This window comes from Mytilus edulis, chromosome 6 (assembly GCF_963676685.1).
Source record: "Mytilus edulis chromosome 6, xbMytEdul2.2, whole genome shotgun sequence".
Lineage (NCBI taxonomy): Eukaryota > Metazoa > Mollusca > Bivalvia > Mytilida > Mytilidae > Mytilus > Mytilus edulis.
This window is the reverse complement of record NC_092349.1, coordinates 81,207,355-81,277,079: the sequence shown is the minus strand read 5'-3', so window position 1 is coordinate 81,277,079 and position 69,725 is coordinate 81,207,355. Positions and strand designations below refer to the sequence as shown.

General features: G+C 32.2%; 2 protein-coding genes and 1 long non-coding RNA gene across 12 annotated transcripts in view; all 3 read left to right on the top strand.

The window, feature by feature from the left end:
* Positions 1-15,274: 15,274 nt before the first annotated feature.
* Positions 15,275-20,004, top strand: LOC139526668 (uncharacterized). The gene is made up of 4 exons (XM_071321830.1): positions 15,275-15,285; positions 15,471-15,634; positions 16,540-16,753; positions 19,323-20,004. The coding sequence occupies exons 1-4, from the start codon at positions 15,275-15,277 to the stop codon at positions 19,822-19,824; spliced, it is 891 nt and encodes a 296-aa protein (XP_071177931.1). The 3' UTR covers positions 19,825-20,004.
* A 6,395-nt stretch (positions 20,005-26,399) lies between these two features.
* On the top strand, positions 26,400-44,230 carry LOC139526838 (uncharacterized). Of its 2 annotated transcripts, XR_011665196.1 has the most exons (6): positions 26,400-29,846; positions 33,410-33,568; positions 37,246-38,256; positions 40,436-40,599; positions 41,933-42,158; positions 43,277-44,230. It is a non-coding gene; the product is annotated as an uncharacterized lncRNA (long non-coding RNA). The 2 variants fall into 2 exon arrangements; XR_011665195.1 differs by lacking the exon at positions 33,410-33,568 and having other exon boundaries at positions 29,194-29,293; positions 38,133-38,256.
* A 9,879-nt stretch (positions 44,231-54,109) lies between these two features.
* LOC139528632 (sex-determining protein fem-1-like) overlaps positions 54,110-69,725 on the top strand; it is a 23,226-nt gene continuing 7,610 nt past the window's right edge. Inside the window, exons 1-5 of one of the 9 annotated variants that reach the window (XM_071324699.1) lie at positions 54,110-54,228; positions 62,045-62,135; positions 64,045-64,150; positions 65,050-65,213; positions 66,316-66,541. In XM_071324699.1, the coding sequence (XP_071180800.1) occupies positions 54,166-54,228; positions 62,045-62,135; positions 64,045-64,150; positions 65,050-65,213; positions 66,316-66,541 (650 nt within the window). In that variant the 5' untranslated portion in view covers positions 54,110-54,165. Of the gene's footprint in view, positions 54,229-54,319; positions 54,719-62,044; positions 62,136-64,044; positions 64,151-65,049; positions 65,214-66,315; positions 66,542-69,725 lie in introns of those variants that run through there. The other 8 variants (XM_071324703.1, XM_071324700.1, XM_071324706.1 and 5 more) reach the window with 8 other exon arrangements.

The window sequence follows — 69,725 nt, the reverse complement described above, 5'->3', positions numbered from 1 at the left end:
AGCTACACGTATTGCCTTTAATGAAAATGCATATCAATTTTAAATACTATTCTAAATAAAATATCTTTGAGAATCGTGTAAAAAGCGTTCGTTGTTCAGTCGTCAATGAATCATTCAACGTGCGTGTATCGTGCGTGCGTGTATCGTGTATTTATCATTCATCGTGCATCGTGCGTGTATCGTGCGTTCATCATTCATCATTCATTTTGCGTTAATCCTCCGTGTAACGCTCATCGCTCATCGTGCGTGTATCGTGTATCGTGCGTGTACCGTGCGTGTATCGTGCATTCACCGTGCGTGTATCGTGCGTGTGGTCAGTTTGAATTTTAGAAGGTCTGTACGTAGGGTTGATGATTTCATTGGTAAAGATGCATGTTTGTACAAACTGTCATGCATATTAATCATCTGACGTTCCTTGTGGCAGCCAGTGTCACACTGGGTAAAAATAGGATTCTTATCGACAATTAATACTAAATTTCGATTGATTAAATGTTCACTTATTCACTTAATTCATCCAATTGTAATAATATTAACTTGTAAAAGTCAATAAAAGATTTGTTCGCCTAAAATTAACCCATACTGATCCAAATACATTTATGCTCCAGCTCCTACTAGACCGTACGAGTCTATACAGTCCGGACCGTACGCGTACGGCCCAAATACTCATATGGTCTGGAACATGTACATTGTATGTGCCTCTTTCAAGTCAGAAGCCTGAAATTCAGTGGTTGTTAAATTTTGTCGTGTTACAATTTTTTTTGTGTACACTAATTAGGCCGTCATCTCGTTTTGAATTGTTTTATATTTGTGTTTTCAGTGCCTTTTGTAGCTGACTTTGCGACATCGGCTTTGCTCATTGTTGAAGGCCGTATGTCTGTTAATTTTTGTGTCATTTGGTCTCTTGTGGAAGGTTGCCCCATTGGCAATCATACCACATCTTCTTTTTTTATATAGGTGTTTGTATAAATTTGATTTGAATGGTTCCTTACGCTCTAACAGAAATTAATTTACTGCATAATCCTATCTAACATAAATATAATAGAAAAAAACCGTTATGACCGTTATGTCAAACATAGGACCGTTTAGAAATTAAAATATAGTAACACAATGTATCTTAATATATGAAGGTACATGTATATATGGAATTTTTTTCTAGATTCAATTGTATAAACATAACAATTGTATAAAAGCAGTATAAATATAATTCAAGTGTTCCCACTGTTCAGCCATACCTGTTCAAACTAAGAATAGCAATGAAATACACATCTTGTGTTTATTATGTAATAATACATGTGTTAAATATTGTTTATAATCATTTTGTTTATCATGTGACGGATAGGTATGTATTTGTACATTTTATATAACACACCCAATTGTTGTTCTACACAATACTTCATCATTATTATTTAGGCAAGCCGGCAGTCGAAAAAATGCAATTACAAAGATACTGTACCGTACAAGGTAAAGTGTCCATACACACTGACAAAACAATATGTTAGACTAAAATGTATATCAACCAATATGAAACTACTATGTTATAGTAGTGTCAGCATCAATTGAACGACCGAAGACTAACTATCGTATTCCTTTATAACTTAATTGGATAAAGGCAGATGTGGTGTGAGTGCCAATGAGACAACTCTCCATCCAAATAACAATTTAAAAAAGTAAACCATTATAGGTTAAAGTACAGCCTTCAACACGGAGCCTTGGCTCACACCGAACAACAAGCTATAAAGGGCCCCAAAATTACTAGTATAAAACCATTCAAACGGGAAAACCAACGGTCTAATTGGTACAGATATTTTCAAAAGACAAATAGTGGGTTTGTCACGAAATAGAAGTTTCTTCATAATATAAATTCTTAATGGAATAACTATTCTGGAATATCATTTTCATTAGAATAAATATAACAGTATATGTTCCTAACGGAATAAATGGTAAAGAATATATATGTTCCAACGACCAACAGGGACAAATAATATGACATTGTTTATAAGAACGTTTTCGGTGGAACTTTTATCACTAGGTGAAACAAATATACGTTGACGGGTTAAATCTTGTTGTATGACAGTTGCATAGAGTTCTGTTATATTGACGAAAATAGTGTACATACATTATCAGACTTAGTTTAAAACTGAGAATGGAAATCGGGAATGTGTCAAAGAGACCAAACCAAAGAGCAGAAAACAACCGAAGGCCACCAATATGTTTTCAACACGGCGAACACATCCTGCATCGGAGTTGTGTCTCAGTTTTCCCCAAACAAAAATGTGTACCAGTTCAGTGACAACAAACGTCATATTCAACTTCGAAATATATAAATGAACTAAAATTAAAAATCATACAAGACTAACAAAGACTAGAGGCTCCTGACTTGTAACAGGCGCAACAATGCGGAGGGGTCAAACATGTTTTATGAGATCTCAACCCTTCAACTATACCTATAGTAAATGTAGTAAAACAAACACATAGCAATACGCACAGTAAAACTCAGCTTAAAGAAAGAACTACATTAAAAAAAGAAAAAACAAGCAAACGAAAACAATCGACAAAAACTACATATAAAAACTAAGACACCAACAAATGTTTTTTTGTAACTGATCGAAAATCCTAACTTGTTTAATATGGTTTAATAAAATATTTTTGACATACACTCACAAACCCGATATAAAGTAACAGTAACCGAATGTTAAAGAAGGTTAAAAAAAAAGCCTGCTTGATACATGTATATTTGTTATTTAAATTTTTGCATAAAACTCCTATCAATCAAAACATATATAATTATAATATACATCAAAGAATGACAACTGGCTCGTGTCCACTATCTGATCATACTTATGTAGAAATATAAACAGCAGTAAAACAAAATTTTTATACTGAAGTATTAGAACAAGAAAAAGGAAATAGTAGCAAATTATGGAAACACTTGCATAATGTAAATGGTAGTGAAAATCATCATAACCATGCAATCTTAAATGACTGTAGTAATAAACCAATTACAGACCCTAAAAGCATTGCTGATACTTTCAATAATTATTTTACAAATATTACTGAAAATGTTAATCTTAATTCAAACTCAAGCACCAGTTGTTCTGGAAAACTTGATAATTATATTTCATGTCGTGTACCAGAAAATGTCTTTTTTACCATACCACAAATAACTAATGAATTTGTTCTCCATCAATTAATCACACTTGATGAGAAAAAAGCAACAGGTCTTGATAATATCAGTGCAAAGTTTTTAAAAATGTCATCACACCTAATTTCAGTTCCATTATGCCACATTTTTAATTTAAGCATAAGAAAATCAGTGTACCCATCGTTATTCAAACTGGCTAAAGTTCTACCAGTTTTTAAAAATAAAGGTTCAAAAAATGATGTTTTTAATTACAGACCTATTGCAATTTTACCATTACTATCTAAGATCCTTGAGCGACACGTAAAAACTCATTTCATGAATTTTCTAAACAAATATAATCTATTGTATGTCATGCAATCAGGCTTTCGTGCAAACCATTCCTGTCAAACTGCTATGACTTCTTTGATAGATAAATGGTTAAAAGCCGTTGATGAAGGAAATTTAGTAGGGGCAGTATTTTTAGATCTATGTAAAGCTTTTGATCTTCTAAATCACAAACTGCTCCTTCAAAAATTACAAAAATATAAATGTTCTTATAATTCAATTCATTGGTTTACTTCGTATTTAGCTGTTAGACATCAAGTCGTATCAATTTCAAATACTTTTTCAGATGTATCTACATTAAAAGCAGGTGTACCTCAAGGGTCCGTTTTAGGTCCTATATTATTCTTAATATTTATTAATGATTTGCCTTTGTGTAATCCTAATCATAATCTTGATCTTTTTGCTGATGATAGCACTATTTCTGTAATTGGAAAAGACAAAAGGTATATAAGTCAGACACTCAATGTTGTATTAGAAAATATTTGTCAATGGGTTGATGAAAACAAAATGTTAGTTAATGTGTCAAAAACTAAGACAATGTGTATAGGTTCAAAACAAAAACTGTCTGTAATGTGTAATGACACATTAAATGTATCCATTAATGGCCAAAAGATTAATGAAAGTCACTGTGAAAAAGTCCTGGGTATTTTTGTTGACAAAACTCTTTCTTGGTATGATCAAATTAATCATATAATCAAAAAAGTTAATTCTTCATTAGCTTTATTAAAAAGAATCAAGAAATACTTGAATCACAATGCACGAATTCTATTTTACAATGCGTATATTCTTCCACATTTGGATTACTGTTGTTCAGTATGGGGAAACTGTAACAAGTTTTTAGTTGACGGTCTACTAAAATTGCAAAAAAGGGCAGCTAGAATTATTTTAAACGAACACGATATTCGAAAACCATCTATTGAACTATTTGAAAAATCTGGAATCATTCCTGTTACTAAGAGAATATTTTACCACAAATCATTATTAATGTATAAATCAAAACACCAACTGGCACCAAAATATTTATCCAATCTTATTGTGCCTACAAGTAGTAAACAATCGTACAATACTCGACTTTCATCATCGGATAATTTTATTGTCCCTAAATCAAATACAGAATTATACAAATCAAGTTTTTCTTTTAGTGGTCCAAAAGTGTGGAATTCACTGTCCAGTGAAATTAAAAAATCAAAAAGTATATCTGCATTCAAAAACTCTTACAAGTCATTTTATTTTTAAAAGTGTTGAATTTATAAGTTAAGCCACAATGTATACCATAGTTGTTTTTGTTGTTGTTGTTATATTACTTTATATACGTCTATTGTTTACATGTGTGTAACAGTAGATTAATTATTTTTTATTCATATTGTTAACATTGTATGCATGTAGAGAGCCTTATTGAAAATTGGTTTAATCCAAATGAGTCACTCTCTTTAAATAAAGATATTATTATTATTATTATTATTATTATTATTCAATATTCATAAATCAATTAAGTGAAAACAAATCTGAGTCACAAATCAAAACCGAGGGAATGCATCTACTGTAAGTGTAAAATAACGGAACAACAGAAATACTGAACTGCTACAAAAACAAACGCCAACATACATTGAAATGAACTATTTGATAACAAATGCTATATTGCTGATTTGGTACAGTTGACTATACAAACCTCCCGCTTATATGGCAATGTTGAAAATTCCGCTAAAATGCAATACTGCTATTAGAAATACATACATATTAAAGTACATAACAACGGACACCTTCCATCCATTTACAGTACACCACAATAGAAGTAAGAACGGTGCGTCACACGAAAGTATTAACGATACGAAAGGTGACATCACATGTACATTTCTAAAAACAGGATATAAAATTGGGATTAACTTTACACTGTTTTTTTTTAACTGTTTCAAGAATAGTAATATAGAAAAAATCTCATATCTAAATAGATTAAAAATTAACAACAGTTATAATATCTTTGACTGGTGTTATGTTAATGATTCTTATATTGATATTGTTTATTGTAGATTAAAATTTTTTTTAATCTATTTAGAATGGTTTATTCAAAGAATCGACAAGATTTAAATGAATCGTAATTGTATAAAATTTAGGTGCTCTATAAACCATATGGATGTGATAACCCATTTGTAGCATTTTCTACAGATGCAGCAAAATTTCCATATCTTTGTATTTATATCTTTGAAAGATTTAAGTAAATGTTTGAAGTTGAAGACGAAACCCCGAAGTTAAATCATTATAATATGAACTTTCTATAATATATTTGCCAATTTGAGGTTTGTTACTTTCTGATTGACCGAACTTAGAAATGTGATAGTTCAAGCGAGGATGTTGAGTTTTAGAGAGAAAAATAATGTACAATAATTTCATCATATATACCAGAATTCAAAATTTTGTATTTGTTCTAGACGCGTGTTCCGTCTATAAAAGACAAGTCAGTGATGCTCGAATAAAAAAAGTTTTAAAGGCAAAAAAAAGTAGAAAAGCAAATCAGAAAAATTAGGGTTCTGAACCAATGTCGTTGCCAGAGGGGATGCAGTGGTCATTTTATTTGAAAGCTTGTTTGATTATAATAATATATCAATAGAGTTATAAAAAATATTGATAAAGGATATGAGTAAACTGTTGCTGTTCATTATTTGCATCTTGTATTTATTTGGTACATACATCAAATTCACCTATTCCGTTTTAGATAAGACAACTGTCTTTTTTCAAAAAATGGTAAAATTTGGTATAAATTGTAACAAGTGAAGGCATATGGTCGTGACTTCTGCACTATTTTTGCGTGAAATTCGGTTATAACCTTCTCGTATGCAAACAATTGTTTTCACAAAGCATTTTGAACAAAGAGGTGTCAAAATGTATCGTCTTTGCTTATACGAGTACAGTTAACATTAATAATTTAATTTTACATCTTAGATTGTGCAACAGTGCCATGCCAGTATTGTATTACCGACTGCCCTTTGATAAAGAAATGAAAATTTATGTTTTCACACTTTACTTCAGCTTTTATTATTAACGTAATGTTATTGTGTTACATTTTCAGGAAGCAATTGCTTCCGGTTAATATGGGACAACGTTGGTCCAGCTTCGAGGGAGTAACGTGTTCTAAAGATACAGCTTTCACTGGGGTAAAGCTGATGACCGTAACTGCATTCACGGTCATCCCAAGATGTCGGACGAAAAATTAGGTCAGTTTCTGTATTGTCTGTTAAAGTGTTTCTATATCATTTTCTTTACAAATCATACACTGAAACGATGTAAATTTATAAAAGAATCACTCGGAAATCACTAATTACTTCCGAGAAATGTGCATGAAACGGGAAATTCGATTTGAAAAAATCGCTCAGATGACCGTAAATCAAAATCGAGATGACCGTAACAGAATTAGTGATTCAAGGGTGACCGTAATTGCTTTTAAGATGACCGTAATTTGTAAATGATGACCGTAACTTTTAAAGGATGACCCTCAATTCTAAGAAATATCCTTGTTTATATAACTACCTTTTTGTATCAAATGATTAATCGTGTTGGTATAGACATATTAATATGAGAGTATGATCCTATAGGTAGAAGAAAATAAGACGTGCTTCAAATGCAAAGATTACCATATGTATCTTTTTACAGTAGAGGGTTTAATTTTTTTTAGATGAATTTGCAAAAAGACATGTAAATGAACAGGTAGGGAAAACATGCTACAAAAGCGCGATAAAATGATACTTTACAAGTATAATGAAAAAATGCGGTTCACAGCCCCCATGCAACTGCTCGACAAAAGATTTTTTTTAATTTCTGGGATTCTTTTTAATGACATATAATAAATACACATTTTTAAAAATGCCAATGCATGTACATCAATTGATATTATATCGTCTTCCATGTTGTCGTGCAAATAAAATAACAGAAATATTTTGAAAATATCATACGACTAAATTAGTGAAGGTGAGCTCCAGAAAAGTAGATCCTTAAAATAGTCTTGTACGAAAAGCGTATCACAAGGGGGAACGTTGTTGGTTATTTGTATATATACAGAAATGTTATTCATATAGTCAGGATTCTTCTTCTTCAAAATTATCTCCCTATTACGCCAGTTCATGCTCACAATCGTAGAAATGGAAGCCACTGTAGGGATGACTCTCTGCCAATTTTGCTCTTGAAAACTGATAAATTTATCCACATAGCACCATTACGATCGATCGTTATATGTCAGTTATATTTTAAAAGACAAATGTATCTACTAGCTAATGAGCATCAGTTAATGATCTTGTCTGCATTGATTAAACTTAAAAAATATTGTCTGTTTGGATGTCAGGTGGAATTTTCGAAAATTCTTAAGCATTTAAAAAAATTCTAATTAAATATTTCGTGGAAGGGCAGACTAAACATTTTCAGTGGTTGAAGATTATAAACCCTAGTTATCACACACAAGAAAATCATATTTTTTCGAAGATATCCATTTTCATCATCCAAATTCAAAGACTGTCGTCAAGTACTTTTAGAAAAAAAAAACCAATTCGAACTACTCTGTTTTTGTGATTCATTAGATAGGTATTTCACTTGACCCATATATTTCATATTTTCGTACTGTCATTCTTTTACGTTATAAAGTCAAACTGTAGCTTTGATATATAAAAGTGATAGAATCTGAAGCCAGATGCTATATCAAATACTCTTGCTTTGTACGTTTTAAAGACAAAATATACACCCCAAACATGCCCTAACATAAAAAGGTGCACTCGATTTTCTCTTTTCGATACAATCGTTACCTATTTCGGGGAATTTTTTCTTGATTCACATAATGGAAGGGCAGACACGAATATTTCTGAACTAAAAGATTGATATGTTGTCCGTCCGTGGTAAAAAATTTTCTACATCCAACTTATAGATACCCATGTCGTCGATACATTAAAAACTTATGCAAATGGTGTTTTTAAAGTAAAACACTTCGTAATTGAGAAGAAAATTGTCGTTTTATTTGTTTCTATTAACTTTTTAAAATTTTGTTACTATATCAAACATTACAGTAAACATTTATCGCTTTCTCGATAAAAGTTATCAAAGGTACCAGGTTTATAATTTAGTACGCCAGACGCGCGTTTCGTCTACATAAGACTCATCAGTGACGCTCATGTCAAAATATTTATAAAGCCGAACTAGTAAAAAGTTGAAGAGCATCTGAGGATCCAAAGCTTCGATTCTTTTGTTTTATTTCAAAAGTGTTTCCGCCTGCATATATCAAGACAAATTAAGATTTTAATCTGCCCTCTGGAACCATACACATACTCGATTACCAAATATTCGTATGTATTATTAATGTTTTTAATGCTCCATTTATTGGCATTATGTTTTTCTGGTCTGTGCGTACGTTCGTCTGTTCGTCTGTTTGTTTGTCCGTTTGTCCAGCTTCAAGTTAAATAAAATTGAAACTTAGTACACATTTTCCCTATGGTATGATCTTTTTAATTCTAATGCCAAATTACAGTTTTATCCCATTTTCACAGTCCAATAAACAGCGAAAATGAAAGTGTAGATAAGGCATCCGTGTACTAGGGACACATTCATGTTTCTTCAAATTTTCGTCGTATCGCTGTCAATTTGTGTTAAAAATTTTAACGTCGTTATCAATAAATATTTCATTATTTACGAGAAATATGCAATTTACTATCATTGTCATAAATCCAAAATACGGCCAATTATATTATAGTGTAAAAAAAATTTATGAAACATATTTTTTATATCCGCTAACCGATCCCCTATTGATATCGACAAACTCAACAAAAAAGTTTTGAATACAATACGGATATTTCTTAGAATTGATGGTCATCCTATAAAAGTTACGGTCGTCCTATATAAATTACAGTCAGTCTTTACAAATTACGGTCATCCTTTACAAGTTACGGTCATCTTTTTACCAATCACGGTCATCCTTGTTTTATGTTACGGTCATCTTGAAAATATTTTGATTATGATTAACGGTCATCTGAACGATTTTTTTTAAATCGAATTTCCCGTTTCATGCACATTTCTCGGAAGTGATTAGTGATTTCAGAGTGATTCTTTTATAAATTTACATCGTTTCAATGTATGATTTGTAAAGAAAATGATATAGAAACACTTTAACAGACAATACAGAAACTGACCTAATTTTTCATCCGACATCTTGGGATGACCGTGAATGCAGTTACGGTCATCAGCTTTACCCCAGTGGCTTTAAAGAAAGCTTGGCAAATTTGTAAGATTCAAATCGAATGTGCTTGATATTCTTCCTAATTGTATATATGTTACATCTACATTATATATAAACATTATAATTTTAACACAAGTATCTCTAGTACATAAAGCAAATTCCAAATGAAATATTTTTTCAACAAACCCCTTTCGAGTTCGTTGCATTTGCGTCCAAAACATTTGTTTTAATGGACATCATGCGTGAGTGTAGGGGCAAAGTCACTTCCCTCTCATGTTGAGCGAGCGGTTGATAGATATGATGCCATATTTGCACGGAACATTGGACAAATTGAATGATTGTAATTGATAATCAGTACCGCTGTCATTAGGGACTTGGGATAAATTACCTATGGGATAGCAATTATTTCTAGTTTATACTGCAAAATCACGACCAAGAAGACGCTTGTAATAGTGCACGTTACAGACAATCATCCTATCTGGTAAACAACTTCATTACGGCGCGAATAAATGACGAAATATCCGGTTGGTGGACAACTCGTAAGTGGTCAATTGTTTTTCTTCAAATCTCACTTGCTAATCCCAGGACGATGTTTGGAATTTACGACACAAGTGGTAATTTCATTGTTTTCATATACTCTCTGTGTCTTTATTTTATTATCGATGCGTCATATACTTGTCCTGAATAATACTTAAATCTGATGCAAGATTTGTCCCTGTATAAGACTTTTGAATCAGTCTCGGATGATTCATGCATTTCAGATGCCCTGTCGGAACAGCTGGTAAAGATAGAATTTGATTTCGTGAAATGTTATATTTTTCACGTGCGCTTTGCTTTTCTGTTAATACGCATCTACATACGATATTTACAATGAATATTGATAGAGTATCTTATATTTCAGACACCAGTTATTTGGCATCACTTAATGTTTAAACTGCTGGCCAGCTTTTGTTTTTGTTATGAAAAACAAAATGATGAAAACTTAGTAATCTTTCTTCTATATTATTCATTTTATCAAAGAAAACATGTCTTCGCTTTGTCAGAGGTTCAACATTAACACGACATGAAGACTGCTATATTTATACATACATGTAGTTTCTACATATTATTGTCTCATTAAATTTAACGTCCGAGCCGTCAATATTCTTGATTAGCCTACCTGTGTGATGTATTCATACTTAATAGGTCATTTAAAAAAGTATTCTGGAACACACGCTAAGTCATCATCACATTATCAATATTCAAAAGGCTATTATTTGAACTTGGAATTATTTTTAATTATGGAATTCGCATAATTTCTTGTGTTTAAATTTTTTTATAAATTCCATGTTTATTTTGTCATGTTTGTATTATGTTCTTTTGAGCGGTTAATAACACTTTCCATACAATGTATTTTGGTTAGGTAGTGTGTGCGCGGCACAGTACATTCTATTGAAAATATGCTATTTTCTTTGTAATAGAAAGTGTTGTGCGCAGCACAGAACATTTCAGTACAGAATAATCGTGGAATTTATTGAAAATTTCAATAACAAGAAATCAAGCAAATTCCATAGTTAAAAATAATTCCAAGTTCAAATAATAGACTGTTATTTGCTTTCTCTGACGTATAAGTTTGGCGGGGGTTATACAAATGTGTGATCCCTTAACATTGTACACTGATTTAAAAAAAGAAGATGTGGTATGATTTCCCATCTTTTTCCAATTTCAAAATAAGAGAGAACTTAACAACTTTAGGTCAATGTACGCCCATCAACAATGAGCAAAGCCTATGATGGTAAAGCACAGTACAAGATCAAACTGATAAAACTCAGTTGTTAATGGCTTGACTTATAAGAGATTCAGATTATCGTTTTTCTACTGATTCTGAAAATGTGTAATTTCCTGTGTATTTTAAACTTTCATTTTAATAACTGAATGGACTCGGAAGAAAGAGACAAAACGACTTCGAATTTTTGTATACTAGAAGGTCGATTTTAACGTATTTTTTATACAATCCCTAATCATGTTTAAAAGATTACAAATTTAACGTGTAAATAAATCATGACAATTGTCTTAAACAAACGCATTTCTTTAACATTATGTTTTACTATGTTTTGTTCTTTTACAGCAGACAGCAGTAATGTCGATGTAACAATTATAATGAAAATACAGACAGAAACGAAACAATTCGGTGAAGTAGTTGATCGATGGACAAGACATACAGAACTAACAGCATTGACAATAACTTGTTTGTAAGTAATGATATAACCAATCTGTTTGTTGTTGTAGTCGAGCGTTTTGATTTGTGATTAGGTTTTATTGACTTCGCACCATTTAATTCAATTTTGTAATTTTGATTTGTTTTTGTATTGATAAATACACAGTTCATGATAAGTAATGGAAGCACCAGTAGTGTGATGAGTAACCTCATGACAGAGTACAACTGAAGGTAATAAACATAAACGTAGGATTAGCAGAAACACAAGAAAAGCGACTGTTGCATTTAAAGATCTTCGACAACACTGTTGATATTGAGTTGAGACATATCAATTATTTTTGTAAGTATGATATGAAGTCAAAATAGTGTGTCCACACAAGAGCATGAAGCATCAATTGAAGATCGATCTGTCTCAATATTGTCAAATAGATCAACATATAAAACAGGCTCTCTAGTTTCTGAAGTATCCTGCATGCTGAATTCGTTGCGGTATATGAGATTCATACACTGATCGAAATGTTATGTCATTGAATGACCAAACAACATCAAAATATAAAAAAAGATCTTAAAGTGAATTTTAAAGGATGTTGCAAGATGTTTCTTCTTATTGTCTTTGAGAAGGTTTTTGTTAATGCTTAACATGAATACAAAATTAAGTCGGCAGGTTTGGATACACAGTTAGTATCCGGCATTAGTGTATTAAGTCGGCAGGTTTGGATACACAGTTAGTATCCGCCGTTAGTGTATTAAGTCGGCAGGTTTGGATACACAGTTAGTATCCGGCGTTAGTGTATTAAGTCGGCAGGTTTGGATACACAGTTAGTATCCGCCGTTAGTGTATTTTTGGTCAGTGTGGTAGAAAACAAATGTATTTTACAAAGTTACATTTTGTATGACCTTAAACAGGAAATGTGAATATGCGATATGTATTACAGGTTACGGTGTTTGCAAAGAGATGATGTATATGATCTTTCAAACTAACATAGATAATAGTAGATTAAAGCTAAAAAAAAAAAAAATTAAAAATCCTCATTCATAAATTTAACATAATTTTACCGGAGGCCCTCTTTTTCTTTACAAAGAATTGTGGCAAGAACTTTAGAAACTGTTTTGAAGGACGGTTTAAAAAAAAAACCAGCTATACATTATTCTATATGACGTCAATCTGTTCTTATACATCCCGTCATTGTGTTTTTGCTAACATGCTTTGTCTATATGACTTTTTATGTGTTTTTGTCCCCTTTTTATACGACCGCAAAAATTGAAAATTTTCTAATCGTATATTGGTATCACGTTGGCGTCAACGTCGTCGTCGTCGTCGTCCGAATACTTTTGGTTTTCGCACTGTAACTTTAGTTGAAATAAATAAAAATCTATGAAATTTTGACACAAGGTTTATGACCACAAAAGGAAGGTTGGGATTTGTTTTGGGAGTTTTGGTCCCAACAGTTTAGGAATTAGGGCCAAAAAGGGTCCAAATAAGCATTTTCTTGGTTTTCAGACTATGACTTTAGTTTAAGTTAAAAGAAATCTATGAAATTTTGACACAAGGTTTTATGACCACAAAAGGAAGGTTGGGATTGATTTTGGGAGTTGTGGTTCTAACAGTTTACGAATTAGGGGCCAAAAAGGGCCCAAACAAGCACTATTCTTGGTTTTCGCACAATAACTTTAGTATAAGTAAATAGAAATCAATGAAATTTAAACACAAGGTATATGACTACAAAAAGAACGTTGGGATTGATTTTAGGAGTTGAGGTCCCAACAGTTTAGGAATAAGGGACCAAAAAGGGGCCCAATTAAGCATTTTTCTTGGTTTTCGCACCATAACTTTAGTATAAGTAAATAGAAATCTATGAAATTTAAACACAAGGTAATTGACCATAAAAGGAAGGTTGGGATTGATTTTGGGAGTTTTGGTGATAACAGTTTATGAATAAGGGGCCCAAAGGGTCCAAAATTAAACTTTGTTTGATTTCATCAAAAATTGAATAATTGGGGTTCTTTGATTTGCCGAATCTAACTGTGTATGTAGATTCATAATTTTTGATCCCCATTTTTAAATTGGTCTACATTAAGGTCCATAGGGTCCAAAATTAAACTTAGTTTGATTTTAACAAAAATTGAATCCTTGTTCTTTGATATACTGAATCAAGTTCTTTGATATGCTGAATCTAAAAAATGTACTTAAATTTTTGATTATGGGCCCAGTTTTCAAGTTGGTCCAAATCAGGATTCAAAATTATTATATTAAGTATTGTGCAATAGCAAGAAATTTTCAATTGCACAGTATTCAGCAATAGCAAGAAATCTTCAATTATAGCAAGAAATTTTCAATTGCACAGTATTGCGCAATAGCAAGAAATCTTCAATTGCACAGTATTGTGCAATAGCAAGTATTTTCAATTGCACAATATTGCGCAATAGCAAGAAACATCTAATTGCACAATATTGTGCAATAGCAAGAACTTTTCAATTGGAGTTATCTTTCTTTGTCCAGAATAGTAGTTGAATCAACTTAAATCATTGTTTATACAATGTACAATGTATATTCACTTTTACTAGCAACTGATGAATACAATCTTTACCATTCAGTGATAACAAGCACTTTTTTTACATTGTAATATTTTATGATGTATTTAAACGAGTAGTTATTGTTGCAAACTCCATTAGAAATTTGAATTGAGATCAGTTTTGGAATAAGGGAAAGGGGCATGTGAACAAAAAAATGGGTGGGGAGTGTTCAATTTTTCTCATTTCAGATTTCATAAATAAAAAGAAAATTTCTTCAAACATTTGTTTGAGAGGATTAATATTCTACAGCATAGTAAATTGCTCAAAGGCAAAACAAAAACAAGAAATTCATTAGACCACATTCATTCTGTGTCAGAAACCTATGCTGTGTCAACTATTTAATCACAATCCAAATTTAGAGCTGAATCAAGCTTGAATGTTGTTTTCATACTGACCCCAACTGTTTAGGGTTCAACCTCTGCGGTCGTATAAAGCTGCGCCCTGTGGAGCATCTGGTTACATATGGCGTGGCTCTGTTATTATACATCCTGTCATTGTATTATTGTGCCTATGTTTTTTTTTTATATTTGTTTGATTTTATAGTGATTGAGATATTAACACAATATGGACTGCTGTACTCTTATTCTTGACATATTTACCTATTATGTTTGTTGGTTTTGTTCACACCTCATTGTCAGTATAATGGAATTTTACGCGACTGTCATAGAAGTGAGAGTTTAACTAGTTGCTATAAAACCAGTTTTAATCCACCATTTTTTACTAAAGAAAATTCATGTACCAAGTTAGGAGTATGACAGTTCGATATGTTTGATATTTTAATTTTGCCATCTGATTAAGGAATATCCGTATTGAATTTTCCTCGGAGTTCAACATGTGTGTGATGTAACTTTTTGAAATGCAGGTATGCAATTAAACGACGGAAGATTTGTATTGTCCTTATTAATGTTAACGAAAGGAGATATCAGGATATACATTTTTGAAAGGGAATAAAATCAAGATTAAAATCCTAAATAATTTGTTGAATCTTTAGCAATAACAGTTTACCTCTGATTGAACTTACATTTCAGGAATAATGATGTTAAACTTGTTAAAAAATTAATAAAGAAAGGTGCAGATGTTAATTTAGTTGCCAGGGGAGATCAACATGAAAATTACGAAAACAGTGTTCCACCCATATTCTATGCTGCAAATAATAGAAATGCTGACATTGTTAAACTTCTGATAAACGCAGGTAATTGGTATATTTTTTCATTGTCGGTTCTCAATGCCCAGTGGCAAACATTGCATACAGCCAGTCAATAAACATGCGGTTTTTAGATAAAGGTTTTTTTTTTATCTCATTTTAAAATAAATCACTTTTGGCGAAAGATACCAGGGAGACAGTCAAACTCATAAATCGACAATAAACTGCCAACGCCATGGCTAAAAATGAAAAGGAGAAACAGACAAACAATAGTACACATAACACAACATAGCAAACTAAAGAATAAACAACACGAACCCACCAAAAACTAGAGTCGATATCAGGTGCTCCGGAAGGGTAAGCAGATCCTGCTCCACATGTGGCACCCGTCGTGTTGCTTATGAGATAGCAAATCCGGTAAATAGTTTCATTCGGTAGGTCACATTTATGAAGGAGAAGGGGACTGTAGTTACGACGTAAGGAACGTATCCGATATCATTTGTGAAACGGTTTAACTAAAGAAGATCAGCAAAATAATCTAAGCTTGTGAAATAAATAGGAAACTGAATATTCCTTGACATAAATGACACATACTAGTATCAAAACAAATTACCCAATTTTTTGTAGGAACTAGATATCGATATGCATCAAATCGAATAAAAGAATGAAATTTAAGATATACATATGTGTTGATATAATTTTAATTTTAAAGTCAAAATGACAAAAATTCCATATTTGTAATTTATAAACCATATTAATGATATCTACATCAGTGATCTATCATAATTCTTTGGACAACTATCCATATATACAACTACACTAAAAACGCTCTATGTCTACATTATTTAATTTAATTTCGCTGTCTTAATTTGATAAATGTACTTCAAACATATAATGTAGGTCATTTGTATATCAAAGTTATTTAAAAGCACCTGTTGTGTATTATATTGAAGGTGTGGACATTAACAGATTTCAAGGACTTCCACAGTGTATAAATTTACAGAAACCAGATGACCTACGTGCAATCATTGGTCCAAATAGGCCTCAGGCTTTTGGATTCGTAAGACATTCTGGTAGTCCTCAAATGTTTTTGAAAGTACTTGAGCAGTTTTTAAATGCTGGGGTTAAACTAAACACTACATCTTGGGGACCATGTCTTTTTTTAGGGTAAGTGCTTGTATATTGATGTTGATGTTTAAATTATATCTGGTTCACATACAATCATTTAAGAATATAACAATGTACATGCTTAACCTTACAAAAAGGTATAACCTGCTTAGCAGTATCATAAATTATGTCAGCGTTTGTGTTTTTGTGATTTGTCATGGGAAAAGTTCGTTTAGTTTTACTGAAAAACTATTTATAAGTTTATATTTCTCTTCTCTCATTTTCAGAAACCCTAAAAAAAGTATGTATAAATACCCGGCCACGTCTACTTGTATTTTTGTCCATCTGATGAGTTAAGCCTTTTCAACTGATTTTTATAGTTATCTTAAGTTGTACTGTTACCACTGTCCCAGGTTAGAATGAGAGCCCGCTAACATGTTTAACCCCGCCACATTATTTATGTATGTGCCTGTCCCAAGTCAGGAGCCTGTAATTCAGTGGTTGTCGTTTGTTTATGTGTTACATATTTGTTTTTCGTTCAATTTTTTAAAATAAATAAGGCCGTTAGTTTTCTTGTTTGAAATGTTTTACATTGTCTTATCGGGGCCTTTTATAGCTGACTATGCGGTATGGGCTTTGCTCATTGTTGAAGGCCGCACGGTGACCTATGGTTGTTAATGTCTGTGTCATTTTGGTCTTTTGTGGATAGTTGTCTCATTGGCAATCTACCCAATCTTCTCTTTTTATATATCAGTTACATTATGTTTTGTTATATGTCAAAAGTCATAACCTACATAGACATAACGCAGAGATCGGCACGACCTGTTATAATGGCAACGAACAGATGGACTTCAACAAAATATACATCAATAAAGCCACAAATATAAGTCAGAAGGCATAGGAATTAAAATACAGATCACCTTAATTATACTGACCTAAGATAATATAACAAAGAAGATGTGGTATGATTGTCAATGAGACAGCTCTCCACAAGAGACCAGATGACACAGAAATAAGCAACTATTGGTCACCGTGCGGCCTACAACAATGAGCAACGCATAGTCAGCTATAAAAGGCCCTGAAATGACAATGAAAAATAATTCAGACGAGAAAACTAACGGCCTAATTTATATACAAAAAATGAAGTTTATCGTTAGTCATTATATATTTTTAATACGTTCTCTAATGATTGAAAGTGTTGCACAAAAAAATGATGCTCTCGTACATCAGAAACCGCAAGGTTGACTGGGGAATAGTTATACGCTCACTTTGGTTTTCTATCGACTAGCAAAAAAAACAAAACGAAAGATACAAGAGGGAAGTCAAACTCATAAATCGAAAATAACCTAACAACGCCGTCGCTTAAAATGAATAGGACAAACAGACACACAATAGTACACATGACACAACATTATTATAAACATTATTCGAAGTGGTGCGTACGTTTATCCGTCCGGGATGTGCAAGTACTCCACAACGTCCGGTCAGATCACGATCGTTAAATGCGATCCATCGGATAAAAAAGTGACGTACTCTCTGCATGTCAAGAAACCTAGCAACAACTCTATTTGAAGTCCGTAGGTCGTCTTTTACAAGGTACAATTCCTGCCCCTATCCTAAATACCCTCATTTTCAGTGGTATTTAAGAATTACACACGTACAATCTTAAACACAATATGATAAATGATTGATTGGTGGTTACATAACGACAGTGGCACATATTGTATGCAAGTATTTCATGCATGTTTTCTTGTCATCCCTTTTTTGTTTCTGTTTTTTTTCATGTGCCATTTTTGTTTTTCTTTATGAACACAGTTTTTAGTTTTTATAATAATGAAGATTATAACACAGCATTGACTACTTTATACACTAATATTTTATAATTTAACCTTTTATAGCTGGTTTGTTTTGTCAATATAATCAAATTGTATGTGACTGTTATACAGGTTGGATGTTCAGCTAGCTTTAAAATATTTTATATTCATGAAATTGCCTGTACCCAGTCCGGAATATGACTGTTTTTTTCAATTCGTTTGTTGTCTTTGAGCTCTTGGTTTTGCCCATTGAAAAGGGAGATTCTGTTTGAATTTTCCGTTGAGTTTATTATATTGTTTTTCTCCTGTTCATTATACCTTCATGTTTGAGGGCTTTTATACAGGACGTATCTAATGTTTTTAGTTTGAATTTGTTTTCGTCCTCAATATGCGTATTATATTTAGTACATAAGCATATGTACAAAGTTATCAAGCTGATTAAGTTGTATAACAATACAAGACGAACGACGAAAAACAATGTACAGTTAAACTGTCAAACCTGTTTTAAGACACCATTCAAGGGAGAGCCAAACAATGGTCTCCTAATACAGGTTCAATTAATATGAAAGGCACTAAAGAGGGATCTAAAATTGATAGTCCTCTCAAACAGGTTTTTGTTTAATACATGTGGTCTCTTACACAGGTTCTACTGTAATTGGTTTTGTATCATACTCAGCCTTCCATTTATTGTAGTCCTGTAAAATTACTGCAATAACAAAGTCAATAGGCGAACTGAATTTAGAATTTGTATTTTAATCAGATTTGTAATTACAACCTCATTTTTACAATTTATAACTTTCTTTTATATATAACAGGAGAGGTAAGGTTTATGAGGCAAATCGTCAAACGACATTACACATATCCAGTCCGTGGTTTATTTGTACTGAAGCAATATTGTTACTACAACATGGAGTGGATCCCAACTTGTATAGTTTTGGAGATATTTTACGTCAATGTGGGGAACACTGTATGTTCTCTCGGCAAGAGGACTACTGTATTGATGACAAAATATTTTTAGCAACATTTGTATCTTCAGGGTATGATTTGACCGTATCTGATATGAATTGCTTTAAAAACGATTACTTTCAAATTGAAACTGACTATCACTTACTTAAAGGTTTTGGAAGGCCGCCCAGTTTAAAGCACCTTGCTCGAACACAAATTCGGAAACACATCAGGTTCGTAAATATGGACACATTTGTATTTCCAATAATCGACGAGTTAAAACTTCCTACGATTCTTAAGGATTTTTTGAAACTATTCGACGTTAGTCATGCCGATATATCGGCAATTGTTTGCTATGATCCCGGTCGATGATAACTGCATAATAAATGTATGTAGAAGTGCCATTTCCTGGAATCTCACAAGAACCTCACATTCAATCATTGTTATTTTAACATTACACAAAAGAATATAGAATATGATTCAATGAACGTTCACAAAACACGACGAATATTTATTTGATACGCGGAATCATGCTAATTAGAAATTGAACGAAATTTAATTTCCTTTTTGTATATATAACCATATTATGTTTTTTACTTGTTAACCTCATCAGGCTAACATTGTACAATTAATCCTTCATCATTGCATTTTTTTTTAAAATATAACATTTGCATCCGAACTATAGAGTGCATGTTTCAAAAAGAAATAACAGTAAAATTAATACTATTTCATATTTACTTGTAAAATCGTTATGGGGCTCATATGAAAGGATTCTATAGGATACTGACAGTACTGTAACTGTACTGAAACAGTACTGTAGAAATCAGTACTGAATTTATAAAATTAATTGCGATACAGTCATTAAACAGACACAAGTTGTTTCCTTTTTCCTTTTTCCTTTGACGATATTTAAATTTTGAAAAAAAAATATTCGTCCAAACTGAATTTTAACAACTTGTGTCTGGTCAGTTATTGTATAAAAATTAACAGTACTGGAATAACAGAAAGTATAACATTACAAGTTTTCAGTCTTGCCAAACAGTACTAATATGTACGAGGGTAGAAATGTACCAAAATAAACGTGGGTAAATTCTTGGTAGTGTATCCCTTTTTGTCCAATTGTTTTATTTTTATTTGTATATTATTCACAAAATGAGCATTCCAAACAAGCACAAATTTTAACTAGTATAAAATCGTGAATTAATTTGTCTACACCAAATCGGAGTTGTACCATATTTAAAACACAGATAATTTACAAAATTTTCCATCAGCTTCACATGAATATTCCTTTAACCAATCATTATTTTCGTTAACCTGACTGAATTTTTTATGCAATGTAAATGGCTATAGTATGATATTACCGACTGTACATTCTTAACCATATAATAGATGTAGGGAAGTAAGTGTATAACTGGTTAATCTTCCACACAAGGTATTAAGCGTGTTTGTTGTATTATGTATCTACTTTTTATGAATTGGATTGTGAACCATCGTTTCTGTGTGTGTCTTTGTTTAGTGTACAATCATTACGTTTATTAATCGCATATTTTTTCAAGGATTTTTTGAAAAATATATATGAAATGCTGAAATAAAGAGTGACAGTATTCAATCGATGTTCAAATTTGATTAATTGAACTAAGAAGAGATAAATCAAGGTAACAGACAAAAAATTTAAAAATCGCTCAAACTTCGAAAAAACACCGCGACAGGATGCGACGGTAGGGTCAAAGTCTTATCCTATGCATGCATCGCTTTTGCTACATTTTGTCAAAACTTCACAAAAAGATGTAGGAAACAATCGGTAAAATTACAATTTTGTTGATAATTCTTGTATATAAAGATGACCAGTGTGTTGCAAACATGTTGTATTAGATATAGGAAGATGTGGTGTGAGTGCCAATGAGACAACCCTCCATCCAAATAACAATTTTAAAAAAGTAAACCATTATAGGTCAATGTTCGGCCTTCAACACGGAGCATTGGCTCACACCGAACAACAAGCTTTAAAGGGCCCCAAAATTACTAGTGAAAAACCATTCAAACGGGAAAACCAACGGTCTAATCTATATCTAAAAAAAAACGACAAACGACAAACACGTATAAATTACATAAACAAACGACAACTACTGTACATCAGATTCCTGACTTAGGACAGGTGCAACATTTGCAGCGGGATTCAACGTTTTAATGGTACAAAACCTTCTCCCTTTGTCTGAAACAATAGCATAACATTACAACATAGAAAAACATACGATAATATATCAATTGGCAGGCTAAACTCAATCAAAAAACGTAAATTAATACACTATGAACGAATAAATTTGATCTGCGATATCTGAATGTAAATGCACAGTTAATAAAATATTAGGGATAAACATTCAAGTCCAAAAAAGCAAACAAATAAGTCCAAACAAAACCATGGCAAGACAACAATGCAAATATTTAACCCTTCGAAAAATTATCACATTTAAAAAAAAACGGTTTTAATAATACAAGTAAATCTTGAAGTTTATACAAATGTAGTAAGTGAAAATTAGAAGATATTCCAAATATTCAAAGCTGGTATATAGACAAGTTCCATGTTAATATAAAATAACAAAAAGGCATAATAAATAGTATCAACAGGTCGAATTAAAAAGAAAATACGATTTGAGAGTACTGGCAGTTACTGACAGCTAGTTAAAAGCCAAAATCAATTATCAATAAAAATTCATGCATCAGAGACCAAAAGACATGACTTGTGCAATGCTAAAAATAAATGTATCGACAGGCAGTAGGATAGCGAGGAGCGACCTCTACAGAGACAAAAATCAACGTATCTGCGTCTCCACACATCCCGCCTCAAAAGAAGACACAAATTAGTTATGTTTTAATTTTCTAATGACAAAATCGACATAAGTGCCAATGTAAACTATATTCAGAGATCTAATTACAATATTGGTACGATAACCCTTACTTATAAGTTTGTTTAAAGGTTTGATAGGTTTACACGGATCACATAGTGTTTTTTTCGCTTTAAGTACAAAATTACCATAAAATTTAGGATGTGAAATACCATTTTTAATAAGTTTTCTACAAATTTACTAATGAAATATTTGTATCTATGAAAAAATTTAGTAAAAGTTTTAAGTAATTTATGGTATCGGAATCCCTGACACAACGATTTCCCAGTAATGCATTGATTACGTTCGTTAAAATCTATGACATCAGAACACACACGGGCAAACCGAACGAGTTGGGATATATAAACACTGTTTTCTCCCATGTTATTCACAAAGGAAGAACTGCTTATGCTTAAAATGCAAGTCATCTTTTTCCTGAACTCTTGTATATATGGAATTACCTTTGTTAAACCTTTTGGTTTTTTTTATCTTGCAGCGCCACATATAGGTTAACAGAATATAAAATATAGCTTGAATATAAAACTAAGAAATTGTGGTATGATTACCTTTAAAATTTGAAACAGCTGGCCTGTAAATTTTCAATGAACAGATGTAAGCAATTGCAGGCAACCGTACGACTTTCAACAATGAAAAAAACCCAACATATCAAGTCGACTATGAAAGCCCCCGACCTGAAAAATATGAAACAATTCAATTGTCTCGCAATAGGACTTAAGGAGGTTAAACATGTTTACGAGCGCTCAATATTCCCCTAAATTGTGACATCAGTGTTACTGTTTGACATAAGAACAAACTATAAAAATCTACCTGGTGAAAAGTATAGGTATCTTTACTCATCAGAGCGATACAAAGCAAACAACATCTAACAAAAGCCCAGAACGGACACGCAAGGTATTTATGCATCCCTTACAACTAAAAGACACCAAGTACAAATCTGAGAGAGCTCTCGGTTATTGACAGACAGGTCGAAGCTTATAACAACTTATTAAAACATATATATAATACTACTAAAATATCAATCAGCACACATTCAATGTCCATTGGATTTAGACGTGAAATTAAAGGTACAGTGTATCAACAGATTTCAGTTCCATGAAAATGCATATGTGTATAACAAAAATGTTTAGTAATTTTTAAATTTACTGATAACAAAATTAATCTTTATATATAATAAAGAAGATGTGGTATGATTACCAATGAGACAACTATTCACAAGAGACCAAAATGACACAGACAACTGTAGGTCACCGTACGGCCTTCAACTATGACCCAAATCCATACCGCATAGTCAGTATCAAAGGCCCCGATATGACAACGTAAAACAATTCAAACGCGAAAACTAACGGCCTTATTTATATAAAAAAAAATTAACGAAAAACAAATATGTAATACATAAACAAACGACAACCACTGAATTACAGGCTCCTGACTTGGGACAGGCACATACATAAATAATGTGGCGGGGTTAAACATGTTATCGGGCTCTCAACACTCATTCTAACCTGGGACAGTGGTATAACAGTTCAACCTAAAAACGGACTATACAAATCAGTTGAAAAAGGCTTAACTCATCAGATGGACAAAAATACAATTGGAAGTGGCCGGATACGTGTACATCCCGACATCAAAAAGACACTAGGAACAAATCTGAGAGTACTTGCAGTTATCTGACAGCTAGATCAAAGCCACTATCTTGCATCTCAGATTAAAATATCAATCCGTACACATCCAACGTCCAATTAATTAAGTGTAAAGACGTAATGAACAGTCGGAGAAAAACATGACTTTGTGCAATGCCAAGTTACAGGTATCGACAGATTGTAGATCTATAAATGTGTATATGTATATAACATACTAGTTATATTTAGTTTGCTTTTAATTTACTGATAAAAAATCAATATTTATATCAATAAATACATTATTCAATGATCTTCAGTGTTGAGTTGGTAACCTTTTAGAATAAGTTTATTTAAAGAAGTGATAAGTTTACAAGGATCATTTCTAAATTTCCGGGCACGGTTAAAAACATTTTCGTAAAAATAAGGATGTGCTATCCCGTTTGAAATAAGTTTTCTAGAGATGCAACCAAACTTAAAAACCAAATCTTTATATCTATGGAAAAATTTAGTAAAGGTTTTAAGTGAATTATGGTAATGATATCCCTGGGTTAATAATTTACCAGTAATACATAGATTGCGTTCGTTTAATTCAAAAACGTCACAACAGACACGGGCATAGCAAAATTAATCTCTATACCAATATCATAATCTTCAAAGATCTAATTACAGTGTTGAATTGGTAAACTTGTAGAATCAGTTTACATTGTGGTATTGTACTATAGTACATTTGTGTATGCTTGTCTTTAATTTTGCTAATATGCTTGATCTATATGCAATGTTATGCTTCGTTGATAATTTTTCTTTGTGATTAGGATTATAAAACAATGTTGACTGTTGTGCCCCTGTTTTTGACATTTTTGCCTGATATGATTTTTGTTTTGTTCACGTAACGTTGTCAATATAAATGAATGATTGTACAAAATAAACAATTTTGTAAAAGCAGTATACTAGTAATCATAATTCAAGTGTTCCCGCCGCCGTTACTGTTTAGCCATTCCTGTTTAATCTAAAATTAGAAATGAGATAAACATCTTGTGTTTATTAATACACATATTAAATATTATTTATCATCATTTTGTTGATGATTTGAAGATAGGTATGTATTCGTAAATTTTATATAGCACAAAAACACGTCTTCCTCTGAACAATAATTCATTATTTAGGCAAGCCGGTAGTCGGAAAATCCTATTACAAAAATACCGTACCGTCCAAGTTAAATTCAAGAAACGGACGACCATTTGATATTCTGGTTTGGGGGGGGGAGGGGGAGGGGGGACAGGAGGATTTGTTTTTGATCGGTTATTTATTTTTGTAAAATAAGAGGACATATTATTCATTTTCTGCACTATTGAAGCAAGATTTTTCATTTTCATTAAAGCAAAGGACTGATTATTCATTTTCACAACTATATTTATTATATTCGAAAACATACAATTTTTAAATGATTTGTTTATTATAAATAATACTTGTATAGTCAAGTCATTATGTACAATTTAATCAGAATTAATCATCATCTTCTGCAGAAATTAAAACTTTTATATTCCCAACTGCATATACATATATGTATTAAAGTTTGGTTGTAACTAGCCTCTTTTTAAAGTATTGGCAAATACATTTCTCCCAGCGGAGCAAGGTAAAACATTTTTGAAGGGTTTTGGAGCCACTGAAGACCCAAGAAGCTATAAAACAAATGATGCAAAATCATGCTTTCTGGGTGTTTCAAAGACCCTTTCTTAATCTTAAAATGCAAGTTTTGTTTTAATACTTTTTTGACAATATTTGGGTCTCAAAGCAAAATGTATAATTTCAGTGTAAGACTTAAGTTTTCTAGGACAACATCAAAAGACCAATGTGCATGATAAAGCGAAAATGGAATTCACATAGTTAAGCCTGTGGCTGCTGGTTTTTATTTTAAACTCATGATCAAGTTCATAACACAATTACTAGATTACAAACACATGTAGTACTAACAGAATTCAGAAGGACAATTAATGAACAAAAGACAAACAAATAAGAAACATTGATCCAGCAAAATCAGGACTAAGTCTGAGGGAAAACAGAACTTGCTTCTTGCAAGGCACTCGCCGTGAACACAATTTGATATTGGAGACAAGTGTTTGGTTTTGAAATTTCTTACATGAGGCATATGCCTCAATGTAGTTACGGCCCTTTTAAAATAAAAGTGAGGTAAGGTTTCCTGAGACAATATACATCAAGTTAAATGAAACCAATTTTCAGACAATGTCACATTTCAAGTATATTTAAATAAATTTATACTTAATTGGTATAATTTGGAAGTGTTCCCCAATTATTTTTTTTGGAAAAAAGATGATTTGATGAAGAATCTGGTGCCATCTCATACTTTCGATTAGACCTGCTGAGTAATTTATTTTCAATACATACAAAAAAAAATTGAAAATAAATCATCAACAAAGGGTATAACTCTTTCGACTGACTTTCAGATCTATTTGTAGAATAGGTAATGCTGATCATTTTTGCAATTTAAAGTTTGTCAAAACTATTATAGTTTTCGTGTTAATTTTTAGCCAAGGCGTTGTCTATTTATTTTTGATTTATGAGTTTGACTGTCCCTCTGCTATTTTTCGTCCCTCTTTTCTAGATAATAGGCAAACATGAATAAATGGTTAATTTGTTAATTAAGGGCAATAACTCTAATAAGAAGTTGTCGACGAAATCGACAAGTGACAATCTACAAGAACTGCATATAAAAACTAAGACACCATCAATATCTGTTTGTAACTTATCGAAAAACATAACATGTTTAATATGGTGTAATAAAAAATACACACACATTCCCGATAAAATACAAAAGTAACAATCATCGAGTGGCAAAGAAGGGTGAACGAAGTCTGCTTGATAAAAGTCTTTTTGTTATTTAACTTTTTGCATAACGTAAAGTTCCAATCCATCAAAACATATTATTGTAATATTCATAAAAGATGACAAATTTCAACTGTCTGATCATAGTCACGTAGGAAATAAAACCTCCTGCGTAACTGCCAATTTTAAAAATACCGTTAAAATGACAATATTACGTGAAAGGTATACAGTACAAATAAACAAAAGAACACTCAGGACAGAAAAATACACATTACATAAATAACATAATATTGGTACATATCAACATGTAAACCACATAATAAACAATACACACCTTCCATTCATTTACGAAAGTACACCGCAATATAACTATGAACTGTGCGTCACACGAATGTATCGACGCTACGAAAAGTGACGTCACAGGTAAATTCCTAAAAATAGAATGAAAAATTGGGACTAAGTTTGTAATGGTGTTAATATATGTATGTTCTAACCATGTAGGTTTTTCATCTAAATCAAAACTGTGTAAAAACAAATAAATCCTGTGCATATAGTTGATTTAAACTAAAAATCCTATAAATAAACTAGCTGATTAATTATCTTAACTTAACCTTATTCTTTGAAACGATTACTTGTTTAAAATGCTCAGTTCTTGTTCCTTTGTTTGTGTTGGTCTTATTTAGATACAGAAACACTGTTTGTAGATAGGTATCACATTTGTTGTACTTTAATGGTTTTGATCATATATCAGGCTGTTGTAAGTATTCTCGTTTAATTATTTTGCATTTGTCATTTCGGGATATTATTTTTACAGCTTATAATGTAGTTTTTGTTTTTACAATTGTTAAAGAACGAATGGTAAACTATAGTTGTTAACTCATTTGATCTCCTGTGCAGTGTTGTCTCCCTGGCAATCATACAACTGCTTCTTATTTTTACATACAGAATATGGTGGAGGTAAACATATTTGCTAGCGCTCATACTTTTATTAACATGGAACGGTGGTGCAACAGCACACCATAAAAAAACCCGGTAAAATACGGTTGCAAAATGCGGGATTCATCAGTTCAGCACACGGAGAGAAATAACTAACAAACAAAAAAATAAAAGACATACATAACTCATTTAATAGTAAAAGCAAGCACTGAGAGCTAGTTGAAAGCCAAGTAATAAATATATAATGTTTGCCTGACCAAAAATTCAATCAGTGCACATTCAATAGATTTTGTAAAAGATGTACTATTAAACAGTCATATATAACATGAACGAGCATACAACAAAAGTATAAGCATCGACAGGATGTATGATTTTAAGTGCAAAACAGTATATGTATATGTTTGGATATGTTTGAATCTTCAATTAACAATATAAATTTTTAAAGAAGCAATAAAATAACAGCAGTCAAAGATATTAGTATAGTTGTGAATCGATAACCTATTAAGAACGGTTTATTCAAAGGATCGACAAGTTTAAAAGAATCGTACTGGAATCAATATAAAAATCATCTCCGTAAAAACATGGATGTGATAACTTATTTCTAATATTTTCTTCATATGCTGCAAAATTTTCAAATCTAACATTTTTATCTATGCAAGATTTCAGCAAATATTTGAACTTGAGGACAAAACCCCGAAGTTAAATCATTATCTTTGAACATTCTATAATATAAATGCCATTTGGAGGTTCGTTACTTTCTGATTCATAGAACAATGAAATGTGATAGTGCAAATATGAACACGTATTCCTATATAATTCCTATATATCATAAGGATGTTTAGTTTTAGAGAGAGACAAAAATGACAAATTAGGGTTCTAAACCGCTTCTAGGCACAATGTTATCGCCCAAGAGAATGTAGTGGTAACTCTATTTCAAAGCGTCCATACTTATAAAGGCAAGTTTGATTACAATATTATGTCAAAAAAATTACAAAAGAAATAACTGTTAAAGGTTTTGCATCTTGTATTTTTTAGGATAAACATCAATTCATCTATTCAATTTAAAATAAGACTACTCTCTGTTTTCCAAAATGGTAAAATTTGGTATAAAGTGTAAGTAGGGCAGGTATATGGTCGTGACTTCTGCACTGTTTTTGCGTGAAATCTTTTTGTTACCTCTTTTATGTGTTTCCCCCTATGCAACATTCGTGTATAACAAACAATTGTTCTTCACAAAACATTTTGACTGAAGAGGTGCCAAAGTGTACTGTCTTTGTTTATACGGGTAGAGTAAGCATTTATATGTTAATTAATACATCATAGATTGTGCAACAGTACCATGGTTGTATTGTACTACAAACTGTTAGAAATAAAATAAAAAGTCAGCTTTCTCGTTTTCTACTGCAGCATTGATTATGAACATGTTGTTATGTTTCATTTTCAGGAAGAAATTGCTTCTTGTTAATATGGGACAAAGTTGGTCCAGCTCCGATAGAGTGACTTGTTCTAAACGCACAGCTTTAAAGACAGCTTGGCAAATTTGTAAGATACAAAATCAGATGTGTTACTTTCTTCTTCATAATTGTATGTTACATCTACATTATACACAAACCTAATATTCATAACACATGTGCATATATGTCTAGCACACCAAACAAATTCCAAATGGAATTGTTATAATTGTTTTTATTCAAATATCGACATAGGTGCTAATTTCTTTATTCCACACACCTTATGTGTCAAACTCACATTGTTATTAATGTTTCATATTCTTGTCTTAAATATTAAATACAGTGCCAGACTTAACACTGTTTATGACTTTTGAATCGAGGGTTTGATGACTAATGCATGGTATATATCCAATTCGATTTCGTGAATATTTTTTTTTCATGTGCGCATTCTTTTTTCTGTTTATAAATATGTGCAATGGACATTGTTATATTATCTTACATTTTTGAAATTTAAATATGTGTTGTTTTCAGTTTATTATTTATTAGTTCAACTGCTGTATAAGAACTGGCCAGATTTTGTTCAATATGAAGTACAAAATGATGAAAAATCAGTAATCTTTCCTCTATATTACTCATTGATTAAGGTAACACAATACCGAATGGCATATCTCCCGATTTACAAACTTTTTGGCACACGTGTTCTTTGTTACTTCGGAATATGTAATAAAAAATGGGGGTCACCATTTTTGTTTTCTTGGTATTTTCATAGGAAAACGTCAATTTTGGCGACAAATTTACCTAGGTATATAGGGTAAATGCCTTTTTATCGGCTTTTTATCGGCTTAACTTTTTAGATTTTCCAATGGATGGCTATGTTCTTATATACGGAGAAAAACAAAAAACTAACATAATATCCAGAACTGCATACTGAATCCATACATGTATAGAAACTCATAGTTCACCATCCTTGTTTTTGAGATAAATGGCTTCAAAGTTGATAGATACCATTAGAATTGGACCGAAAACGTGTGACGTTATTGAATACAGAATGTAACGTTACGGTATTACTACTCAGATATATTGAAAACAAAATATGTGTCGGGATCTGAATGGTGTTTATTTTTATTTTTATTTCCGCTGTCGGGATTCGTTAATTTCCTAGTAATGAAATACACAATTCTGCTGATATAATTTATTTCGTTCTGCACCTGGAAATTTCACTCACATGAATTAACATTATTAATCTCGATGATTTTCATAACGAGCATTTACTCGAAACTTGCTTGAACTGGTTGGTTCCACGTGAATCATGCATAAATCAGGTACACGTTGAATTCACGTAAATTTTCAAAATAAGATTATTAAAAAATTTAATTAAAATCATGAAAAATACCTTCATATTTTTGTAAAGATCACGTGAAAATAACATGAAAAATTTCACGTGGGATTCATTTGAATTACTGAGTTTTTAACTCCATCATTTAAGACAATGGTGGTGTCGTTGCTACATCCATGCAGAAATAGCGTACTTTAAAAATTTGATTCAGTTAACAGTTTTATAATTGATCGGTTTTTATAGTTTTATAATTGATCGGTTTTTGATGGTTCTTTAACGTTCAGTGGCAAATAGTTCATGCATGTTCGGGACGATACAATACAATTTTGAAAACAGTTGTAAATAAAAGACACATTTGATGCACCAGTCAAAAAAGGTTTAACATTCTGTAAGTTGTGAATATTATGAGTGAAAATAATGATCCTGATAAAATGCACATTCTAAAAAATAAAATAACAAAACTCAAAGAAAAAATTCAAAACTTAAAAGTCCCTTATCAAATGACGAAATCATAAGCTCAAATACATTAAAAGAATGATAGATAAACAGCCGTCATATTCTTGACTTGCTACACACATTGGTTTAGCGTGGTATAAATGTGTGACTTGGCTGCTCAACAAGTCGGACAAACCTTGCAAACTGTATGCAAAATTTCACAGTGTCATTTGTGGAAAATTATTTACGAACAAATCTTGAGATTATATATGCATTTTTTTTTATTAAGTGAAACAAACTGCAAATGCGAAATATAAAAGTTTCAGCTTGAAATTCCACATGTAGGAGATGTAAGCCGGAGTCTGCGTGCCTTTTATATTTTATCAAAACGCCTAATCCAGCAACCTGTCATGAACAAAAAATAAAGAAAATCCAGACGACATGGGGACTTTTAATATGAGTAGTAACACCAGGTACATAATTTAAACCTGAAGCAAAAAGACTGTAAACCCTATATACACCAAGTGCGGGATTGACGGTAAAACGGACGCGGAGAAAAAAAGCATTCTATAATAATTCCGAGTAAATTTTCTCCAGAAGAACAAAGGTTTTAGGACTTAAACACGTATGTACTAGGAGACTGAAATGTTACTGTGATAATTATACTTTCCAATTAAGGGGGCCAACGTTTACTAAATTTACAAATTAGAAATAAAAATGTCTCGCTACATTGAAGACCTATTAGTGACCTTCTGCTGTTGTTTTTTCTATGGTCGGGTTGTTGTCTCTTTGACACATTCCCCGTTTCCATTCTCAATTTTATCGTCCAATTACCATTAGTCAAAATTTGCTTGATGTCGTTAAATGTCCAGATGTTGCTATCTCATAAATTGCAAATCCCTTGTCTCTATTTATAATTCTTTGTACAAATGACAAGTTCCATATATCTTTTTGTTTTATTTGTACTTGTACTTTTACAAATAAAGTTTCATGTTACCCCACTTCCATACTTAGCAAGCGGAAACGTAGATATTTCTTTTTGCGTAAATATTCGTAAACTTTGTCGATTTCTTTGAAAAAAATAGAGGCAATGGTTTAAATTTTAACAACAGAAGTTTCAAGTGACGGGTGTAAATTGTAGGATTGATTGTTGGTTGCTTAAACGTCCAGTGGCAAATATGTCATGCATGTTCAGGACGAGAACAAGTAAACATTAATACAATAATAGATAGGTTTTGTAAAAGAGGCGATCCGGGAAGATGGTTGAGAAAAATTGGACTGACACTGGAAAATGAGGGTATATCATGTGAGCAATATGCCACCCATGACCTAAAAAGGCAACTATGTTAATTATCTATAATCATTTTGTCTCCGAACTTGTACATGTACATCATTTCCAACTCAAATCACACAAAAATATTTATAGATGCAAGTGGATACTTGGGACTGGCTTTAATCAGACTCTAACGGGACCTGGTTTTATTTTTTTTAAATTTTTGCAGAATCAAGTTCCCATGTATTTCTCAGCCTACGGTAACTTTCTCAGGCCTCATTCTGATGTTGCTGTCTGTCCTGTGTAGACTTGGTCTATGATATTACTAAGCTAGCACTTTATTTTTAAAAATGTTTCCGAAACTATATCAGATTTACTCTGTACAGCCAATGAGAATGTTTACACTTGGAACACAGGGAAATGTTATTCGGCAAAATAACCAAGTTAAATCACTTTTCTACATTCGATACAAACAAAATATTCTCTGTATGAGTTTTAAAGTCTGCTTGTATTGTGCTTTTTTGCCTTATTCTATCCGTATTCTCATCCAGTTAAATTTCCTTTTTCCATTTTGCCCGAGCGGTGTTTTTGACGACCATTTTAACACCAATTAATAGTTGTACAATTCCCCGTTTTTTTTACACATCATCCTAAGTTTCTATAGACAAGATTTCTATTTTCAAAACAAAATTTCATTGGGATACGGCGTGCATCATGAAAAAGTTTCTTATTGCAAAAATAAACTAAGAGTAAAATAAAGTGATAAAACTCGGTCTATTTTGCATAAGAACATATATAGATAAATCGTGCAGATGCTAAAATATTAAAGAAACAGAATATGAATTAAAAGTAAAAGTAAAGTAATACATTTTTAAAGGTTAACAATGAGCAGAAGAATTGCCGGAAAACGATAAAACAATCTATGTCGAAAAGTTAACCGTTACGTATTGCATCAAAACTCTCGGCACTCTGCATCTAGAAAAAGTAACCGTTAAAAATGTCACATATATAGTTATGATTATCAAAAATAGTTTTTCTTTATTATGTAATCACTTTGTGATTGCAGAACCTGCTGCATTGGCTTGTATGTGTGAACGTTATTCGATAACGTCAGGAACGATAACTCGTGGCGTAACGTCATTCGGTATCGTGTTACCTTAAAGACAAAATGTCTTCTCTTTGTTTTGGCAGATGTTTAAACTGAGTAATTATGACCTAGGCACAAAGACTGTATACTATGATTTCTAAAACTTCTAGTTTCATTTGATTTAACGCTAATGCTCTCGGTTACTTTATCTGTTTAATGTACCAATACTTACCCAGCAGACACTCAACGTTAATTCAACGTTGAAACAAGGTTGTTTCTCAACGTTGAAACAATGTCAAATTTATGTTTGATTTTGAAAATTTGAATTAACGTTGTCATTTCAACGTTGAAGTTTCAACATCCATTCAACGTTGATTCAAGGTTGAATAGTAGTTGAAAGTATAATAATGAAATTTATTATAAAGCTACAAACACCACATTTTTTACCTGCTTTCCAAAGGAGTAGGTCCGGTAAGGGCCGATTTCGGCCTCAAATTTCAAATTCATCTAACGAAAGATTTTGGACACTTTTTAAACACTTAAGTGTCTATTTCAATTGATTCAATCATTTTTTGGGAAAGATTTTAACTGATTTAGTCATTAAAAACACTCCAATTCAAGCTTGAATATGAAAAATCCATCAAATATGCCAAAAAACGTCACTTTTCAGATGGTTTTTGTCAAAAATGAAAGTGGCCGCATCCGTGTTCATCCTCAACCTTTATATATGTTATGTATTATCACCAAATACAACTTACATTTCAATATTATGAATGAACACGAATGCGGCCACTTTCATTTAAGACGGAAACCGTCTAAAATTTAACTAAAATGCTAAAATTGTGAAGATTTCAGTAATTTAGCATGATTTAATGATGCTAGTACCCGATATATGTACATTGTATTGTCAAAAACCGCCCATATTTATGTAGCAGAAGCATTCTTCTTTCCAGTAAATATCTAAAAGATTACATTTTCACAATTTAGTAAAACTGCTATATTTTGAGGCCAAAAAGGGGTCTTACTGAACCTACTCCTTTTTGCTGTTGTTAGATGGTAAACAGGCAGTGTGAGTGTACATGTTTTTTTTTTTAATGTTTTTTCCCTCTCACCAATACATATATGAACAAAATAAATAAGTTAAATGGAAGACATCTAAATAAATACATCAACTGTTACTTTAAACAACATTTGGTGCTTGTACAAAGTCAAAAATCTAGACCATAAATGTCATATCTTTCAATTATGTTGGCAGAAGGAACAGCTGAAATGATTGTGTGTGTCCACTTGTATTTAACGATAACTATAGACATAATTATCTATTTAATTTATAAGTGGACACCTATCATTTTTGATATATTCTAACTTGTAGTTTTTTTTGTTGTGAATTTGCAGTTTGCATAAAAACTAAGACATGCACTTTATTCCCTGACACCACAGAAAGGAAAGAAGATGTTGAATAGTTCTAAACAATTCTCAAAGTTCAAAGTAGTTTTTATTAAACGACAACCAATGTTAAACCCTTCTTGAAAGTAATATATATATCTAGGATGAGTGAAGACATTATTAGATCCAACGTGTGTTCAGGATGATCGCAATATTTACGAAAATAAGAAGATGCTGCATGACTGCTAACCAGACAACTATCAACAAACAATAAAGGTCCTTGATTATATATATACATATATGTTATATAAATGTATATACATGTATTACCCTCATAAACCATTACATTAATACTTATTTACTCAGGAACAATAATATCAAAAATAGTAATACAATGATATTTCTTTTGATACACGATTTATTTTATAAATTCATTTGTTATATTCGTCTCTTTTTGTCCTTATTGCATGTCATCATTCTTCCACCACCTCGGGATTTTTAGCGGTAAATTTTAAGCAGGAGAGGTCTTTATCAGATATGTATTTCCAAGTGACATCTTTTTACTCTTGCAGTATATTTAAACTGTGGAAAAAAATCAGATTATATATATATATAATAAATATAAATTGTATGTCCTGAAAAGATATTTTAAATTTGAGCCACTTTCAATTTGTTTCTCGAAGCATTGAAAATAAATAAAACCATAATAACGAAGCAAATATTGTAATAAGATAATCATTAATAAAAATATATACATTAATGTTTACTATTAGTAGTTTTTTGTTAATGAAGAAGCTTCAATCTGAGTTTTGTAAGACTGCGGGTTTCACTATGTTATTGATAACAATGAAAACACTTTAGGAAAAGTAATGGAAGCAAGTTAACTCGTACCAACGGAAACTCGTACCATGTTAACTCGTACCAACTTAAAGTTGTACCACTGGGAAGTCGTACCATTAAAAATATTTAAAAAAATAAGAATGTTTTGTGGTGTTTTTTCTTTCTAAAATTAATAAAAAAAAGTTGAATACTGTAATTTTATACTGGATTTTAATAAAAACTTGGACAAAAATACGTCTTTTTTTTAATAAAACCTACCTTTGATGATTTTAAAGACTGGATGTCCCAAAACTGAATTTTAATTTTGCTCCACTTGATGCCTTTTAGCCATTGATCTGTTTGACAAGCTTCTGTAAAATAAATAATACATGTTCATGATATCAGATAATGGACTGCTATAACATTCAAAAACAGGTTACGTACACATTAATGTAAACATGCATTTCTCATATTACATAGAGTTGGAGATCACCTGAAGATCAGTAAAGGCTCAGACTGACTTGTTTTTGTAAAAATAAAACAATAAAAGTATCAATTTTCCATGATCGTTCAAATTCAATACTTTGTTGTGCAGTTGAAATTCATTGTTTAATATGATCGTCAAAAAGTATGTGGTTTACCAAGCCTTAAAGTTAAACTAAAAGAATCGCATATATATAGTATAAAGTAAACTTGTTCGCATGATGTTGGGAAATTTACCTGAGCAAAATAATGTAAACAATTGCTTATCCCCCCTTTTTCTTATATGAATCTGTAAGCATAATAATTGTAACAATCTTTACCTAAACTTTAAAATGAAACTAAATATGCTTTCCACATTAAATGCTCTTAGAAATAGTATAATTGGAGGAAATTATATATATGATGGCCCTTCCATGTGTTCTGATCTGTTTTCTGGAATACAAGGTTGACGTTATAATTTTCTCTAATTGTGCAATATGATACCAATTCAGAGTTTCTAAACACAATATCATAAATATAACAAACCGTGATAGCCACCTGCAAACATCTACATACCATAAATATACGTGATAAACGGGAAGTTTCTCTTTCGACTTCGTCCTTTGTTGTTCTTTTTCAAATACAGGAAAGGTGCGTGTTTGAATAATGCGCATGGGCAATCTAACTTCCTGTTCAAATCCCGCGAAAATATGAATGAAAGAAATCGAGATCATTGTTGATAATCAACTATTTTAAATTTCTTTACATGTTATCTTTATGTTCAAATTAAAGTTATGTGAAATGAAATTAATAAATTATATTTCTTATTCCCTAAAAATTTAGTATCAAACGACTTACCTCCCCCCTTTTTCTCATACCGTCACGGTGACGCAAAACTCAAGTTGAAATAGTGAACAATAGTTAGTACTATACTGTTTTGTGAAACCCAAAACTCTTTTTCATTCTCTTCTTTATAAATATATACTTCTACAGTTATGCATATATTGCCTTCTGATAATGATTTTTTTTATATAGGCCTACTATGAGTAAATAAGTTAACGTTGATTCAATGTTGAATCAACGTTCCAATTACAACGTTGAAATGATCAACGTTAATTCAACGTTGAATGTAGGTTTATTCCTCAACGTTGAAAATATAACGTTGTTTCAACGTTGAATATACGTTGATCACATTTCAACCTCATTTCAACGTTTATTAAACGTTGAGTGCCTGCTGGGTAATAGTCATACAAAAAACTAGCATGTGCAAAACGCATAGCTATTATAAAAAAAAAGATGTGGTATGACTGCCAATGAGACAATTCTTCACGAAAGACCAAATGACACAGAAATTAACGGCTATAGGTCACCGTATGGCCTTCGACAATGAACAAAGCCCATACCGCATTGTCAGCTTTAAAAGGCCCCGAAAACACAAATGTAACAATTCAAACGAGAAAACGAACGGCTTAAATAATGTACAGAAAAAACCAAACATGTTACACAGCATCAAACGACAACCAATGAATTACAGGCTCCTGACTTGGGATAGGCACATACATACAGAATGTGTCGGGTTTAAACATGTAACCAGGATCCCAACCCTCCCCTAAACTGGGACAATGGTGTATCAGTGCAACATAAAAACGAAATATAAAAATCATTTGAAATTTGAATAAGTTATCTTCACATTATCAATCAATATTTGCTTTCTTTGTCTTTTAAAATGTTGCGGTATTATACAAGTTAACGCTCAACTCTTCCCCAAAAAAAAATGAACAGTTGGCTTAAAGCATAGTACAAGATCTAACTGTTCAAACTCAGTTGGAAATGGCTTGACTTATCAGTTCGTCAGGTTATCATTTCTATACGATTTCTGACAATATTTAATTTCCTTTGTATTAACTTTCATACCAATTACTAAAAAGGAACAGAAGGAAGAAACAAAACGACTTGGAATTTTGTTTCAATAATAAGTCGATTTTGCCGTATTTTTCAAATAACCCCTAATCATGTTTTAAAATATTAGGAATTCAACGTGTAAATAAATCATGGCTAGTGTCTTAAACAATTTTTTTATATAGGATTTATAAACTTTAACATTTACCATGAATCTTTCTGCTTTCTTACAGCAGGCAGCAATAATGTCGATAAGACAATTACTATGAAAGTAAGGCCTGAAACGATACACTTTCTGACTAGAGATGATCGATGGACAAAACATACTGATCTAACAGCATTAACAATCGCTTGTTTGTAAGTACTAATTGGATATACCGTCATACGTTGGATGTTATAGTCGAGCGTTTTGATTGGTCAGGTTTTATGTACTCCCCTTATTTAATTCACCTTGAAGCTTTGTATTTTTTTTAAACATACTTAACTGATGATATCAAATGAAGGCACCAGTAGTTAGCCGATAAACCTAACATACTTAACTGATGATATCAAATGAAGGCACCAGTAGTTAGCCGATAAACCTAACATACTTAACTGATGATATCAAATGAAGGCACCAGTAGTTAGCCGATAAACCTAACATACTTAACTGATGATATCAAAAGAAGGCACCAGTAGTTTGCTAATAAAACTTATGAAAGAATACAAATCATGGTAATAAACCAGGAGCGAGATTGTTTTACACTAGTCATTGTGGGACTCTTTATATGTTGCTGTTCGATGTTAGCCAAGCCTCTGTGTTGAAGTCTCTTCTTTGACCTATAACTGTTTACCTTTTAAACATTGTAAATTGGATGGGCAGATGTGTCTTTGGCACTCATATCACAAATCACATTTTCTTATTCAAAGAGACCTTTGTCGACAGGATAATAATCTCTTTCTATGCATGAATCAGCAGCCATGCACATCCCCACTCACCAAAAATGCCACCACAGAAAATAGAACACAATCGGTAACATGATATATTAGACGACTATAGTAGCATCTAAACAAGGAAAACTGCAATATTATGTCGCTAGGTTTGAGACACATATATATCGTATCAGTCAACGAATTCGTGATAATAATGGATTTTTTTTTAATGCAGAGTCGATTTCAGTCTACCTTACTCCATATTCCTTTGGCCCAAATTTTATTTAAGAAGCCATGCTAATGAGGTCCATATATATAGTTACATGCCCGAGTGTAATGTATTAATTGAGTTATGTAAACGCCATACGATGCTGTAAAGCATATGTTGTTTTGCTTTGAAAAGGGAAGTTAATAATTTCAAAGTTGAAATCACCTCGTTTATTAGCAAACTCACAATTTTGACAAAGTAGTTTCATTTTGTCATGTAAAGATTTATCTCATTACTGAATATGAATTATGACACTGTAACTATTTTGAAGTATGCATAGGTTCAATCATACACATATTGAATAAAATATGAAACATTTAACCTTAAAATTAGGTGCTGCTGAAGTTTTATCATCTCCTTTAATAGATGGAGCATAATCAATATAATTCCAACTTCGAATTCAGTAATGAATGTACAAGACTCGAAATTGCAAAGCAGAACGCAATGTAAGATGGACAAAAGTACACAATAAAAGGATTGGTAAAACAATCTAACAAACTCAATTTAATATTTGTTGAGTGAAGAGAATAGGGTTTTAGTTTGCATTTACGTCATATATATGTGTATGTTATCAGTATCTTCCATTGATTTGATTTGAAAAGTTAATAAAATGGTGAAATATAATTTCCTTTTTGTATATTCATGGCAACAATCTGCATTTATTTACAATAACATATTGCAAAATGGGGCGTGAAAATGTCACATATTCCCCCCAAATTTGGTGTAAAATAGAACTTCAATGCCTTTGAGTGATACGTTTTCTGAAACTGTTGTCATTAATCTACCACATGATCAAATAAAACATGTAAAACATGGGTGTTTTTCGCCTTTTTTTTCCGTCAAATTTCAACTTAAAGTTCGTGCGAATAAAAGTTGGAAAAAACATTACAATAATTGCCGGACAAATGTTTTGTATGGATATGCAAATACGGACTCTTATACAGAAAACATCCCATAATACATAAATTACACAATCTTGATGTTCCTTTAAACCCACTATGAAGGCTATTTTGATTTTAACTATCCACAAATGAATTTTATTGCACACTAGCACTTTTATTTGAAAAATCCACAGGGGCCGAAGCTACACATCTAACTGTGGTGTGCTTCCTAATACTTTAGAAATTGTTTAGTCGAACGGTTCAAAAAACGGCTATACATCATTCTTTTTGAAGATGTTTTAGGTTCAGGTATTTAATAAAAAGACGAGAGATTTTTATCGTGCTTAATTATGTGAAACAAAGGAGAGATCAGGAAATACATGTTGGAAAGGGAATAAAAACATGATGTAAATCCTAAATAGTTTGTTGAATCTTTAGCAATTACAGTTTACCTCTAATTGAACTGACATTTCAGGAAGAATGATGTTAAACTTGTTAAAAAATTGATAAAGAAAGGTGCAGATGTTAATTAAGTTGCCAGAGGAGATAAACATATAAATTATGAAAACAGCGCGCCACCCATATTCTATGCTGCGAACAACTGTAACGTCGACATTGTAAAACTTCTCATAGATGCAGGTAAGTGGTATATAATCGGAGTTTAGTGTTTGATTTTCGACCTAGGAGTTTAGATATCCTCTTTGTAGCCCCCGCCTTTTTGTTTAAGTAAAAGTTACAAAGGCATTCATTTTATTTCATATTTACTGGAGATAAATAATTAAAATGTCTTCTTTGGAAAGAGTTGTTTCACACTCTGTGCGTAGTTTTGAATTCTAGATTTTTCTATATTCCTAAGTTTGCAAATACCTATCATTTGAGTGGTAGTTATTCCAATTGCAATGTACAGTTTTCAATTTACACAAATATGCATGGCTATTATAAAAGATTGTTATAGATAGGTATCTTGATCGTGATGTTTTATGCGAACTATGCTTATCTTTGAAATATTTCCAACACCACATAAAATTGCAATAAGAATGTAGAGAAACTGACGATTCAATATAACAAAATGTAATACTATATGTACACCGACTTAGATGTTGACTAATACATGTAATAGCCACCGAAAGTAAAATCATTAGTGGTCTCCTAGACTTTACTGAATTTTGAGATAGGTAAAACAAATAAAATATCCTGGTTATTTTCAAAGCTTATGAATGTGTTTAAGTGTACTTTGCACTTTCAACGTAACTTTAAGTTTTACACAAGATGGCGTCCAGTAACTGTACTTGTGGTTTTTAAATTGGGATTTTATATTAGAGTTGAATTTTTTTTTAAATTAGGCAAGACCAGCATAGTTGGTAAGGTATTTGGTATAGAATAGCATATAACATATATGACATAAAAATACTGTACCCAAGTACCTGTAGAAAATATTCAGCAAATCGAATGACAGTCGTACAGAAATTGCAGAGAAAAATATATGGGAAAAAGTAAAATCACAAAAATACCGAGCTCCGAGAATATTCAAAACGGAAAGTCCCTAATCAAATGACAAAATCAAAAGCTCAAACACATCAAACTAATGGATAACAACTGTCATATTCCCGACTTGGGAACGACTGTAAAATATATTAGCCTACATTTCAACAGATTATGCTATCTATATTTTCAACCAGCAAAACATGTTTGCCTTAATAATAAATAATGGTCTTATTTGACGTTGAAGTATTATAATCGGAATTCCATATTTTTTATACATAAACCATGTTATGGTATCTACCTCTTTGGTACATCCGATGGTCACAAGTCTTTGCCTAATTATCTCTATATGCAACTACAATAAAACGGCTATATTTTCTACATTACTTAATTTGATCTCGCTGTTCTTATTCTGCCAAATACTCTTCCAACATATGGGGACATTTACAAAGTCATACATTAAAATCATATGTAGTATACAATTTTGAAGGAGTGGACATTAACAAATTCCAGGGAATTCCACAAGATATCAATTTACAGAAACCACCTGACGCACATGCAATCATTTATCCAACATGTCCGAGTAGATGGCAGGATTTTGGATTTAGAAGACGACTTTCCTGTGGTCCACATATGCTTTTAAAAGTACTCGAGCATTATTTAAACGCTGGCGTTAAACTTAACACTACATCTTGGGGACCATGTCTCTTTTTAGGGTAACTTTTTTTCTGGAATACGCTTTTTTTAGTACGTAGTTCTGTCGAGTTTTTCAAATTAACATATAATAAAAGTAAGTTCGTTTTGGTATTGAGATGTTTGGCTTAAATTTTATTCATTTAATCAAGGTTATAAGCCTGGTACCTTTGATAACTAATTATAGAATTGGGAATGTACTACGGAGAGAGGAGAAAATTATACACGGACGATTTGAATCCGGAATTGAATATACTAACAGTTTTTGTATTTAAGTCCCGATCGCACTGGAGTATACAATGCGACTTGTTGTTATCAAATAGTTTGTTTCTATGTATGTTGGCGTTTGTTTTTGTTGCACTTCAGTGTTAATGTTGTTCCATTGTTTTCCTCTAAGAGTTGTTATGTTTCCGTCGATTTTAGTTTGTTACTCGGATTTGTGTTCTCTCAATCGATTTATGACTTTTGAAAAGCGGTGTACTATTATTGCCTTCATTTAGCCTAACCCTCCGCTTAAATGGCAATATTAAAAGATATCGCTGAAATTGACAACACTACGTGACAGTACAAACAAACGCAATAACCGTGAATAAATTAATAAAATGTAAGAAAAACATGTAAATACCAATACGAAAAAATCACGCCCATCTTTGAAGAGAGAAAGAAGCCTTATTTGGTATATACAAATAAATCAGAGGTAACAATCAAAACATAGTTTGCCTATATGCAAAGAAATATACTTGAGACATAAAACATATTTGCACCTAGAACAAGTTGCAGAACAAAGAATTAAATAAGTTAGAAGCGTAATTTGGTTTATTTCTTACACGGATTTCCACTTATTGTAAGCTTATACAATAAGTGTCAAATCAAGGTCAGAAAACGAAGCGAAAACACAGGATCTGTATTATAATCATATTAGTAATTTCCGTCTCTTTATTTCAATTATAAAAAAATAAAACAACTCGCTATAGATGAGTCCGCAACGCTTTTCTGAATTTATCTTCATTAGGAACGCTCAATGCCGAATATTTGAAAGCAAAATCTGTAAAAGAACCATCTGAGATCATCTTTGTCTGAGGGAGTAGAGCCGTAGTTTCTAAATAATTTCAAAATTATATCTTTCTTTTATATATTTCAGGAGAGGCAAGGTTTATGAAGCAAATCAGCCAACTACCTTAGAAATATGCGAACCGTGGTTTATTTGTACTACAGCAATAATGTTACTACAACATGGAGTTGATCCGAACATGTACAAATTTAGAGATGTTTTATGTCAACAAGGGCTACACTGCCCTTCCGATCGACCAGTGAACTACTGTATTGAAAAAAAGACATTTTTTGCAACATTTTTAGCTGCTGGATATAATCTTACCGTATCTGATATGAATCGCTATGAAAATGATCACTATAAAAGTGAAACTGACTATCAAATAGTGAACGACTTTGGAAGAACGCAAAGGTTAAAGCACCTTGCTCGAACACAAATTCGGAAACATATCAGATCCGTAAATGAAGATACATCTGTATTTCCGATTATCGACAAGTTAACACTTCCAACGATTCTTAAAGATTTTTTAAAATTATATGACGTCAGTCCTGTCGATTTGTCGTCCATTGTTTGCTATGAACACAGACGATGATTACTGTATAATAAATGTATATAAAAGTATCATTTCCTGAAATCTCTGCAGAACCTTATCTTTAATCAATGTTATTTTTACTTGTCATAAAAGAATATATATGATCTAAAGAACGTTCACAAAACACGACGAATAATTTTCTGAAACGCGGAATCACGATAATTAAAGATTGAACGAAAATTACCTTTTTGTATATATTAACAAATTGTGAACATGTTTTAAGCGTGTTAACCTCATCTACCTTACATTGTACAATCAATCTTTCATCATTTAAATATCAAATTTGCATCCAAACTATAAAGAGTGCATGTTTCAGATTTTTTACAGTAAAACGAATACTAGTTCATATTAACCTGTAAGATCATTGTGGGCTCATATGGAAGGATCCTATCCCTTTTTATCCAATTGTTTTATTTTTATTTGTACATGTTTACAAAAATTAAAGTATAAAATCTTTAAATTATTTATTTACACCAAATCTGGGTTGTACTATATTTTAAACGCAGATAATTTACAAAGTTTGTCATGGGCTACACATTTATTTTCCTTTTGCAATTCTTTATTTTTCGTTGAACCTGGCATTTTTAATGTAATGTTGATTGCTATAGTATGATTTCCCCGACTGTATATTTTAACATATTTTACCATATTACACAAAGGGAAAAACGTTTCACCAAAGGGTGCGATATGTGAAAAAGGAACTGCTTACTCCTCCACACAAGAATAAACCACAGGTATTAAACTGGTTTTTATTGTTCTATCTTTACTTTGTGTGTATTGTGTTGTGAACCATCGTTTCCGCAATATCATTTATTTAGTCTTTATTGAAGATATTGACTAGATATTTGTTAAATAGTTTAAAACATGACTTGTTATAGATCAAGTTAGCATTTTGTTCCAGTACAATGAATTTGTAACCGGTAGGGGCTATGTTTTGCAAGGCAATACTCACATAATGCTTGTTTTATAAGATGTCTTTTACAATATCAAATACTAAAAATAAGACCGACAGTATTTAACCGATGTTCAAATCTCATTCATTGAACTAAGACGAGATAAATCAAGTTAACAAACAAACATACAAACTCCAAAAGGACGGCGACAGGATGCGATGGTAGGGATAATCAAGGTAACAAACAAACATACAAACTCCAAAAGGACGGCGACAGGATGCGATGGTAGGGATAATCAAGGTAACAAACAAACGTACAAACTCCAAAAGGACGGCGACAGGATGCGATGGTAGGGATAATCAAGGTAACAAACAAACGTACAAACTCCAAAAGGACGGCGACAGGATGCGATGGTAGGGATAATCAAGGTAACAAACAAACGTACAAACTCCAAAATGACGGCGACAGGATGCGATGGTAGGGATAATCAAGGTAACAAACAAACCTACAAACTCCAAATGGACGGCGACATGATGCGATGGTAGGGATAATCAAGGTAACAAACAAACGTACAAACTCCAAAATGACGGCGACAGGATGCGATGGTAGGGATAATCAAGGTAACAAACAAACGTACAAACTCCAAAAGGACGGCGACAGGATGCGATGGTAGGGATAATCAAGGTAACAAACAAACGTACAAACTCCAAAAGGACGGCGACAGGATGCGATGGTAGGGATAATCAAGGTAACAAACAAACGTACAAACTCCAAAATGACGGCGACAGGATGCGATGGTAGGGATAATCAAGGTAACAAACAAACGCACAAACTCCAAAAGGACGGCGACATGATGCGATGGTAGGAATAATCAAGGTAACAAACAAACGTACAAACTCCAAAAGGACGGCGACATGATGCGATGGTAGGGATAATCAAGGTAACAAACAAACGCACAAACTCCAAAAGGACGGCGACATGATGCGATGGTAGGGATAATCAAGGTAACAAACAAACGCACAAACTCCAAAAGGACGGCGACAGGATGCGATGGTAGGGATAATCAAGGTAACAAACAAACCTACAAACTCCAAATGGACGGCGACATGATGCGATGGTAGGGATAATCAAGGTAACAAACAAACGTACAAACTCCAAAATGACGGCGACAGGATGCGATGGTAGGGATAATCAAGGTAACAAACAAACGTACAAACTCCAAAAGGACGGCGACAGGATGCGATGGTAGGGATAATCAAGGTAACAAACAAACGTACAAACTCCAAAAGGACGGCGACAGGATGCGATGGTAGGGATAATCAAGGTAACAAACAAACGTACAAACTCAAAAATGACGGCGACAGGATTCGATGGTAGGGATAATCAAGGTAACAAACAAACGCACAAACTCCAAAAGGACGGCGACATGATGCGATGGTAGGGATAATCAAGGTAACAAACAAACGTACAAACTCCAAAAGGACGGCGACATGATGCGATGGTAGGGATAATCAAGGTAACAAACAAACGCACAAACTCCAAAAGGACGGCGACATGATGCGATGGTAGGGATAATCAAGGTAACAAACAAACGCACAAACTCCAAAAGGACGGCGACAGGATGCGATGGTAGGGATAATCAAGGTAACAAACAAACGCACAAACTCCAAAAGGACGGCGACAGGATGCGATGGTAGGGATAATCAAGGTAACAAACAAACGCACAAACTCCAAAGGACGGCGACAGGATGCGATGGTAGGGATAATCAAGGTAACAAACAAACGCACAAACTCCAAAAGGACGGCGACAGGATGCGATGGTAGGGATAATCAAGGTAACAAACAAACGTACAAACTCCAAAAGGACGGCGACATGATGCGATGGTAGGGATAATCAAGGTAACAAACAAACGCACAAACTCCAAAAGGACGGCGACATGATGCGATGGTAGGGATAATCAAGGTAACAAATAAACGTACAAACTCCAAAAGGACGGCGACATGATGCGATGGTAGGGATAATCAAGGTAACAAACAAACGCACAAACTCCAAAAGGACGGCGACATGATGCGATGGTAGGGATAATCAAGGTAACAAACAAACGTACAAACTCCAAAAGGACGGCGACATGATGCGATGGTAGGGATAATCAAGGTAACAAACAAACGCACAAACTCCAAAAGGACGGCGACATGATGCGATGGTAGGGATAATCAAGGTAACAAACAAACGCACAAACTCCAAAAGGACGGCGACAGGATGCGATGGTAGGGATAATCAAGGTAACAAACAAACGCACAAACTCCAAAAGGACGGCGACATGATGCGATGGTAGGGATAATCAAGGTAACAAATAAACGTACAAACTCCAAAAGGACGGCGACATGATGCGATGGTAGGGATAATCAAGGTAACAAACAAACGCACAAACTCCAAAAGGACGGCGACATGATGCGATGGTAGGGATAATCAAGGTAACAAACAAACGTACAAACTCCAAAAGGACGGCGACATGATGCGATGGTAGGGATAATCAAGGTAACAAACAAACGCACAAACTCCAAAAGGACGGCGACATGATGCGATGGTAGGGATAATCAAGGTAACAAACAAACGCACAAACTCCAAAAGGACGGCGACAGGATGCGATGGTAGGGATAATCAAGGTAACAAACAAACGCACAAACTCCAAAAGGACGGCGACAGGATGCGATGGTAGGGATAATCAAGGTAACAAACAAACGCACAAACTCCAAAAGGACGGCGACAGGATGCGATGGTAGGGATAATCAAGGTAACAAACAAACGCACAAACTCCAAAAGGACGGCGACAGGATGCGATGGTAGGGATAATCAAGGTAACAAACAAACGCACAAACTCCAAAAGGACGGCGACATGATGCGATGGTAGGGATAATCAAGGTAACAAACAAACGCACAAACTCCAAAAGAACGCAACATGATGCGATGGTAGGAATAAAGTCTCATCCTACGCATGCATCGATTTTGCTACATTCTGTCAAAACTTCACAAATAGATATAGGAAAAAATCGGTAAAATTACAGTTTTGGTGACAATTTTGATATCTAAAGATCTAAGACCAGTGTGTTGTAAATATTTATATAAACATGTTGTATTACACTATGTTTTCATTTTATATCTATTACATTCACAAAGGAGCAACTGTTTATAAAATTGAAAATGGAAATGGGAAATGTGTCAAGGAGACAACAACCCATCCATAGAAAAAACAACAGCATAAAAGGCAAGTTATCTATCTCCTGAACGCTTGTGTAAATGGAATAACATGTGTTCAAATTGTTGAAATACCTGTTGTTTCATTTCTTGTCATCATGCAATGATGTCTGATTTTCCAACCTTGCAACGCCACATACAGGTTAACAGAATTACTTGAATATAAAACTAACGACATGTGGTATGATTGCTAATGAATCAATCAGGTAGCCACCAAATTTCAAATGTAGTGGATGTAAACAATATAATTATAGGCAACCGTATGACCGTCATTTATGAGAAAAACCAATATCATATAGTCGGATATAAAAGGCCCCGACATGAAAATTAAACAATTCAATTGAGAAAACTAATGGCCTAATTTATTACAAAACAAATTATGAAAAATGAATATGACATAAACCAATGACATCCACTAAACTACACGCTCCTGACTTGGAGCAGACACATAAAGCATGTGTCGGGGTTAAACATGTTTGAGAGCACTCAACTCTCCCCTAACCTAGGACAGTGGCGTCATTGTTCAACAGAGGAACAAACTATAAAAATCAGGTGAAAAGGGCTTAACTCATCAGATCGATACAAAACAGAAAACATTTAACAAAATCATCGACGAGACGTAGCAGGGTATTTAAACAGCCCAAACAACACAAGAAAGAAGTACAGATCTGAGAGAACTCTAAGTTATAATTGACAGCTAGTTCAAAGCCAAAAACAACTATTAAAAAATCATGTGTCTAAAATGTCAATCAGTATACATCAAATATCTAATGTATTTAGTGTAAAGACGTGCAATGCCAAATTATAGGTATGGACAGATTGTAGTACCATGAAAGTGTATATGTGCATAACAATAATGTTTCATCCCCGAGGGTATCACCAGCCCAGTCATTAATATCAATTATATGGTCATTTTTATAAATTTCCTGTTTACAAAAGAATGATTTTGTCGAAATACTAAGAATTTTCTTATTCCAGGCAAATATTACCTTAGCCGTATTTGGCACAATGTTTTGGAATTTTGGGTCCTCAATGCTCTATAATAAAGGCAACAGCAATATTCTGCTGTTCGAAATTCATAAATCTATTGAGAAAAAAACAAATCCGGGTTACAAACTAAAAATAAGGGAAACACATCAAATATAAGAGGTGAACTACGATACAACAGAAACACAATATTAAAATGTAACACACACAGAAACGAACTATAATATGAGCCAGTCCATGCGAAAAGGTACAAAAAGTCCTTTTGGTAAACTTCACAGGACACGTTATCGAAGTTTGTTATAGTATTTTTGAAAAACGATTTTATCCGAACAAAAATTACATTAATGTAAACATTCATAAGATTGTCAATTCTATCCCGAATTTGTCAACTAAAACAGAAAAAGACGTAGAAATATCTGAATTTTTGGTATTTGAGCAAGTGTAAAATCATTTGTTACCCGGACTAATGCTATACCGACCAGAAACCAGGTTTATAGAAAGTAAGACAACATTAAAACATGAGGGATAATACAAAAACTATGACATCTTGTGTTTTAGAAATTGAAATTTAAGTTAAGGTAAGTTATTTAATATTATATGAATCAACCTTAGTTGCACGGGATTCAAACAGTTGCCCGGTTTGATTGCATTGATATCCGCATCGTAAGCGAGAGCCTTATCACCACTGCTACCGGGGTTAACATTATCAATTGGCAAATCAAGCCATGTAAACTGTACTTTGAAAATGATTGAAATATATGAAATAATTCACTAAAAATCTTGATAAAACTAAGGGGGGGGGGGGTCTCCATACTCGCAGGTGCGTGTAGCTCACAGCTTGATGATATGAGGGAAAGTAAATGTGTTTTATAAATCACAAGTCTACTACCAATAATTATGCACACTTTTTAGAATTTCGTAAATTTTTCGTTTTTGTACCTTTTCGCATGGACTGGCTCATATAACAATGGCCACTTTTCTGACTTGGTACAGGACGTTTGAAGAAAATAATGGTGGGTTGAACCTGTGGCTAGCCAAACCTAGCACTTTTATGGCAATTTTAAACGTAACACTAAAATGACACCATTAGATGACAGGAATACAGTAAAAATGCAAGAACATTCAGGACAGTGAATTCCGCAAATAAAAAAAACAATACATTACGTTTCGACAACGAAACAACATACACAACAGAAACACTGAAGTGAAAAAAAAACCCAAAAAAAAACCCCACACAAACGACAATGCAACACACACAGAAACAAACTATACGAAAACAATTGCCATTGTCCTGACTTGGTACAGGACATTTTGTAGAACAAATGGTGGGTTGAACCTGGTTTTGTGACTAGCCAAACCTCCCGCTTTCATGGCAATGTTAAATATAACATTCAAATGACAACATTACATGACAAGACTACAAATAAATGGGAGAACATATAGGACAGAGAAACACACAAATAGTAGCTATCAAAAGGTACCAGGTTTATAATTTAATACGTCAGACGCGCGCTACGTCTACACAAGACTAAACAGTGACGCTCAGATCAAAACGGTTCGAAAGCCAAAACAGGTACAAAGTTGAAGAGCATTGAGGACCAAAAGTTCCAAAACATTGTGGCTAATAATAAGGTTTTTGCCTGGGATAAGAACATCCTTTTTAATTAGAATAATTCATACTTTTGCGAACAGTAAATTTATAAAAATTACTATATAATAGATATACATGATAACACCGAAGTTATGACTAACCAACTACAGAATAAATACGAATACATAAAACAACCTAATCCAGCACACAAAAAGTCACAGCCGAGTTAGCCGAACAGATCGACGCACACAAAGTGACTTTGTACTTGTTTGGCTTTATAACTATTTTGATCTGAGCGTCACTGATGAGTCTTATGTAGACGAAATGTGCGTCTGGCGTTTTAGATTATAAGCCTGGTACCTTTCATAACTATTTAGTATGGGTTTAATTTACTGATAACAAAATCATTGTTTAAACCAATAAAATCATTATTCAAAGATCTATTTACAGTGTTGAATTGGTAACCTTTTATACTCAGTTAACTTTAAGGATTGATAAGTTTACCAGGGGTCGTATCTAAATCTTTTGGGCTCTGTAAACAACATCACCATAACATTTCGGATGTGCAATTCGTTTAAACTAAGTTTTCTACCGGTATTGTCAAACTTTCCAACCAAATATGTGTATCTTTGGACAAATTTAGTAAAGGTTCTAGGTAATTTGTGGTACAAAATCCCTGCCTTAATTATTTACAAGTATTACATAGATTACGTTAATTAAAATCATGTTTTTCACTAAAAAGCGAACATTCTGTGTAAAGTTAAAGTTAGCATTTAGTTTTACATTTTTGGTAACTTTTCAATACTGCACCAAAATATATAAACACCTCGAAGGGAGATATATATATTTATTATTTCCCACAAAAGCTGTTATTGTTTTACTGCAAAATATATAATCAGAACAATAAGGACTTTTCTGTGTATCCATTGTTTTGTCTTGTCCCAAAATTTACATGAAAGATTTATCAAAGCCACGGATGATCTCCGTATTCAGAGATAATCTAAAATGGTAACCATGTTATTGGAGAAACGATTCATACAAATAACCAATATTTTGAATAATATAGGTAGTAATTGAATTATTTTTATGTCAAACATCCTCTTCATATTCATATGAAAGTTTCCATTCATTTAATTTTGTAAGACATTTTTTTATTAAGAGGATTTGTAAAATATTTGTAAGACTTAGAGGTCATAAATCATTCTATTAGTCCTTGGTAAATTTCGCAACCGATAAAATTGAGTCGTTATCAGATACCTGTCACAATTGGTTATTACCTTAAACAGTTAAAGATAGTTGTATCATGCTTATGTTTCTATAAAAAGTGACGATTTTTTTTTGGCTTTTATCATTGCGCTTCTGGTCTCTATGGCAGTTCGTATGGTATAATTTGTCCTTTTAATTTTTGAATACTATTTATTGCATATCTAGATTTTTTTCAGTCATCTTATGTGCTATTGATTGTCAGCATTGATTCATAAACGTCGTGCAGGGAAGACACTAAGGGGACCCTGCATTATTACAGTCTCATTTGTCTGGGAAAATGCAAACGAGGAAATAAAAACTATAATTGAAAATGATTTTCATCTATCTATATATTTTTTACGCTATGTTTAATCATTTGAACAACATATTTTTTTCATCTGTATATTTTTCTCATTAGATATTCCTGTATATTAAGCAGTTTCAATTTTAAAGCACTCTTTTCGTTCTTTTTTATGCTGATTTTTATTTCATTACGGATGAATGATCTTTTACAACGTGCTATTCATTAGAATTTATTTGAAAATACGTGTAATTCATTATGTGATGAGAGTGTGAGCTCACTCACTTACAGTTTTTTTTTTATTTTAAACCAGAAGCGTAGCTTTTTCTTTAAAACAGGAACATTTGACATACAATGTGTCCTGTTGTGAGCTTTCTTATGAGGCAATATTTAAGCAGCACATGTATGTTGAGTATATATCTTCCAGTTGATACAATATTCAAGAGCTTATGTTTCCTAAAAATGGGGCGAAAGATACCATATATTCAAACTCATAAATAGAAAATAAACTGACAACGCCATGGCAAAAAAAGAAAAAGAAAAAGAGAAGAACAATAGTACACAAACACAACATAGAAAAATAAAGACTATGCAACACGAACCCCACCAAAAGAATAGGGGTGATCACAGGTGCTCCGTGAGGGTAAGCAGATCATGCTCAATATGTGACACCCTAAAAAAAGATTGCTGTTAAGAAGGATGCCTCTGAATCAGCGGTTTATTACGATAAAATTGGAGTCTATTTCCGTAGTTTGACGAAAGGCATAAACGACCATGTGTGTATTCAGTTTGATGAAGAAACTTTCATACCCTCTTAGGTTTACAACTTATTGCCAGTTATTGACTTGGAAAATTGGATCGAGAAACTCGGTGAGTACTACTACCCTTGTGTACTAATTGATTAAACACACAGGTTTAAAGGGTGTTCGTATTTTTATAAAATTTAGGTTCCTATCTAGTATTTTGTGGATTGTTTTTTTTCTGTAATTAATGGTGTTCTTTCTTTTTCGTCTTATGTTTTTTTTAAACCTAACCTTGATATCTTCTCTATTTTCTTTTGTCATAAAGTAAAGTGTCGAGCATGAGAATAAAGTCTACATTCACAACATTCATTGACAGTCAAAACATGTGACAATCACAATACATAAAATAGACAAATATCTTAAATTAACAATTCTCGTTTGAAAGGAAAAGTCATGTTTTCAGGCGAATACTGAACATCCGCTCGAAAATGTTCTAATTAAGAAATATAGAATTATTTTTTTATGTTATTTTCAGAAATCTAATCTACGTAATCAAGATGAACATCCGATTTTGTCATCTGATAGACCTGAGCAATTTGGATAAGGCAAACATGTACACTCATGCCACGATCAACACATAGTAAAGACATCTTAGGATACCGTTGTTCAAAAGGTGAACCTCTTCATGGGGGTTTTTGATGATGTGATTACTTTTTATAGTGATTATTTGATAATCAGACCAAATATTTCATGATTGTTTTGATTATTATATAATCTATGACTGTATTATTTATTATTTGATAATCTTGTTTTAAAAAATAGTTAATTACTTGGACACCCCCATGATAGGCCTCAATAGTTATAAATCGATTGAAAAAAAAACATATCTGAGTTACAAAATAAAACCGAAGGAAACACATCAACTATAACATGAATAACAAAAAACAACGGACCAACAGAAACACTGAAGTGCAACAAAAACAAACGTCATTATACATATAAACGAACTTTTTGATGACAATTGCCATATTCCTGACTTGGTACAGGACATTTTAAGCCAAAATGGTGGGTTGAAACTGGTTTTTATCCAATAAAAGAAGATAGATTATTGAGACGATTTTATGGTTGATATATGACCTGTTTGAAAAATACACATGGGGGTGAGCAGTCGGAGCCAATACCACCCCACCCTTTTCTCTTTTTGGGAAAAAAGTAAAGTTTATCATTGAAAAATGAAACGGGACTCTGAAAAACATTTAATCAAAAAGACTGTAGAAGGTTTTTCTGTATTTTTAGTCAGAGGTCACCTTTCCAACTTTTCAACTCCTACGCCAATGTACACATGTGCAAGTCTATATCATTCTATAACTAATGTATTATAGTAATTTGAAGGTTATTAGGACTTTGACAGGATTAGTTCAGAAATCATATATAGTAAGCTACATATAGGTTTTAGTTTTTTTTTTTAACGTAACGTGTCACTTTGAGGCCCTAGAATATTCTTGTATCAAAAATGAAAATATTTAGAGCCATTTTTTTGATAGCATTGGACAATCATAATTTACGATAGAAAATTATTTATATCGGGGGGTTCCCTGATATATCACTACATTTTACAACATGATTATCATTTCAAGAATTCTTTTGAATATCTACTGTTTTATAATTTTTGCTAAGAAATTTTAAATATTGTTCCAGCTGGTTGAATATTAAGTGTCATTTATCGAATAACGAAGAACGAACCAACCCACCGCATATATCGAATGCATGTATTTCCGCCTTTAGTAACTGATCACACGTACATTACTGATAATCTATTAATAGAAATGATATTTCCATATATATATATATACATATACATCGTACTGTTATCAGTACACCTGTTAAATATCATTCAAGCAGTTATTTATTCTTTGACGAATAGGTATGTATTTATTATTCTACAGTATAGGATTCTAAGTAATTTTATAGTTAAATCAAAATTTTCTGTCCTCCTAGATGAATTATATTTTTCTCAGGTATGTTAATAATTGAAAAGATTGTACCTTTTACTACAAACCAATAAAAATCTGAAATGGCCTATATCTGTAGTCGACTGTACTGATTTTTACTCGACCAGTCTGAATTGGTTTGAAATTTACTTGATATTAATACTCGACTGTAGTATGAACCATACTTAACAGTCTGATCATTTACTCGACCAGTACTTAACCATAATACGTGTCTGAACCATATTCGACATAGTCTAAACCATGCTCGACCTAGTCTGAACCATACTCGACCTAGTCTGTACCATACTCGACGAAGTCTTAACCACCCTAGACCTATTTGGTTTTTTGTATATATCTATTTTAAGATACACCTGTGACGTAATTTTTGGTTCAAATTCTCCATTATTTTTCAGAAATGGAGTTATTTTCTATTGTTACTCTTCATTTATCCGGACGTTTTGTCCTTTTAATATTTCCATGGACACCCATAGGCATAATTCAAAAGGATGTAACGCGAAATTGAACATTGTTGAATGAAGATAAAACTAAAACGACTTATTTTCTTATTCGTGCCCTCAAACGCAAATAAAGTATTGTAAACAAAAACTCAAACACATATATATGGGAAACAGTTCGCCTAGACAAGTGCAGGAAAGTTTTATTATCAAATAATTCAACTGTCCTCAAATCACTTTGCCAGCACACTAAGACCGCTGCAGCATACATGTCTTACAAACATATCTACAATGAGAAATAATGAAATAGAATCTTTCATATCACAAAACCATAATTTCATAATGTTCTTTTTAACATCTGCAGAAAAAGTATAATGCATTTACAATATTATAAGTTTATACAAAAGATGTACATAAGGGGGAGGGGGTGGGGGAAACTTCACTACACTAAGACTGAGCTTTGAATGGTCAAGCTATGAAAATGTATTTTCAATTTTAACTTTTACCGCGAATGACCAGTCCGTGCTATCATACAAAGAACTTTAAACTCTTAACTTTGTTAAGGTGACTTATTGTTATGCTAAAATAATTTAAATATTATTGTAAACATAAACACATGTTCCCAATATAACAACAAACCCATGTGCTATCGATAGTTAATAAATACATTAATACTTGATTTGTGTTTAAATTGGGATCGTAGTAATGCAATGAACATTAAATATCTCATTACTTGTATTAACAAACAGCTTTTATTTGCGAGACGTAATTCCATTGTGTAAAATAATAATCACTAAAAATTCAACAATATAATCCACAATTTGTTTTCCGATGCAAATCTTGGCTGAATTTCTGTCACAGATAGTATCCAAGTGGGTAAAAACGAATATTTCCCATTGAGTCTCATTCCTCTGTGCAGCTACAAAATATCAAATGTTTTAACTGTGTGTGAGTCAGTGAATTATATTGTAATATTGAACACATTTACTGTATTCATTAATGAAAGAAAATGAAAATAAAGTTCACATAAAGATTAGATTTAAATTTTACCGTTTAACAAATGTTTAAGATATCATTTCCTTAAAATATTTTAATTTTCCACAGCAAAAATCGTATATATATATATGTATATATATACGAGTCTAAATTGAAAACTACGATCAAACCTATGTTTGCGTTGGATAAAAACCGCAATTTTTTATACGTGTGCATGTAAAACAAATTTCGTTGTAGAAGGGTCTGGATACAGCACAAACAACATTTTCCAAAAGACCAAAAAAGTGAAGAAGTATATTTAAACAAAACGCATTTGACTAACAGGTCGAACAACTGATGTTTTTTTAACCCTGCTGACTGCCATTGGCAGTATATATATATTGTATATATACAACTCGTCTATACATCAACCCAACAATGTTAGATCTGTAAATTTGCTTTCGCAAATTTTTTTGTTCTTTTCTCGCCGGGACACCGAAAGCTTGATTTTTATGAAGCCCAGGTGGTCGTGTGGTCTAGTGCACCGGTTACAGTGCAGGCGATTTGGTGTCACGATATCTCAGTAGCATGAGTTCGCGTAATATAATCGAATTCATTCACTGTTGTTATATGTCCAGTGGAAAATGTAACAGATATATCGGCAGTGCAAATAAACGGCGTTAATCTTGAAATAAATGTTTAAATGAAATCAAAAGGTAGACCGTTGCCCACTTAAGTTAAATACATAAAAAACGGAATCCAGAATGTTTTTAATCATGCAGATTTTTGTTTCAAAAACTTTTTGCCTTCCTTTCTGATAATAGGAAAGGATGAAACATACTTTCAGTTTGCTTATATCAGTGTATTGCTATTTAAAAATGTTTTGTTCGTTGTAATTAGCAAAGGAAACGACAAAATGTTCTGTTCTGCATGAAATACTGCTTTCTTGTTTCATTATATTTCATCGAATAAAATGTTTTATAAATATAGAACCACATTTTGTTTTGTAAATCCAAGAATTTATATTACCATGATAATAGAACTTCCATAGTAATCCTTGATAACTTTTGAATAAAGGAAATATGTTCCAAAATTGCAGTCAAAATTTATGTTAATAAATTTAGAAAAGTTTTGTCAAAATTAAAGACATGGCATACAAGAAGCACTTTAATAATGTTTAATTACCTCAGTTTATGTGTATTTTACAGGTAAAAAGAAATCCCTATTTTTCTTAAACTCGTGTATTACTTATCTAGTCAATTCAAAATATCTTGTGATTTAAGATTTACAGGATGTTGTAATTTCAAATTGATGTTATTTAAAATTCATTACTTTCTGACCAGGTGTGATTTATTTTAATGAATTTGCAGAGGGCATTACTTTATAGTTTACCACCATTCAGAAGAACAATATAACTAATTTCTTTTATATTGTTTTATCTCTTTTTGATTTATATTATATTAATGTATATCTCAAACTGTAATAAGAATAGATATATATTTCTAATATAAGGTCAAACAATTTCAGTGATTGTGTAAGTTGCTGTTACCTCATTAAAAAGATAGTTATATACCTAGTGTATGTAAACATGAAATCTATATAGATTTTATTAAGGAATTTAGGAAAATTAAGTTTTTGTTTAAAAACAAAACATATGCCAAAGAAGAAGCACCTCAATAAGGTTTCATTACCCTAATTATAGGCTTGGTTTTCAGGTAAAAGAAAATCTTGTTTTTTCTAACAGAACTCTAAAATTTTGAAATTAGATAATTTAACTATCTCGATTGGATAAATCTGAAAATCATGTAAGGATGTAAAAATTGGTTTATATATATATATATATCATTATTCTCTTGTGGCAGTTGTCATGTCAGTTTAAAAAAAGTTATTCTAACAGTTAGAATAAACAAATAGAGGTAATTAGGTCAAGATATCGTTCAGACCTTTGGTCGAGTATGGTTCAGACCGAAAAAATAGGTCGAGAACTGGTCTTGTATTGGTCGAGTACATGTCAAGAATGGGTTAAGACTGCGACAGACTGGTTGGGTACTAGTTCAAACTTTTGGCAAATATGAGGGTCTAGTACAAATCAGTACAGTCGAGTATGGTAAAGTAAAATGCAGACCGATTCAGACTGGTCTAAATCAGTACAGTCGCATTCAGATATACGCCATTTCAGACTTTTACCGAATTGTAGTCTTTGTTACAAAGAATATGAACAAATCTAGACCCGATTAATCAATTTTTGTGATGATGTTTTTCAAAGGTTTCATGAACAATTACTCCATGTTGTTTTTAACGTATAAAAATGTAACAAACAACCTATTGAAAATCACTCCCCTTACCTTGTTTCATTCGTTTAAAGTCCATTTTTTCAATAGCCAATAGCCGAATTTTTCTAGTGAATGAACTACTAGTACTAATATATTAATACGATAAATATCAGTATATATTATTGTACTTCTGGATCCTTTTCAGTGACACAGGATAAAAATAAGGGCTTTAAAAGAATATTTTAAGTTGTCAATGTTTTTCCATCCTTCAGTTAAAAGAAACATTCATGTATTTGATCACAAAATCAAACCTATCATTTTATACAGTTGCGAAAAATGATTTGCTTTAATAAATCGATTGCCTGCTCAATTCAGAACGGGATTATTTTTTTTAAAACTATCAAAGTCTAAACTTTAACTAACCTGTTGAAAATTTTCTAACTAAATAGTGTAAAATAATAAAAGAAACAAAAATACTGAACTCCGTGGAAAATTCTAAACGGAATATATCCAAATGGCAAAATCAAAATCTTAAACATATCTGGATCCTTTACAGTGGCACAGTATAAAAAATCATGTATTCTTGATGTTCTAAAGAAAGTACTTACTGTTCTATTTAAGTTTTACGGAGTTTGGAAGACTAACAATATATTATTAAAAAAAATAATGTAATACTATTACAGGGGTGAACAATCTAGTACTAATTTCCTAAAGTCATATCTTAGGAAGTTAAGAAATTGTATAAGTAAAATAAAGCGTTGTGGTACATCTCGTTGAACTTATTTCAATAATCAATATTCGTCTAACATCCTCAGTCTGACAGGGGCAAACAAATTGAAAACAGAAAACTTAGAATTGCTAATTTGTATTTTGGGAAAAAATATTTCAATAACTATGCAGAGGGATAATTTGTACATATGTTACTTTTCAATGTAACTTTGGTTGCAAAAAATATCTTGGTATTGATTGAGAAAAATAACGTCTAAAAAGAATTCTCCAAACCACTTACTTATAGAGAGAGGTAGATATAATAACACTCCTCGACACAATAAAGTATTTTGAAGATGGTGCAGTAATGCGATCGAAGATAAAACATTTTTTCAGTTGTGAGTCTATCAGAACAACTAGACGATATGATACATGTATCAGTGAAAAATGTGTTTGCAAAAACATTTAAAGAACCAAACGCCAACAAATAACCTGATATGGCAAATGAAGACGAGAAATTATTCTAAGAATTGTGCATATTTAGTAGGACAAAGAAACGTTTTGATGGGATTGACACAAACACATCTACCGAAGTATTTTCTTTTTATATTCGTGATCTCAGATGATGTTTTCTCTTAAACTTTAGAATTTTCCTTTGATGAGGTATAGAGCATTGTCCTTTGGTGACTCTTGCAGAGTGACAAACCCCCTTACTGATGTGCAGAAGACATGAAGAAAAACAATATTTTTGAAAAATAAGCATATATTTGAATCTGGTTCTAAATTATCACTTCTTGATAATCTCTCCATTGTCGTGATAAGTTCACCACTGATGTGTACTGGTCATGATGTCAACTACACAAGATGAATTTATCTTACTTGTTTTATTATTTTGTTATATAAGCATTTTTTTAATCGACCTGATTACATCTCACATTTCAGACTGATAATATTCTATAATACTCATGATTACGTGTTTTTTTTAAATCTTTTATTAACGAAAGGTTCATAATAATTATTATTTCCAATCACTTATACTATGATGTTTATGTATCTTTAAAAGAGCCTATAATTGGTTAATGAAATGCCAAATGTCTAATTTTAACGTGAACATAATTTTAAATTGTACTGACCACCTCAAGCCAATAAGAAGATGAGCGTGCTCGAAAACTTAGTCGACGAAAAAAAACATATATTTTGGGAAATTGTATTATGCTTAGGACTGAATGGAACACGTCTAAATGGTAACTAAGAAGTGCTTTAGATTTTGTCTTTACATAATTATTATTTGTAGTATTATTGATATTATTTTATAAATGTGCAGTTAAGATTAACATATTTCTTTTTAAATGTCAGTGTAACAAGTTCAAATACAAATGTCTCGATAAAAAATGAAACTGAAACATTATGTATGAGCATGTATATTTTTACATATAGTTTCTTTTAAAAACATACGATTGTGGTTTAGAAATAACTGTTTATAAGTATGGTTTCCGGCGTAATAAACTGTTAATTTTGTCAACTTTATCTTAAGAAAAATCACTGTTCTATTGACCCGCGTCATCGGTGTTGCCATGGACATGTGTCCTATCTGTTCAGAACATTGAGAATTCCTAATTAATGTGTCCTTTATTTGCTGTTTGTGGACACTGAATAATTAGCTGTTGTTCATAATTTTTTTTCTTTTAATGTTTTGTCAGATTGTATATTTTTTCGTTTGAATTAATTCGCAATTTGTTAACACGTGTCTTTTATAGCTGACTATACGATATGGGATTTGCTCATACATGTATTTAAAGGCCGTAAGGAGACTTATTTTTGCTTTTATCCGCTTCATTTGCACTCCGTTGGATAGTTCTTCTATGTAGACGTCTTCAAATTCGTGCATTTTCCTTTACATTTCCTATGTTGCAATGCTAATTTTATTACGTCAGTCACAGTAAGAGCAAACAGTTCAATGACAACCGGTGTAAAACATTCATAAAAACAATTTGTCTATACAATCATACCTCATCTTATATCTTGTAATACATATGGTTCAGCTCGGCACTTATTTTATCGAAGATACGTTTTGCTTTACTTACTTGATTTTAGTATGAAAAATGTGTATTTCGACCACGGGTCATCAGTTATCACCCCTTGGCCCGTTAATAGTTTAATGGAGATGTGTCCCAAATATATGCAGTGAATATATGACAAGAAAATTTTCAAAATAGTTAATATCTTTTCAATCATTCTATGTCTTTTTAAATGTGAGGATAGTTTGGCAAATATCATTCCTACAAATTAAACCTGCAAGGATTGTCTGTCCAGACTTTGAAACTGACCAGAATCTTGAACCACTTATGTTTTAAAATATAGCGGGATGAGGTGATCATTTGCTTTTTAAAGAAATCCTTTATATATAATTGTTGCATATTCAGTTCAACCATCAATGTAGTATCGATTTAAAGATTTTAAAGTTTCTTTATTATACTGTGGTTGGCAAATCATAGCGTCTTATATTTTATTGAACATACATAAATTCAATTATGTATACGTGTAATTTGAACAAGCTTAATCAAATTTGTTTTTGTCTACATTAAAATTCTGTAAAATATTCTTTGAGCATAGCATAAGATCGTGCATTTCTGTTCTGTTCGTAAATTTACTGTATGGAATTATTTTTAATATATTAGAGGATTCAATTCACTGCTTATATTATAGTCTTGAATTTAGAAAAAAAAAACTAATTAACAAGTGATTTAAATCTGTTTCTATTCATTTCTATAAAATGCTAAAACAAAAATTAATGTTGGTTTTCTCGGCATTGGTTATAAATATTAAGTATGTTATGTTACTCTTTCAGGAGAAAATACGTTTAATTAAGATGGGACAGCTTTGGTCTAACGAAGTGAGATGTTCTAAAGATGAGGCTGACAAAACAGCTTGGCTAATATGTAAGCATTAAAATTATATTTTCTTTTTTCTCATTCAGAGCTGGACATTTGCTAATATTATAGTAGGTTGCCCAGTTAACTAATTTGATCGATTTAGGTTAATGGAAAAACACACGGCTTTGTTTTATATCATTGGAAAGGAGAACTCATCGAAATACCGATGTCGTCGTTGTCTACAGTGGTCACGATTTTCAAAGCTTAAATTTCAAGGAAATTGCAGATACACGTTTAGACAGCGTGCCGCCCCAGATTGTAAGGAAAGATCTTTTAGCTATAAGGAATAAAATTCACCAAGTAATGAAGAACTCTGGATCTAGAACAATATAAAGAAGTCAAATTTGAAGCAGAATAATTGATCTGGAACTTGCCAATGCCTCACAAATTCTGTAAAACAGATATTGGGGAACAGCAACTTAGTAATATTGTATATATGCAATGGCGGATCCAGGGGTGGGGTGGGGTGGGGGTTCCGGAAGTCGGAACCCCCCTTTTTTTGGCCGATCAATGCATTTGAATGTGGACATATAGCTGGAACCCCCTTTATCCTGGGTTGGGAAACCCCCCTTTTTTAAATGGCTGGATCCGCCCCTGATATGAGTTTTGAGGTTATGATGAATGGAACCAAAGTAATATTGTATATATGAGTTTTGAGGTCATGATGAATAGAACTCAAGTAATATTGTGTATATGAGTTTTGAGGTCATGATGAATAGGACCAAAGTAATATTGTATATATGTGTTTTGAGGTCATGATGAATAGGACTAAAATAATATTGTATATATGAGTGTTGAGGTCATGATGAATAGGACTAAAGGAATTTTTTGTATACGAGTTTTGAGGTCCTGATGATTAGGACTAAAGGAATATTGTATATATGACTTTTGAGGTCATGATGAATAGGACTAAATTAATATTGTATATATGAATTTTGAGGTCATGATGAATTGGACCAAAATAATATTGTATATGTGAGTTTTGAGGTCATGATGAATAGAACCAAAGGAATATTGTATATATGAGTTTTGAGGTCATGATGAATAGGACTAAAGGAATATTGTATATATGAGTTTTGAGGTCATGATGAGTAGGACTAAAGTAATATTGTATATATGAGTTTTGAGGTCATGATAAATAGGACCAAAGGAATATTGTATATATGAGTTTTGAGGTCATGATGAATAGAACTCAAGTAATATTGTATATATGAGTTTTGATGTCATGATGAATAGGACCAAAGTAATATTGTATATATGTGTTTTGAGGTCATGATGAATAGGACTAAAATAATATTGTATATATAAGTGTTGAGGTCATGATGAATAGGACTAAAGGAATTTTTTATATACGAGTTTTGAGGTCCTGATGATTAGGACTAAAGGAATATTGTATATATGACTTTTGAGGTCATGATGAATAGGACCAAAGGAATATTGTATATATGTGTTTTGAGGTCATGATGAGTAGGACTAAAGTAATATTGTATATATGAATTTTGAGGTCATGATGAATTGGACCAAAATAATATTGTATATATGAGTTTTGAGGTCATGATGAATAGAACCAAAGGAATATTGTATATATGAGTTTTGAGGTCATGATGAATAGGACTAAAGGAATATTGTATATATGAGTTTTGAGGTCATGATGAGTAGGACTAAAGTAATATTGTATATATGAATTTTGAGGTCATGATAAATAGGACCAAAGGAATATTGTATATATGAGTTCTGAGGTCATGATGAATAGGACCAAAGGAATATTGTATATATGAGTTTTGAGGTCATGATGAATAGGACCAAAGTAAACAGAGTACATAATGTGCTTATTATTTTTGTGTTCATTATTTATCCGTTTACATAATTTGTATAAGAATACATAAGTTATTGATACATATATTTCTGCTTTCAGCAGACAGTGATAATGTCGATCAGATAATTGTTGTGTATGAACAGATAAATATATTTACGGGTGAAGAAGTTGATACAGAACTAACAGCTTTGACAATAGCTTGTTTGTAAGTAATAAGTTGATACTGTAAACAAAATAATTTTCGCGAATAGAAAAAATAACGCGGATATCAAAAGTTTCGGAGACATAAAACATAGGTCGTCTATTATATAAATACATAATAAAGTAGGATATAAAATAAATCATCTAGAAGTCGGTAAAAGACCTTAACGTGATAAAGTATGTTTGACCATAAGTTGGTTACAGTATTCTTTTCATATATAAAAGACGACAAAAATACAATCCGGGGGGGGGGGGGGGGGGGAACAGTCAATAACCATATGTCGAATAATAAACATTCGCTACATTGAAGACCTGTTGGTGACCCTCTGCTGTTGTTTTTTATTTGGTCGGGTTGTTGTCTCTTTGACACATTCCCCATTTCCATTCTCAATTTTATTCATCACCATGGTCATATAAAACTACCGAAAGGCAAATAGCTGTCCCAAAATACTTCACACATAACTAAATTTTGATCAAATCAAACCTGTCAAAACTACTATAAATCCATGTCCTCCGGAAAGGTACCCCTTCCTGCTCAACAAGTTGCATCCGTTATATAATATATTAATCCAACATCGACTGAACATGGAAAATTAGTATAGTCAGTTGAAGTAAGTCTAGGTACACGCAAATAGATGCTGTCCGTTATAACTTTATGTTTTGGGTTTCTATCTTCATTTAATTGCGTTTCTCCTGAAGTATCACTTATTTTATTTACATGACTTTGGTTATCTGGTATTAACGGCGATGGGGAATTTGCATATGTCTCTAAATGGTAAACAAACATTTAAAGAACGTTTAGCAATAACTTTCTGCTCGGGAATGGTAATTTACCTGAATTATAAAAAGATTTGTTGAATCTTTAGCGATCGTAATTTCAATCTAATTAAACTGAAATTACAGGGAACACGATGTCAAACTCGTCAAAAAATTAATACAGAAAGGTGCAGATATTCATTTGTTTGCCAAAGGGAATGGCCAGAAACGTTCCCGTAACTGTGGACCACCCATATACTGTGCGGCAACCAAATATAATGTCGAAATTATAAAACTTCTCATAGATGCAGGTACGTGATTAAATTTTGGTTTTACAGACAATTAGTTATACAAAATTTGCTTTTTTCAAAACTAGAATTAAATGTAAATTACTTTTATGAAAAACGTTATGTTATTGGTAATTAATACTGAAGTATTCAACAACAAATATTTTTTAACTCTTTATAATACGCTTATTTAACTATTTTGTTTGGCCAACATGAACTCCAAAAAGAACGATACCAGGCCTTGCGGTCATAAAACTTTTGAGCACGATTTTCGTACCCAGACTCAAGAATAAAACTACTGGATTTTGTGTTTCGAGCACTTATTTTGTACTCGGAGTACTGAGTAAAGTTTAAGGACCGAGAGCCCAGGTTCATCGAAAGACGAAAGAGTAAGCGTCTCCTGTAATGCATGTATCCCCTGCCATGAGAATTCATATTAATAACATTAGAAATTGAATATTCTATTCAAACAATGTGAAATAGAATATAGAAGTCCTTTACCAAATTGCCTATGGAAGAAAATTGAGCAAATTACATCGCAGTCATTAGGGAATCGCAAAGACAAATATGCATACAAAAAACGTCAAATTATGGCTAAAATGTTTCATTAATGAAGATAAAGGTTTTATTTGATATTTGATATTTAAGTTTGAATTTAAATTTCCTGCTTAAATCCTGAAAAACACGTTAAAAAGGAAAAGAGCAGATTTACTATCAATGTAATAATTATATGGTTTTGAAAGAAAGTGCCTTCCTTCCTAGATTTTGCGCCCTTTATGGCCTTTTATGAAAATTGAAAATTTAACCATGGAATATCCCAACCAAGAAACAAAACTCTAATTACGTATCAATGAGCATATTCAGAGCTGCTCGGATCATCGACATTAATGGAATTTCAAACTATTGATATGAAAATAAATTTAATAGTATATACCTTTATAATATATCTAGTGGTAATCATTTCTTCGAAAAATCATCTCAATATACAACTTCAATAAAACGAGAATAATTTCTATGTTATTTAATTTTATCTATGTGTTCTAAATTTGGTTTAAAGTACTTTTAACATAACATGAAGGACATAAAAATCATTCGTCTAAAGTACATGTTGTATATTATATTTAAGGAGTGGACATTAACAGATTCCAAGGATTTCGGGGGGGTGTCAATGTATCGAAATCATCTGACCAACATGCAATTATTGGCCGACCTCGACGGGAAGAGTTTAGATGTTTCTTCACAGATTCTTCATGTCCTTATGGTCCTGGACGGTTTTTAAAGGTACTTGAACAGTATTTAAATGCTGGCGTTAAACTTAACACTACATCCTGGGGACCATGTCTTTTTTTAGGGTAAGTTTTGTTTCATTTTTACAATATGCTTTGTTTAAAAAGCTACGTACTTCTTCCGAGTTTTCAATCTAATCAGACTTAAATGATAGCATATCAAAGTATAAATTAAAATAAACACATGTCTATCGTTGCAGAATCAAAACTATAATTTGTAATTACAAGTAAAATCAAAGATTGGTTGCTAGACAAAAGAACCATCAAAGGCGTTCGAATAAAAACATTTTTAGCGAGTTTAACTGTAGACCTTTACTTTTGTGTAGTTCATATAATTCCTACGTTGACAAGTAAAAAAATTATTAAAAGTACATGGTTACTACATATAGGTGTATACGACAATAACTATTTCCGGCTCGTAAATGAAAGTACTGCATGATATCATAACACAGATTTTGCTGTACAACATACTACATATAGTTGTGAATCATATGGGTTTTTTTCAAGCTCTTAATCGTTCAAATTTTCAAACAATGTGAATAGTACATTTAATAGAAACCATAATAGATTTATAAGATCTGAGATCACCTCCGTTTTTTGTTTTTTTTACTTTCGTGTTGATTAGACTTTTGTTTTCTATATTGTGATTTTTTTTTACTTTTGGTCTTCATTTTTTGCAATGTCGTTGTCAGTTTATTTTGTGAGTTTTGTCCCTTTGGTAAGTCGTTCGCCTCTTTTTTTTTTACCCTCAGCACCATAATTCCCTAGTTCATCTTCAAATGTATTGTTTAATGAACGTTTCTGTGAAAGAAGGAAGAGTAAAGCAACTTCTAGTTTGCATGAACTCACGTTCCACTGCATTTTACAAACATTTCGCTTTGATGAATACAACCATTAGAACATGATTAACAGGTAAGTTTACTACCCCAGTCGTACTTGACATTCGTGATTATTTTTAACAGAAAGTAGGAATGGGAAATACACCATAGGAACATAATTGCACATAAGTAACTTGGCATATATTTTGCATATAATCTTAGTTTGTGGGTGTTTGCACATGGTATATCATTTATCTAGATCTGGACAATGTATATTTTAACATTGCATTGTTATCACTAAATCGAGGAAAATGACATAATCAAACAACTGATCATTAATTTTTGTAATAAAATATATGAAAATAGTGGAATTAACCATTTTGGAGTGTAAAAACTTCTTTGGGTATTTTAGATAAATAACGTGCTTTTGGTGGTCCTTTTGATTCGGTTGACAATTCTGCCTTTTCCCCTCTTTACACTACACATCACTTCAACACAATCTTACCAAACAAAAGTGTTCCTATATAACTAAATGGACGTTTAAAGGGGCACTAGCTACGAGATATATAAAAAATATAAAATATGATTTTTTTTTGTTCAATCATTAATGAAAGTGAAATAGTGAAATAATAATTCGCTTTTAGCAGCCAGTATGGTTCAATTTTGTCAAAATAAGCTAAGAAACATTGATGATGAATTATTCACTTGCAAGTGAATAATTCGATCTCATTGAATTTGTATTCATGTGAATTTCAATTTAACCCCTTAGCTATAGATGGGTAACGCAGGCATTGTGCGTGTCAAGTTATTTAAAGGAAAAGAACGTCAAAATTGAAAATGAAACAGAGATAAATCATTTGATTGACTGATTTGATCCACACAAAAAACATTCTTATACAGATAAAAATGAAACTAATGTTAGTTAAAGTTCTTAATAAGGGACACGAGGAAAAACTTTTATCGTATACCCAACGAACAGGTGTACTATCTTTATTATTTAAAAAGAATGACCCATTATCTTTGGACAATTATCGTCCTATATCATTATTAAATGTCGATTTGAAAATACTATCCCATGTTTTGGCTCAGAGACTTAAAAAACTGCTTCCTAAACTAATTAATGAAGATCAAACTGGGTATGTAAAAAATCGTTTTATTGGATTCAATTTAAGGCAAATTCAAGACATTATGGACTAAGCAGAATCATACGGAATTGATGGGGCTATCGTATTTGTTGATTTTACTAAAGCTTTTGATTCTTTGGAATGGGAATTCATGTTAAGCGTTCTAAAACATTTCGGTTTTAATGAATCATTTATATCATGGGTGGAAACTTTATATAAGGGAGTACAAACATGTGTAATAAATAATGGATGGGTATCTGAGATTTTTGAAAACTCCAGAGGAATCCGTCAAGGATGCCCTTTATCTGCTTTACTTTTTGTTTTGTCAGTAGAAATTATGGCTTTGAGATTACGACAAAACCCTGACATCAAAGGTATTCGAATTACTATTGATAAAAAAACACATAGCATAAAAATATCTCAATTGGCGGATGAAACAACTCTTTTTTGTAGTTCAAAAACCGACATATCAAATGCTATGAATATAATAGAAACGTTTGGTTCTTTCTCAGGTCTGAGATTAAATCGTAGTAAAACAGAAGGAATATGGATAGGGGCGCTTAAACAGAGTAAAGATAAAATTGAGGGAATACGCTGGACGGACAAACCAGTTAAAGCCTTAGGAATTTATTTTGGTCACAACACAAATGAATGTGAAAAGTTAAATTGGGAAACTAAAATTGATAAAATGAAATCCTTACTTAAGGCTTGGAAAAAATGAAAATTAACTACAATTGGAAAAATATTAATTATAAAATCTTTGATCTTACCTAAATTTACATTTTTGGCTACTTCGTGTATTGTTCCAAACAAATACATAAAAGAGATTGAAAGCTGTTGTTTTAAATATATTTGGGAAGGTAAAAATGACAAAGTAAAAAGAAATACACTTATTGGCGAATATCAAAAAGGGGGGTTAAAAATGGTTGATTTTGATAGCTATTTTACATCACTGAAAGCTTCATGGGTTTCCAAATTTAATTCAACCACTATGCCGAACTGGAAGATTATTCCTACCAAATATTTCAACAATCTGGGAAAAAATTATCTTGTCTTTAACATGAATTTAGATAATGTTAAATCACTAAAAGAATTTGAAAATATACCAGACTTTTATTTGCAAGTAATTTCAAGCTGGGTGAAAACAGGGGGAGGTTTTACAAAACTTAAAGATAATTTTTTAAATATTAGAAAACAGATTATTTGGGGAAATAGATACGTTAAACATTGTAACAAAAGTTTGTTCTTTCAAAACTGGGTAGCAAGTGGGTTGATTTATATCAACGACATACTTGATCGTGAGGGAAA

Bases quoted from the DNA above. Each gene is read 5' to 3' on its own strand.
- LOC139526668 (XM_071321830.1), top strand. The intron at 15,635-16,539 runs GTAATTGGTATA...ATTATATTGAAG, and splicing joins TAAACTTCTGATAAACGCAG to GTGTGGACATTAACAGATTT. The intron at 16,754-19,322 runs GTAAGTGCTTGT...TATATATAACAG, and splicing joins GGACCATGTCTTTTTTTAGG to GAGAGGTAAGGTTTATGAGG.